General features: G+C 39.3%; 1 protein-coding gene and 1 pseudogene across 2 annotated transcripts; one reads left to right on the plus strand and one right to left on the minus strand.

The window, feature by feature from the left end:
- The first annotated feature begins 12,099 nt into the window (after positions 1-12,099).
- On the plus strand, positions 12,100-16,786 carry LOC133865022 (uncharacterized; annotated as a pseudogene).
- Positions 16,787-20,868: 4,082 nt separating this feature from the next.
- LOC133863652 (beta-amyrin synthase) lies at positions 20,869-31,751 on the minus strand. 2 transcript variants are annotated; one of them, XM_062299690.1, is made up of 18 exons: positions 31,406-31,751; positions 30,835-31,090; positions 28,159-28,344; positions 25,202-25,291; positions 24,903-25,100; positions 24,717-24,801; positions 24,438-24,604; positions 24,174-24,365; positions 23,951-24,064; positions 23,462-23,581; positions 23,210-23,332; positions 23,011-23,109; positions 22,550-22,606; positions 22,257-22,447; positions 21,989-22,166; positions 21,518-21,598; positions 21,342-21,425; positions 20,869-21,205 (listed from the first exon to the last, which is right to left on the minus strand). In XM_062299690.1, the coding sequence occupies exons 2-18, from the start codon at positions 31,033-31,035 to the stop codon at positions 21,083-21,085; spliced, it is 2,289 nt and encodes a 762-aa protein (XP_062155674.1). In that variant the 5' UTR covers positions 31,036-31,090; positions 31,406-31,751; the 3' UTR covers positions 20,869-21,082. The 2 variants fall into 2 exon arrangements, 1 of the variants encoding a protein (XP_062155674.1); XR_009899418.1 differs by lacking the exons at positions 20,869-21,205; positions 21,342-21,425; positions 21,518-21,598 and having other exon boundaries at positions 22,026-22,166; positions 22,257-22,419.
- Between the last annotated feature and the right edge of the window lie 40,338 nt (positions 31,752-72,089).

Genomic DNA, 72,089 nt, shown 5'->3' on the forward strand with positions numbered 1-72,089 from the left:
AATATAACCCTGCAGTTGATATTTTTGTGGACCCTGTGGAAGCGAAGGACTGTAAGTATAAATTACTTACTGAGGGTAGCACTGGATTTCAATAATGTTGTGTTTATGTTTTATTTTAATTGGATGCGTGTGACTGATTATTGAATACTGTTAATAATCAACTTATTAATATTGGGCGCGACATCTCCCAAAGGTTCAGGATGGTAAATGTGCCTGAAACCGGAAACAATAATAATCACATTGATTGGGACGGCTTTCAAAGTGCTAGAGGAGGGAGGTCTCCGATAGTGCGAAAATAAGTTAATTAAAATGTAATGTAGAGGGGACGGCCTCGAGAAAGACGTTGATCGGGGGAACGGCCCTTATATGAGTGGAGTGTTATGACTATATTAAACTGTTAAACTTTGCATGAAAACTATCACTACATCATTATGTCATATCTCTGTTCCTTAAATAATGCATAAACCATTATGTTGTTGAATGACAGTTAGCTCACTTATGGAACTATGGGATTGTAGTTATAACCACCTTCTCATAGATGACTGTGCAGGTACAGACACTGACGAGTATCAGGATTATCAGGAGCCTTGTGATGATCCTGGTTTCATAGATGAGACTGTCTAAAGTCTCCCTTTTGTGATAGACTTGCTGAACAGTCTATCTTCCATGTTGTTATTGGGTTTTATTTTATGTACTTTCTAGACATCTTATGCTTTATTTTATGGTTTGTAATATGACTACTATTACATAGGACGTGAGCCGTATGTGGCCCTTATGTTATTGCTTTGTGTGTTTATTTGTAAGACCTTTTATTATCTTAATGTAAGTTGAGGTATTTCAGTCAAAGCTCTATATGTGTTGAAAGGGAATCGTATTTTCCGCTGCGAGATTTATCGCCTCTAAAAGGTTAATGACACGTGATTATCCAGATATAATTACTTACGCTCTTTTGTAAAAAGCGGGTCGTTACAGTATGGTATCAGAGCGGTTGGCTCTGAGTGCCTTAAAGACCTTAGGAGTCTAGGAATTACCAAAGCTTTGAAATATGAAACTACCTTTGTTTGAAATTATAAATAAGTTACTAACTCAACTTGTATGATGGTTGATAAATGAAGAACAAATATAATGATAACTTAAGGATAAAATTGTTAAATCTCCCTTATTTGAAGCATATGAGATAAACATTGATGCAGATTCTTTTAGATGCTGTTGGTTCAAATTTATCATGTATATAGATAATGAATGTTTTAGTGAACAGCATCATGGCCCCAAGACGACAACCTCCATGCAATCGCAATCATGAGGCAAATCGTCACGATGCTGAGGATAGAGAGTTTCGACCTCCACCTCCACCTCCGCCATTTTATGATGGAATTCCTCAAGCCTTGGCGCAATTCATGGCTGAAACTACTAGGCAGTTCACTGAAGCAATTTCAAGAATTCCGCGAGTTGAACGCCAGGGGTGCTCCATCAAAGACTTCTCAAGCCATCACTTTCGATCATTTAATGGTAATGAAGGACCCGATGCAGCGGAAGCATGGCTTACGGACATCGATACGCTATTTGACACTCTTGGCTGCACAAGTGATCAAAAAGTACAGTACATAGCGCTGAATTTGACAGGCGAAGCAGGACGATGGTGGAGTTCGAAGAAGTTATTATTGGCGGGACCGAGAAACGAAATTATTGTTACTTGGGAAATGTTCAAAACAGAATATAATAGGCGCTTTTTCCCAAGGGTTCAGAGGCAACTTCGGGCCATCGAATTCCAAAACCTTGTCCAAGGCAACATGTCGGTGGAACAATATTCTGCAAGGTTCATGGAGTTAGCTAGGTTTGCTCTCAATCTGATTCCAGATGAAGAATCCAAGGCGGAGCGCTTTGAGAACGGCCTGACCCCTCGAGTCAAAGAACGAGTTATTTGCCATGAAATTAAAGATTTTGCTAGACTGGTGGAAGTTGCATCTCTCGCTGAGAGAGGAATCCGCGAATCGGCAGCAGCCTACGACATGAAGAAGCGGTCGAAGCAACAGACCTCATACCCTGCAAAGAGGTCAGCAGTGGGAAGTGGCTCTAGGCCTTTTGTAGGGAAGAGTTTTCCACTTGCGCGTAGGAATCAAGTGACCCCATGTATCAAATGTGGTAAGCAGCACGGAGGAGACTGTAGAATGGGAAGCACAAGTTGTTTCAAATGCGGGAAGATGGGACACTTCCTCAAGGATTGCCCTATGAACACTGCCGGAGGATCAAAGCAACAGGGAGGCGGATCTCAGCAACAATACCCTGCACAAGCTCGGGTATATTCACTTACACCTGGAGGAGTCGATGATGATGAAGGATTTGCAGATGTGGTGACAGGTACCGTCCCTTTGTTCGGTAGTCTAGCATGTACTCTTTTTGACTCAGGAGCTACGCAGTCGTTTATATCATCCACATATGTTAAGCTTTGTAGTATTAACACTCAACCCCTAGAACAAAACATAAATGTGGTTACCCCTACTGGTGATGTGATAACCTGTAGGAAGTCAGTAAATAATTGCTCAATGAGGATAGGGGAGAGGATCTTACCTGCAAACTTAGCTGTATTTCAAATGCTAGGATTTGATATCATTCTTGGAATGGATTGGTTGTTAAAGTACTATGCTAGTATTGATTGTAGAAGGAAGGAGATCATTTTCCGACCCCCTCATGAAGAGGAGTTCATATTTCATGGATCCCGAGTACGAGCTACTCCACCCCTTCTCTCCGCAATTCAAGCAAGTAGAAGTGTTAGAAGAGGTGCAACAGCATTTCTAGCTTATGTGAAAGCTAAACCAGAAGTGGAGAAAAAGCTAGAAGATATACCTATTGCGAGCGGCTACCCTGACGTCTTTGCTGAAATCTCATCAGGGTTACCACCTGACCGTGAAATTGAATTCGCTATTGACGTGTTACCGGGAACCCAACCCATTCACAAGGCTCCTTACCGAATGGCACCAGCAGAATTAAAAGAACTGAAGCAGCAGCTACAAGAGTTACTAGACCGGGGTTTCATTCGCCCTAGTGTCTCGCCTTGGGGAGCACCAGTACTGTTTGTGCAGAAAAAGGATGGTTCGATGCGTCTATGTATAGACTATCGTGAACTGAATCGGGTGACGGTCAAGAACAAGTATCCCTTGCCTAGGATTGACGATCTCTTTGACCAACTCAAAGAAGCCACAGTTTTCTCCAAAATTGATCTACGATCAGGGTACCATCAACTCAAGGTGAAAGAAGAAGATATCCAAAAGACGGCAATACGCACACGATATGGCCATTTTGAATTTTTGGTTATGCCATTTGGGGTGACTAACGCGCCATCTGTGTTCATGGACTTAATGAATCGAGTATTTCACATGTACCTCTCGACTGGTTCGTAGTCGTGTTCATAGATGACATTTTAGTTTATTCCACTAATCATCAAGATCATGGAGAGCATCTGAAAACAGTATTGGGGACTCTGAGAGAGAAGAAGCTTTATGCCAAACTCAAGAAATGTGAGTTTTGGTTGGAAGAAGTCTCATTTCTAGGCCATGTAATATCAAAGGATGGGATAGCTGTGGATCCAAGCAAAATTGAAGCGGTAACAAATTGGGAGCGGCCAACAAATGTCCACGAAATCCGAAGTTTCTTAGGACTGGCTGGATACTATCGGAGATTCGTAGAAGGGTTCTCCAAACTGTCAGGCCCCTTGACGGCTCTAACAAAGAAGAACGCTCTCTTTGTCTGGAATGAAGAATGTGAAACAAGCTTCCAAGAACTTAAGCAGAGGTTAGTGTCGGCACCTGTCCTTACTCTTCCTGTGGAATCTGAGAAATTTGTCATTTATAGCGATGCGTCTCTCAAGGGACTGGGCTGCGTGCTCATGCAACAAGGCAAGGTAATTGCCTATGCATCCAGGCAATTGAAGAATCATGAACGAAACTATCCAACTCACGATCTAGAACTTGCAGCAATAGTGTATGCCCTGAAAATCTGGAGGCACTACCTGTTTCGAGAGAAAGTAGAAATCTACACCGACCATAAGAGCTTGAAGTACATTTTTACGCAGAAGGAGTTGAATATGAGGCAGCGGAGGTGGCTAGAACTAATAAAAGACTACAATTGCTACATCTTATACCACCCAGGGAAAGCAAATGTAGTTGCCGACGCCTTGAGTAGGAAGTCTCAGAGTGGCACCCTTAATACTTTGAATACCCCTGATCAACTTGCGCAACAGTTAGGGATGATTCAGTTAGATGTTACTCCAACTGAGGAGCAGGCCGCCAATGCAACGCTTGTAATTCAACCATTAATCTCAGATAGGATTAAGGTTGCTCAAGAAAACGATCTGGAACTACAAGAACTCATGGAGAAAGCTAATCGCGGTGAAGCCCCTGGATTCCACTTCACGAATGATGATTTGTTGAGAACTGGAGATGCCAGGACAGTTATACCTAATGATGCAGAGCTAAAGAGGGATATTCTAGACGAAGCCCACAAGACTAAGTACACCATACATCCGGGGAATACGAAGATGTACCAAGATCTAAAGAAGAAATTCTGGTGGCGCGGCATGAAACGTGATATTGCTGAATATGTGGCTCAATGCCATGTATGTCAACAAGTAAAAGCTGAACATCAAAGACCTGTAGGACTTTTACAACCCCTCAGTGTTCCAGAGTGGAAGTGGGATCAGATCGCCATGGACTTTGTAGTAGGCTTACCGAAGGCACCCACAGGCCAAGATTCTATTTGGGTGATAGTTGATAGACTAACCAAGAGTGCTCATTTTATTCCATTTCATATCACAGATTCAGCGCCAAAACTGACTGAATTATACGTGAAGGAGATTGTCAGGTTACATGGGATCCCTACCTCTATTGTGTCAGACAGAGACCCGAGATTCACTTCTCGATTTTGGACATGCTTACATGAAGCAATGGGAACGAAGTTGAACATCAGCACTGCTTATCATCCTCAGACAGATGGGCAGACCGAAAGAACCATTCAAACCCTGGAAGATATGTTAAGATTGTGCGTACTTGACTTTAAAGGTAAATGGATTAGATATCTACCTTTAGTTGAGTTTGCCTATAACAATAGTTATCAATCGACTATTGGTATGGCCCCATATGAGGCTCTCTATGGACGTAAGTGTAGATCCCCGTTGTATTGGGATGAGGTCGGGGAAAGACAACTTGTTGGGCCAAAATTCATACAAGAGATGAAGGACAAAGTCACTCTTATTCGGAAGAGGATGTTGACAGCTCAGAGCAGACAGAAAAGCTACGCAGACAAGCATCGTCGTAAGTTGGAATTTGAAGTTGGTGATCTTGTATACTTGAAAGTTTCACCAATGAGAGGAGTGATGCGTTTTGGCAAGAGGGGAAAACTGAGCCCAAGATTTATTGGACCTTTTGAAGTAACTGAGATAGTTGGCCCAGTGGCATACAAAATCCGTTTACCTCCTGCTTTATCAGGTGTGCATGATGTATTCCACATATCCACCCTAAGGAAGCATGTGCACGATCCGTTGCATATTGTCGATTTTGAACCATTGCAAATACAAGAAGATCTTCAGTATGAAGAAATGCCAGTCCAAATTCTTGACCACAAGGAACAAAAGCTCAGAACGAAGACCATTCCTTTAGTTAAGGTCCTTTGGCGAAATCACAACGTAGAGGAAGCGTCATGGGAGCTTGAACAAGATATGCGAAATAAATATCCGTATTTGTTTTGAGGTTTGGAAATCCTTGCGGTATTATTGTGAAATACTTGCTGTGTTGATTTATCACTGTGATATACATGTATATGACTTGATACTATTATCATTTCAGGAGGCTCGAGCTTATGAATCCACTAGGGAAACCAGCTGGGGAAGATAATATAGGTAGTCCTGATGACACTATGTCTACAGCTGAGCCAGAGATAGAGTACGAAGCTAGGGATCCTATACCTGGAGTAGGAGAGTATAACCCTATAGATGAGTATTTCTGGATGCAGCAGGCTATAGAAAACAACCTAGCGAACAACGAGCTTATGATAGCCATTATGGTTCAGATGCACCATGAGTTCGGGTGGGGCGGTCCAGTGGATTATCCTCCTCCTTATGTTCCGGGTCAGCATGATGAGTGGCAACCTGGTGGGTTAACTCCAGTTGATGCTAGAGATGAGATTCCTATAGTACCTCCTGAGCAAATTTTTAGTGATGCGGAAAACGATTAGGTAAGTATTTATGAATTTTAAATAAGGATTGTTTTCCATGCATACATGTCAGAATTTAAATTTCGGGGACGAAATTCTGTTAAGGGGGGTGGGATGTAACGCCCAAGAAATAAATAAATTACTTAAAATAAGAATGTATTGAAATATTAGATAAATAAAAGTTTAGTTAATGCATGAATGTAAGAATATGTTTTTGGGATGTGAATATGCACATGTGAGAATATTAGACTTAATTGGCCTATGTAGAAATGTGTATATATGTAGATGTGTTTAATTAATCCATGCATGAGGTTCTAATTATATGATGAGCTATATATATATATTTATGTGACCAACCAGATTAAGAAACATATACTAAGATGATGACATTAGAGCACCGGTTTTCTAGCTTAGTGAACTAGGTGGGAAATATGAATTGTGTGGGTATTTTGAAGTGTGAACCAGCAACACAGATCCTATAAACTCTAGATCAAATGAAAACAAATCAGGCCATGTAATAGGTTCGGTAGTTTGGAATAAATCAGAATGCATAATTAAGGGATACAAGGGTTTTAGAAGCTGAAAGTTACTGAGTGAACAGTAACTGGATGCTTAGCTGGAAATGATATTTTTGTTTAGTAATCATCAACACTAATGGGATATTTTGGAGTGAAAATGAGCTGGAAAGTGAGTGAGAGAGGAGTCCTAGTTCGGATGAAATCAGGAGATGGTTAGTTAGCTTAATTAGTTAGGATTCAGATTATGGTTAAAGGAGATAAGAGATATTTAAGAAATCTAATGATGATTTTATCCTAAACCCAGCCTTCACCGAACACCTGGTTGCTCCCTAACCATAGATCATTTTTCTTGAAGAAATCTGGACCCCTCATGTTCTCTATAGATATGAGATTAAGCTTCAGCCATTGTTCAAGAAAAACATCACCGAACTCCATTTCTGCATTAGACATCCTGCAACATTCCTACTTTCGGATAGAACAGAAAAACCAGAATTGAAATCATCCCCTCATTGTCGTTTCTGTTATCAAAACGTGGAGAAGAGCTTAGAAAGTCATACACATCTTTTCCTCCTTGTAACATTAACCAACCAGTAGCAAGTCAACCAAAAAATGCAACTTCAGCTCTCTGTTTTTCTTACACTTCCGGTCACTCTTGTTGTTTGGAGTTCTTGAGAGCAAGTCTAACACCTTGTGCTTGTCCCTCCGTGGTGTATTCCATATCCAACAGAAAAATGAACCAAGGAGCTCAGTTTCAGTTCATTCCTCACACCTTCGGACAATAACCTTTGAAGAGACAAAGAAGAGTTCAACTTGAGTCTCAACCCAACCTGGGATTTTCGGACAGCAGCTCTTGGTTTTCACCTCCAGCAATAGGTCCTCTATTTACCTAGTTGAACAAAGGAAATCTCCTCTTTTTCACCTTATAATCATGTCCTTACTTGTCCTTCTTTTTATATGGTTGCTAGTGACCTTTGGATTCGGTTGACAGCAGCAAAAAGAAATAAGTGCAGCACTTATTTCATCCAAGCAGAACCGGGTAAGCTTCCTAAAGGTAGAAGAATAACATGATATGTATATAGGTAGATAAATGTTTAGATGGAGGAATGATGAGCATGATTTGTTGTTATGTATATATATGTATATGTACATAACAGAACCGGTAGTGATATATGTGTAAATATATAAAACAGAACCAGAAAAATGATGTGTTTATGCTGTGAGACAAACCGAACCTGTTTGCTAAGAATTGACCGTGTAAAGTGTGAATGGGTTATAGATGTGTGTTGTGGATATATATATAGTGCTGAAACAGAAACATAAAAAGGTGTGTGTGCTGTGCGTGCTGTGATGAAACAGAAGAAACAAAAAAAAAAGGGTGTGCTATCATGCATGCAGTAGAATCCGTGTGTGCTGTGTGTGTGTGTGTCCAGGTGGGTATTTAAGTGCAAGGTGCTGTATGTGGGAGTGTGTTAGGTGAACAGGTGCTGTGTTTTCATGATAAAAGTGTACAAATATAGTGGAGGTATAATATATATATATATATATATATATATATACATATATATATATATATATATATATATATACATATATATATATACATATATATATATACATATATATATATACATATATATATATATATATATATACATATATATATATACATATATATATATATGTATATATATATACATATATATATACATATATATATACATATGTATATATATATACATATATATATACATATATATATGTATATATATACATATATATATGTATATATATACATATATATATGTATATATATACATATATATATGTATATATATACATATATATATGTATATATATACATATATATATATATATATATATATATATATATATATATATATATATATATATATATATATATATGCACTTAGACATGAAAAACCGTGTGTGTGCATGTGTAAAAAATGCATGGGATTAAGTGCTCATGCTGGTGCTGTCTAATAAAAGTGTGTGGATTGTGATTTTGCTGTCAAAGAAAAAGTGGACGTGTGTGAAAAGTGAGGGGCAGATCTGTGGTTTAGATTAGTGACAGAAACCAATAGAAAAACAGTGAAGGAAAATAAAAGGAGACTAAGAGAAACACATGGGTAGAAATAAAAATTGCTTATTGGTAAGGTAGTGTTCGGGTTAGTGCAGAAAAGTGGAAAAAAATCTGTACCAAAAGGGAGTCAAATTTGTAAACAATGACTATAGGGTGTAGGATATAAAAGTTAATCAAATGGGAAGACCATGGGATGCTTACTTAAGCACTAAAAATAATAATATAGTCACCTATGTATATGTATACTCTTGATGTGAATATATGGAAACTATATATATAATTTCTGCTGTTATATGTATATATCTATAGGTATTGTACACAACATGGAATATATATGTATACCTATATATTGTAGTGTCAAATACAAGAAATTATAGATTCCAAATATAGTGTTAAAAAGAAATGTATATATATATATATATATAATCTCTTTTGTTAGTATAAAAATGATAAGGTTACAAAGGAAAATGTGGTTATTAAAATATCCAAACAATTAATGGTTCCATGTACTTAAGGACTAGGAGAGATGATTATAAATGATAATTTTCTTAGCACTATTTACTAATTTCATATTTCATGAATATAACCCTGCAGTTGATATTTTTGTGGACCTTGTGGAAGCGAAGGACTGTAAGTATAAATTACTTACTGAGGGTAGCACTGGATTTCAATAATGTTGTGTTTATGTTTTATTTTAATTGGATGCATGTGACTGATTATTGCATACTGTTAATAATCAACTTATTAATATTGGGCGCGACGTCTCCCAAAGGTTCAGGATGGTAAATGTGCCTGAAACCGGAAACAATAATAATCACATTGATTGGGACGGCTTTCAAAGTGCTAGAGGAGGGAGGTCTCCGATAGTGCGAAAATAAGTTAATTAAAATGTAATGTAGAGGGGACGGCCTCAAGAAAGACGTTGATCGGGGGAACGGCCCTTATATGAGTGGAGTGTCATGACTATATTAAACTGTTAAACTTTGCATGAAAACTATCACTACATCATTATGTCATATCTCTGTTCCTTAAATAATGCATAAACCATTATGTTGTTGAATGACAGTTAGCTCACTTATGAAACTATGGGATTGTGGTTATAACCACCTTCTCATAGATGACTGTGCAGGCACAGACACTGACGAGTATCAGGATTATCAGGAGCCTTGTGATGATCCTGGTTTCATAGATGAGACTGTCTAAAGTCTCCCTTTTGTGATAGACTTGCTGAACAGTCTATCTTCCATGTTGTTATTGGGTTTTATTTTATGTACTTTCTAGACATCTTATGCTTTATTTTATGGTTTGTAATATGACTACTATTACATAGGACGTGAGCCGTATGTGGCCCTTATGTTATTGCTTTGTGTGTATTTATTTGTAAGACCTTTTATTATCTTAATGTAAGTTGAGGTATTTCAGTCAAAGCTCTATATGTGTTGAAAGGGAATTGTCCCTGTCGGTTTAAAAAGAAATAAAAAAAAAAGATATTCGTATTTTCCGCTGCGAGATTTATCGCCTCTGAAAGGTTAATGACACGTGATTATCCAGATATAATTACTTACGCTCTTTTGTAAAAAGCGGGTCGTTACAGGTCTAGCAGTTATGAGTCAAGAATGATGAGGGGGAGTGGACTCACTTAGTAAAGGTGAAGTCTTACCATGCATAGGATTTTGGTTCCTAAATCCTAGTGCATGTCGGGTATGTTCGCATTGCATAGTTTATCTTGTCATATCTTATTCATGCCTTGCATTCTGTTTGAGGAACCGGTTATTTTATCCCCATATTTTCTCTTGTTGTCATGAGAAACATCTGCAGATATTTTTTTTTGGGGATGACGGTTAAAGCACGTCGGGCAGTTGCTTTTCTGTCTTGGTATTTCTAAACCTCTCCCTGAGGACAGGTTTGATTTTACGTTACATGCTGGGACTAAGTGATGGAAACCAAGGAGCTGGACATGCTGATCATACACATGGGAATGGAGCTGAAGTTGCGCAAGACCCTTTGTCACTTCCTAGTGGCCCAATTACAAGACTTAGAGCCAAACGTTTCAAGGAAGCACTAAATGGGCTAATCCAAGAGAATTGAGCTGATTCTTTAGACCAAGATGGGCTCAAATAATAATCAAGGCTTAGTCCATGTCATTAAAGCAATTGAAGAGGATAATTAGCATGCAAAAACGTGACCAGCATGGTTTGACCATTAAAGGGTGTGAACTTGTTGAGTTTCAAGGATATTAAATAGGGGAATGAACTTGGTCTTGGCTGGTTATGAATTTAGTCATTTAGTTATTTTGGCTGCCTCTAGAAGTCCAAAGTGACCTAAAAATGTGGGGACTTGTTTATGTTGGCACTTGTGTTGCTTTTAAAGCTATAGTTAAGACTTTTCCTATTCTTGGAGGGTTGTTCCAAGTATATAGATGGGCATTACGAATTTTGTTTTCAGAAAATTATTATTGTGAGGTCTTGTGTTCCTCTTTGTTCCTGAAAGAACTTCTTGAGCTTATCAAGTTAATCTTGTGGCGTTCAAACAACTAAACTTATCACCTTGATTCTTGAAGAGATTCAGATTCTTGGTGTGGCGTTTCAATCCTTCGTAGTCTTGGTTTCTCATCTAGTTAGGTGACGGGTCAAACCTCAACAACTCTTGTCTACACGATCTTGGGGTTTCAAACCATCATTGCTATCGGGTTTCATCATATTTGTTGGTGGAGTTCATATCATTTTGGTATCAGAGCCTTGGTTCTAAGGCAAGTTTGACTATCTTTTATTATTTATTTTTTTTTATTTTCCTGTTCCCTGCTGTGAAAAAAAAAAAAAAAAATAGAGCAAAAAAAAAAAAAAAAAAGAAAAAAGAAAAGAAAAGAAAAGAAAAAGTACTCGATTCCAGTAAGAAAATTTCTTCCTTTCAATCTTGTTTCTCACCTTATTCAAGTTCTTGACCTTTTTGAGTAAGAAAATTTCTTCTTTTCTATCTTGTTTCTCACATTATTCAAGTTCTTGACCTTTTTGATGAGTTTTGGTTATTTCTCAATTGCTGCTGGATTATTTTGAATTAGTTTCTTGAAGTTCAATTAAGAACTAAGAAGACACAAAAGAGTGGAAAAAGGCAAGAGTGTGTGAGACCAAAAGAGGGTAAAAGCCGTTTAGAGTGAAAACACGAGTGTAAGTGTATTAATTTTTGAGTGAAACACGTGAGGGAGTGCTTGTGAGGATTCTAACCTTGTTTTGCAGATTCTAAACGTGTCCAATAATCAAGAAGAAGACAGAACCGAAGAATTTCGACAACCCGCAGCTTCGAACCTCCAAATGCAAGCGTTGTTAGGGGAGATGAGGCGTATGTTGAGGGCTGAATTAGAACCTATTCACGAGAGGTTGGACAGGGTAGAAGCAGAAACTCCTAGGGGACAGCAACAAGACAATCCCAATAGGCAACAAGGTGAGCGTGTTCCGTGGCAGAATGTTGAGGAAGAGGCGGAGTTGGAGGAATTTGATGAGCCATATTTGAACCGAGGCAGGTTTGAGCGTGGGTATGGGAATAGAGAAGCTAGGATGGGTAGGCCTAGGAGGGATAATGATTTAGGAAACATAAAGATTAAAATCCCATCTTTTCAAGGTAAAAATGATCCTGAAGCTTATTTGGAGTGGGAAACTAAAATGGAGATGGTGTTTGATTGTCACAACTACTCGGAGATAAAGAAGGTTAAGTTGGCTGCAATTGAATTCATAGATTATGCCATTGTTTGGTGGGATCAATTACTGATTAATAGGAGGAGAAATAGAGAGCCACCCGTGGACACTTGGGAGGAGATGAAAATGCTTATGAGGAGGCGTTTTGTACCCAACCATTATTATAGGGGATTGTATCAAAAGTTGCAGAGGTTAACTCAAGGTTCCAAGAGTGTGGATGATGAGTATTACAAGGAGATGGAGGTAGCTTTGATCCGGGCTAATGTAGAAGAGGACCGAGAAGCCACCATGGCTAGGTTTTTGCACGGTTTAAATCGTGAGATTGCAGATATAGTCGAGTTGCAGCACTATGTTGAGTTAACGGATATGGTGCATCAAGCCATAAAAGTGGAGGAACAATTCAAACGGAAGGGATTGGCTAGGAGGGGACAACCTATGGCTACCACCAGCCCATGGAAGACAGCTCCAAAAAGGGACAAGCAGCTTCAAAATAAGCAAAAATTTGAACCCTCTAAGAATGCCAAACCAACAACCACCACTACTTCAGGTAACACCGAGGCTTCTATTTCTAAAACACGTGATATTAAGTGTTTTAAATGTCAGGGGCGGGGACACATAGCCAGCCAGTGTGTAAACAAAAGGGTGATGGTGATAAACGCCCAAGGAGAGCTTGAGTCGGAGAATGAGGAAGAAGTAGATGATGATGACATGCCACCTTTGGAGGATGCCGATGATGAGCAAAATGCTGTGGTTGGAGATTTATTGGTAGCAAGGCGAGTTCTCAATGTGCAAGTTAAGGAGGAAGAAAGTAACCAAAGGGAAAACTTGTTTCATACTCGGTGCTTTGTAAATAACAAAGTTTGCAGCGTCATTATTGATGGTGGGAGTTGCACAAACGTAGCCAGCACTTATTTGGTGGAGAAATTGGCCTTAACCACCTTGAAACATCCTCACCCTTACCGGCTTCAGTGGCTGAATGAATGTGGCGAAATCAAGGTGACAAGGCAAGTGTTGGTGGCATTATCCATTGGCAAATATGAGGATGAGGAGCTTTGTGATGTGGTTCCTATGCATGCATGCCATTTATTGTTGGGAAGACCATGGCAGTATGATCGGAGGGTTACGCATGATGGATTCACAAATAGGTATTCTTTCACTCTTAAAAGGCAACCCATTACTCTTGTGCCATTAACTCCAAAACAGGTCATGGAGGACCAACTAAAGTTACAAAGATCAAATGAAAAGAAAAAAGAAAAAGAAAGGAAGGCCGAAAGTGGAAAAAAAGAGTTGAAAAAAAGAAGAAAGAGAGATAAACATTGATCAGAGTGAAAAAGAAAGAGAGAGGATTTCGGCCATAGTAAGAGCAAGAGAGGAAAAATTCAATTACATTGCAAAAAAAAAAGTGAGATCAAGAGAGCATTATTTTCACACCAGCCCCTTATTGTACTCATGTACAAGGAGGCTCTTTTATGTACTAATGATCTCGTCGGTGCTTTGCCGAGCAATATTGTTTCTCTTTTGCAAAAGTTTGAAGATGTCTTTCCCGAAGAGGTACCTAGTGGCTTACCTCCAATCCGAGGGATTGAACATCAAATTGATTTCATACCCGGTGCATCAATTCCTAACCGACCTGCTTATAGGAGCAATCCCGAGGAGACCAAGGAACTTCAGAGGCAAGTAGGTGAATTATTGGAGAAGGGGTATGTGTGTGAAAGCATGAGTCCTTGTGCGGTCCCGGTGCTATTAGTTCCTAAGAAGGATGGAACATGGAGAATGTGTGTTGACTGCCGGGCCATCAACAACATAACGGTAAAGTATCGTCATCCTATTCCTAGGTTAGAAGATATGCTGGATGAATTGCATGGTTCTTGTGTCTTTACAAAAATTGATCTTAAGAGTGGATATCATCAAATTAGGATGAAGGAAGGTGATGAATGGAAAACTGCTTTTAAAACTAAATATGGTTTGTATGAATGGTTAGTGATGCCTTTCGGCTTAACTAATGCGCCGAGCACATTTATGCGTTTGATGAACCATGTTTTGCGTGCATTTATTGGCAGATTTGTAGTTGTGTATTTTGATGATATCCTAATTTATAGCAAAAACTTGGAAGAACATGTGATGCATTTAAAATCTGTTTTGGAAATTCTGAGGAAAGAGAAGTTGTTTGCTAACCTCAAGAAGTGCACCTTTTGCACGGATAAGCTTGTGTTTCTTGGTTTTGTTGTTAGTAAGAGAGGAATTGGGGTGGATGAGGAAAAGGTGAAGGCAATCCAAGAGTGGCCAACGCCTACAACAATCAGCCAAGTGAGGAGTTTCCACGACTTAGCTAGCTTCTATAGACGGTTTGTGCGTGATTTAGTAGCTTAGCCGCCCCTCTTACTGAAGTCATCAAGAAAAATGTGCCGTTTAAGTGGGGAAAAGAACAAGAAAATGCATTTAATCTGATCAAAGAAAAGTTAACTAATGCACCTTTGCTTGTTTTACCTAACTTTGCTAAAACTTTTGAAATTGAGTGTGATGCTTCAGGAATAGGTATTGGAGCTATTTTGATGCAAGGTGGTCATCCAGTTGCTTATTTCAGTGAAAAGTTGAGTGGGGCAGCCCTAAATTACCCCACTTATGATAAGGAAATGTATGCCTTGGTAAGGGCTTTGGAAAATTGGCAGCACTATCTATGGCCAAAGGAATTTGTGATTCACACAGATCATGAATCTTTGAAGCATTTGAAAGGACAGCAAAGGTTGAACAAACGCCATGCCAAGTGGGTGGAATTCATTGAAACATTTCCTTATGTGATCAGATACAAGCAAGGTAAGGAAAATGTGGTGGCTGATGCATTGTCCCGAAGGTATGCTTTACTTTCCATTTTAGATACAAAATTGCTTGGCTTTGAATATATTAAGGATTTGTATGCCCAAGATTCTGATTTTGGTGATTTGTTCAATGCATGTGAAAAAGTGGCGTTTGATAAGTTTTATAGGCAAGATGGATTTTTGTTTCGGGAAAATAAACTGTGTGTGCCTATGTGTTCTTTGCGTGAATTGCTTGTGAGAGAAGCTCATGGTGGTGGTTTGATGGGTCATTTTGGTGTAGCTAAGACTTTAGGAATTTTGCATGATCATTTTTTTTGGCCTCATATGAAACGTGATGTGGAAAGAATCTGTGAGAAGTGTATCACGTGTAAACATGCTAAGTCTAAGTTGAAACCCCATGGTTTGTACACCCCTTTGCCAATACCTAGTGAACCTTGGACTAATATTTCTATGGATTTTGTTTTAGGTTTACCTAGGACTAAAAGCGGGAGAGATTCAGTTTTTGTGGTGGTAGATAGATTTTCCAAGATAGCACACTTCATTGCTTGTCATAAAACTGATGATGCATCACATATAGCTGATTTGTTCTTCGAAGAAATTGTTAAGTTACATGGCATGCCTAGGACCATTGTTTCTGATAGGGATGCAAAGTTTTTGAGTTACTTTTGGAAGACTTTGTGGGTAAAGTTGGGAACCAAATTGTTGTCTTCTACTGCTTGTCATCCACAAACGGATTGTCAAACTGAAGTAGTAAATAGAACTTTGTCTTCTTTGTTGCGTGCTATCATTAAAAAGAATTTGAAAACATGGGAAGATTGTTTGCCACATGTTGAATTTGCTTACAATAGAAGTATACATTCTGCAACTAAGTTTTCACCATTTGAAATTGTTTATAGCTTTAACCCATTATCACCTTTGGATTTAACTCCTTTACCTTTGAGTGAACGTGTGAACTTAGATGGCAAAAAGAAGGCAGCATTTGTAAAGATGATTCATGAAAAGGCACGGCTGAACATTGAAAGGAGGACTCAACAATATGTCCATCAAGCCAACAAGGGACGCAAGAAGGTAGTATTTGAACCAGGAGATTGGGTTTGGTTACACTTAAGGAAGGAACGTTTTCCAGAGAAACAGCGTTCAAAACTCCTACCTCGGGGTGACGGACCATTCCAAGTAGTGGAGCGCATCAATGATAATGCCTACAAACTTGACTTACCAAGTGAGTATGGTGTTAGTGCAAGCTTTAATGTTGCTGATTTGTCTCCATTTGATGTAGGTGATGATTTGAGGACAAATCCTTCTCAAGAGGGGGAGAATGATGGAAACCAAGGAGCTGGACATGCTGATCATACACATGGGAATGGAGCTGAAGTTGTGCAAGACCCTTTGTCACTTCCTAGTGGCCCAATTACAAGACTTAGAGCCAAACGTTTCAATAAAGCACTAAATGGGCTAATCCAAGAGAATTGGGCTGATTCTAAAAAGACCAAGATGGGCTCAAATAATAATCAAGGCTTAGTCCATGTCATCAAAGCAATTGAAGAGGATAATTAGCATGCAAAAACGTGACCAGCATGGTTTGACCATTAAAGGGTGTGAACTTGTTAAGTTTCAAGGATATTAAATAGGGGAATGAACTTGGTCTTGGCTGGTTATGAATTTAGTCATTTAGTTATTTTGGCTACCTCTAGAAGTCCAAAGAGACCTAAAAATGTGGGGACTTGTTTATGTTGGCACTTGTGTTGCTTTTAAAGCTATAGTTAAGACTTTTCCTATTCTTGGAGGGTTGTTCCAAGTATATAGATGGGCATTACGAATTTTGTAATATAGATTTTTGTTTTCAGAAAATTATTATTGTGAGGTCTTGTGTTCTTCTTTGTTCCTGAAAGAACTTCTTGAGCTTATCAAGTTAATCTTGTGGCGTTCAAACAACCAAACTTATCACCTTGATTCTTGAAGAGATTCAGATTCTTGGTGTGGCGTTTCAATCCTTCGTAGTCTTGGTTTCTCATCTAGTTAGGTGACGGGTCAAGCCTCAACAATTCTTGTCTACACGATCTTGGGGTTTCAAACCATCATTGCTATCGGGTTTCATCACATTTGTTGGTGGAGTTCATATCACTAGGTGTTATTTGCTTTTCCATAAGCATGTCCTTGTTGTTTTTCTGTTTTATTGTTTTCAACATTAAAAAAAAATTAAAAAAAAAAATAAATTAAAAAAAAAAAAAAAAAAAAAAAGGGAGAAGATGAAGAATTTTTTTTTTTTTTATTTTTATTTTTTTATTTTTATTTTTTTTTTTCCTTTTGATAGCTTTACAGATATTGTATGTGTTTTTGCCTGATATCTCAGTTCATTGTGCATTAATTGAATATGCTTATATATGATTGAGAGTTTATGTTTGATATTTGCTAAGTTTTCTTGTTGCATCTTAATTATAGATTGTTGTTTTTCTCATGCGATGAAATATTATGCACTATCCACTGCTCCCTCTAAGGTACATCTTTTCCTCTCTGACTTTTTGCTTCTAGAAATTCTAAATAAGAGAGATGTTGTTGATAAGATGGCCAAATTGACCAACATGCTAGTTGAACCTAGAACCTAAAAACTCTAGCATTTTTCTCTAGGTTGCAGCACCAAAAAGAATCAAGCAGTTATTCTTCTGAGCTCTGTGCTATATGCTTATATTCACTACTTTTGTGCTGAATTAGCAATATATCTTGTCCTTCATGGTGCAAGTAAAATTTTACCTTGTCCTTCATGGTACAAGTAAAATAATTAGGTGTTGCATCTTAGGGGGAGTGTATCAGATGAGGGTTGCTAAGCCCTAGTAAATAATAAGGTTTGACTTTTGACTAATCTTTCATTGATTTTCTCTCTTGTTTAGAAAATCCGGTTGCTTTGAGTCATATCAGTGAACTTCATACCTTATTGAGAAAGTCTTCACACACGCACATGCATTGCATGAGTTGAGCAATCTATTTACAATTTCTATCTACAGGGAAATTTGTGTTAATTGAATACTTAACTCTCATTTATATCTTTGCATATTTTTGGAATGCTATTTGATTGTTTTATCAGTTGATTATACATGCGTGTTCTGAAGCTAACTTTAGGGAAAAATAGTTTTCTACAAATTTTTCTCCAGTTTCAGATTTTCAGTGTGAAGTGTCCGGACAGACCTATTATTACGTCTAGACAAGAGTAGTCTTGCCGTAGTTGTCTGGACAGTTAAGTGACATGTTCGGACGGGATCTCTACAGGTTTAAGACTTGCTTCTCTTTCTCTGCCATACACACATCTCTGCATTTTTGTTGATCTATCATGTCATGTTGTGTGTTTTCTTGTGGATTTCTCCCTAGATTTTGGCATTCTTCGCACATCTCTTGTCATTCCATGATCTTCATTGTGTCTTTCGTTATTCTTTTTAAGTTTTCGTGCTTTTAGAATATTGGAATATTTGTTGATTGGGATATTTTCTTGAGATATTGTGCATGAAAAACCTACTCTGTCTATGTGCTAGGTTGATCTTGATATATTTATGCCTTATGAATTGCTGCATTGCTTATATGTTTATTTGGCATTCATTTGACAATCTTCATAAATACCATATTGCTTTTGGGACTAACAGGATCTAATATTTCTTTATGGTGTTATTTTTGGAAATATTTCTGTTTAAATCTTTTCAGGAATATGTTGTCCAGCAGCTCCCAGCACAATATTTGACAGATGGATCCTTTGGAAAACTGACTGTTGTTGAAGTCGGATGTTCAAATTCCAAAGGTCTCAGGTTTAAGATGAGTCTTTTCCCCTAGCTCATGCAGAGCCTTCCGTAGCATTCCCTCAAATCTGTATCAGTTAGACGTTCAGTGGTGAATCTCCTCGTTTATCTAGCGGACCAGTTGCTTAAAGGATGTTAATCTACGGATAATCAGTTTCAGGCTTTGCAAAATCAAGAGATTGAAGGTTTTTCAGTCCATGGTTCCCGGCTTCCTCAGCTAGAAGCCGAAGTAGTACAAATCCAGCTTTTTATAAGGATTTCTCTCTGTTACTTGATTTCAGTGGATCAGCAGGATTTGGTACTTGGAGGATTTTTGTTCCTCTCTTTTGGGCCACTTGCAGACTCTTCTCTATTTTCCTTTTGTTTTGGATTATAGAACGTTTTTGTTTGTGGATTTTATATACTCTGTTTACCCTTGTCCTGTTGAGACATCAAGGGGGGAGTATTCTATTACTGTGGTCTTTCTATACTCTGTTTACCCTTTGTCCCTTTAAGACAAAAAGGGGGAGTATATGTTAGTTTTGGACCAGGAATGAATTTTTAATATGTCAAGTGATTTTTATCCCAGAATGGCCAAAGGGAGAGTTTGTTAGTTTTTGTGTTGGCTACATTCTGTTGGACAAAATCACTTCTTTGTAATAATGCTTTTAAACAGGGATTCAGCTATTCAGAGTTCTTCTAGAAGATTCTGTACAGTCTACAAGCCAGAGAAATCAGATCACTTGCAGCCGTCCGAACAACGTGATATACTATCCGGACGTCCAACTATCCAAAGCATCATTCGTTCGGACGATGAGAACTTTCCGTCCAAGCCTTCCTCTATGTCAAGAAGCTTCGAACTGTTCCAGCTTGCATCCGTCTGGACGTTTCAGCAGCACGTCCGGACGACACTCAGTGTTCGACCAGCTATGGGATTTCTTTCCAAAACACAAATATGGGAAGATAGCTGCAACCGTCCGGACGATATGGATTCCCGCCCAAACATGCTCATCCATAAGGCAAGTTGCGCATTCAAAATTCAGACGTCCGGACGACAGCAGTCATGGTCCGGACACGCGAGTTACATATATGGAAATTGCGAGCATCAAATCAATCGTCTAGACGACCATTCCCTTGGTCCGGACGCGCGGAGGCTTAATATGGAAATTGCGTGCAGCTGAAGTGCGACCGAATGGACGACAGGGTAACACTGTCCTGACGCGGCTCAAATCAGGAAAGAATTTCAGCAAAATTTTGAAAAACCAATCGCACAGTTGTCCGTTCGGACGCCTTATGTCTACCGTCCGGACGACCTTAGGTTTATCAAGCCAGACGCTCATTTAAATCTGTAGCCTATAAATAAGAGGCTCTAGGCATGCATTTTGAATAGAATTCGATAGTGAATTCCTTATAGCTTATAGAGGGTGTTTAGGGAGATATTGAAGATCTGCTAGCTCTCTAGCTTTTGCCAGTGTGTGATTTGATCAGCTATGAAGTCTATCTTAGGGGTTAGCCCGAAGGTAAAGGATTCCATTGAAGATCTCTTCAGGTAGGAGACCTAGTTTGGAGGCTTTCGTGTTGGATTACACATCAGTGTTCAAGGTACGACCATTACTTTAGGGGTATGTGAGTGCTACTGCTTTGTAACTAGCTTTGTCTTCTGAATAGTGGATATCCTGGGTTTGGCTGCCCCGGAGTAGTTTTTCTCCACTTCGTCAACAAAATATTTGTCTTCTTTAAAATTTTGCATTTTATATTTTGTTGCACACTGTTCACACACACAGTTATTTAGAAGTCCAATAATTTTCAATATTATTCACTGATACAACCTTGTATATATAATGCTTACTGCCATCCATCTTAGAGGGCTGTGTGTTTTAGAAACTTGTTACATACATACACACAGCTGCTAAAGAAAAAAGTAAGAGAATTAAAAACTGGCTTTCTTATCGATGCCTCTTGTACGGTGGTTGAGCTATACACTTCACTACTTGATTTACATTTTTATGGAGGGCAATGGGACACGCTTGCGGTATTCTGCAAGACCCCACAATGGGTAAATATTTCTGTATGCTGCATAGTGTAGCATACAGTTCTTCATGAACACTCCAGTGATTTCCTGTATATATAATATATATAAAAGAGTGATGAATGGTTAGAAACCTTTAGATGTAAAATTCAAGCATAATGTTATTTGATACATAGAAACCTGTGTATTATCCTTTCTTTTCCTTCTCTTTGTTAAAGAGAGGTACCTGTTGAGGAAAATCGCCATCTTCCAATTGAGAATTAATTATGACCTTTGCTGCACGATGAAGAGGTGTGGGGTCTCTTTCAGCCTATTATAGACAATTTTTAACATCAGAATATGCCAGAAAAGCAAGCATGATAGAAAAGAAACGATGCTAGATTTCTAAGCCCATGAACTGACCTGTCCAGCATGAATGAGTCCCATCATTGCCCATGCAGTATGTACCAAATTTGATCGGTTTTCTTCGAGAGGTACATATTCCTTTATAATCAAGCACACAGAGTTTATAACTTTATTATCTTACAAACACAAAACAAGAAAGACTGTTCTTTGACAAATTGGTCCAAAAACTTCATTTACCGAAATTCTTCCCCTAATAAGAATTTGTGGAACAACAAGGTGTATGCTATTAAATGCATTGTTTGGGATTGCATTCAAATCGCAAGCAAGGGAAAGTGCGTTTTTAAAAGTGCACGATTTTAAAGGTTAAATTGCAATTTTACCAAATACTTAATTCTGTTTTTTTTCAAATCACAAACTCAAATGGACACTTAAATTGTTTAAACTGTTAGCAATGATGTTGGGAAATAAAGACGAGGAAAATGAAGAATTAAAAGGGTTTTAGCATTATGGGTGGTAAAACATGATTACCTTGTTTGGGCATGAGAGATAGCTCTCTCCCCAGCCACCATTATCTCTTTGTGCTCTGAGTAGAAAATCAACAGCTTTGCGCATAGCTGAACAATTGTTGAAAGTCTTGCCAGCTGCAGCCAATCCTCCAAGTGCAAACCATGTGCCGTATGTGAAGCAAACTCCCCAATTTCCATACCTGTGGAAATGCTTAATCATGTAATACATTTCTCTGCTACATCTTTTATAAAAACAAACAAATTTCTCATAAACCAGTGGACGAACATACCATGAACCATCAGGCATTTGTATGTCTTGAAGGAACTGAGCAGCATTTTTTATGAAATTTTCTATCTCTTTCTTCCGGTGCCCGGGGTATAATTTCATAAACAAAACTAAAGCTTGGATGGCTGATGCAGTGCACTCAACGTACTCATGCTCAATGACAATGTCTGCGAAGAATTCTGTGGGATTAAGCATCTGATGAAAAAAAAACACAAAGAATTTAGAAGCACTAGATAATTTAGAAGTATTCCATAAGCATATTTCAAGGCCACTTTAATATGTTAATTAGGTACTTACTTCCAACCACTCTTGGGCTCCTGCTGGTTCCCAGGCAGCTAAACCACCATTTTTACTCTGCATTAAGCCAAACAATAGAGCTTATGGATATGAACACACTCGAATACTTAGGAAATAAACACTGCACTAGATAAAGGAAACTTTAAGAAAGTTTCCAAAATCCTTAGAAAAACCAAATGTGGGGATCCGTTTGGGTTTGCGATTTCAAAATGTGCAATTTTAAAATAACGATTTAAAATCGTGCATTTTTAAAAACGCACATTCTTGTCTGTGATTTGAAAGTGCTGATTTTTATACATTCTCCTTAACGATTCATTTTGTACGATTTGATTTAAAATCACATTTTTTATATAAGAAATCGTAATGCCAAACACACTCATAGCCTGGTTTTCCTAGTCATGCACCATAGTTGCCAAATATTTGTGTTTAAAAATAAAAAGGTAGTGAAACTTAATCCTCACCTGTAGAGAAAGTAGGACATTTACAGAATCATAAAATCGCTCGGAATCCATTTTCTCCCCAACAATTTCTGGTGGCATCAAGGAAAAAAGCAAGCAACACTGGAATAGAGGAGCATTTGGTGTGGAACACATTAATTATGGAGAAGGTGCAACACTTTACCCCATTGACGCATTTAATATAGCGAAGTTAGTTACGTACCTTCAAACCTTCTGCAGTGCAATCAGAAACTTGCCATCCATGATCTTGATCAGAGAAGGTCCATGATCCTTTAGAAATGTGACGGTACATGCTTTCAAAGTCTCCAGAAGGGTTGTCCTTGACCTTTACAATTTTTAAGGGAAAATGGAATAATTAGTTTGAATGAATACTGGATGGTACTTATTTTTTTAAGCAAAAAAGGGAGATTTGATGATTGTGGTGAAGAGATGCTTTCAGAATTGAAAATCAAACCTGAGATTTCTTTATGAAGTCGTGCCCTCTCGCAAGTGTAGGTCCAATTTCATCAATGAGATTACTAGCAAGTAAAGCTTGAATAGCGAAACCAGTATCCCACTCTTGACTTCCAAAACTCTGCATACAAATGGCATATATCAATTTCAGCGATCCTTTTCTTTTTCTTGCTGTTAAATCACCAGCAGTCCCAAAAGTTTAAACTAATAGAAATAGTTAATTTGATCATTTAATTTATATTCTAATACTCCCTCTCACTTGCGGGCTCAAACTCGTCTTTAATGAGTAAGATCCAACACGTAAAATATTTAACTGAAATGGGAATAAGTTGGCAGAAACAAAGTTCGAACTCATAGCCTTTTCTCTTATATCATATTAAATTACCACTTGTCCCAAAAGACTCTCATAGACTTGAAGCTAGAAAACAAGAGCTTGGGGTTTATACTCAAGTTTGAATAGTTATATTTTGCAGAATATGCGTGTACTGACCTGCATCTTGATTCCATCTTCAGCGACCCATATGTAATCTGGGATCCTAGCTATATGCTTCTTGAAATAATCCCCATTTGGATCTTCAACCCAACAAGCAAGCATACATAGGACCTGTTAAATGCAAATGGCTTTAGGAGTAGTGTTATAAATATGTATAGCCAAAATATATGCCGATCTCCATTGCTTCATCCCTTGATTGAATTAATGATCATAACATTACCTTTTCCACGCATCCAATGGTGATGTATCGACTGTTCTCATCTTCATAATGAATGTGCTTCATTGTCACTTGAAGAGCCTTCTCTCTTACCAGCTTGTTAAAGGGCCAACGAGTGAGAAGAGGCTCAGTGAATATGTATAGACCATCCCATAGCAGATCTTGTATCAAAGGATGGGGGTAGTAGATATCCTCCTGAAACAATAGCTTTGCATATTGATTGCATGCGTTGGAAGAATATCAAGCATGAGGTTAAACTAAACTAACCTTTGCACATAGATGACGCACTTTCTTCCAGTTAACTTCATTGTAAGGTTGAGTGTAGAGTTCCTCCCTCAATTGAAGAATGAGAGGTGTGATTGGGCCTACAAACCTTTTCCCATACAGGTATGACATGGGCATGTACACCATGCGGCAGTAGCACCACATTTTTGCTGTATTTCATGGGAAAGGCACGCAATTGATAAGCAAGCAATTTCAATTTTCAAAGAGAAGAAAGTAAAACCTCTTTAATTGTACTTCCGTCTTCAGAAGATATGTATAAACCTGGATGCATGGGAAGAAATGAAGGAAGGATCCAGAATTCCGGAGGCATTGGGTTGCTTCCAATCCACTCAAACACACCAAGTATCTACAATTAACAAAGGGAAAATGCATACTAGAGTTATATATTTATCAGCAAATTAATTAAATAGTTATAATTAATTTTTAGTTTATGAAACAAGTTCATACCGAAAGCCACGTCTTTCCCCAAGAAGGCATGTGTGTTACACCACCATGATCAAGGATCCACTTTCGTGCTCTGGCACAAGCATTGTCCTGACCACCATCGGGTCCTTCCCCGAGTATACGCATACAGATGTAGCTCAGGGCCGTGCAAAACATGGTGCTGTGCCCCTCTATGTGTAATCCCCACCCACCATCTTCATTCTACAATATGCCAAATTTACACATGCATGACAGATGAAACTCTAATCCTATTTGCATAATTAATTAACCCGTAAATTAAGCTTTCCAAGAATATTATGCACCTGATGATAGTATATGTATCGGAGGATTTCCTTTTGATACTCAGCAGGGAACACGATATTAAGATGTCCTGTAATGTACACACACATTACCTGCATTTTTTTGGGGTTAAAAATAATACAATTAGCAATTGCGTTAAGATGCATGAACTATATCATTAGTAAAACCTATTATTGTTGGATCTGGATTCATCCCCTCATAGCTAGGCCCAACTATAATGTACTTCGTTAGTATATTCTAGGTCCGGCCCAGGAGATTTCTGAGCTCTGACCCTATTGGAAGCCACATGGGTTCTCAGGAACTTACTAGTCGGTCAATATCTAGTTTGTCCGGATACGGACCTTTGAAATGGCAACTATAATCATAAATGACCCATCTAATTCCTACATCGAGGAACGGGCATGGCCTTAGCATTTATTGGCCCGCTACCCCTTTCCAAAGGTATTAGGATCCTCTCCAGTTCAACTGAACTAGAGAGTATCCAGTTAATTATAGTGCATGAGTATTTTTGTCAAAAAAAATGTGAAATGACAAAAATACCCTTGATGTAATAACTAACTGCATACTCTCCAGATCAGTTGAACTGGAGAGGATTCGTTTCCTTTCAAAAGGTGACAGGTGGGTCATTAATGACTTGACAAGGATCCTCTCCGGTTCAAATCAATTGGAGAGAAGCCAATTAGTATAAATTTTTAAATAAGGGCAAAATTGTCCATTGATATTTTTTTGGACAATTTTGTCCTTCTACTTAAACTAACCGGCTCCTCTCCAATTCAAATGAACTAGAGAGGATCCAAATGCTTAAAGACTAGCCACCTTCTCCATCGAGAAGGTTGCCAGCATTAATTATCAAGGATGGGAAGATAACAGGCTGATTGGATCCGGATCCTCTCCAGTTGATGGCTTGGATCTCTTTAAGCCATGGTCAAAAAATAGCCACGTCATCAAGAAGAAAAAACACCTAGGTAAAACCCAGTGAATCCATCCCCCAAGGAAACCCTATCCATTTATTCCATTTTTTCCTCTCCAACCGAAACCATCCTCCCTCCCCCCAAGTTTAGTCTCCGCCACCAGCAACATTGTCGGCGCTGGCTTTCACCCACATGCTCCTCTACCATCCACGGATTTTGGATTTTGAAAATTGGATATCGAAAATTCTGGATTCTAGATTTTGAACTTACCTAATGCATTGGACTAGCAGTATGATGGAGACGGAGACGAAATTATGTATAATTTCAAGTTATATGATTAACCCACATATCATTGCTAAATAAACAAAAAGAGATTTTTCCCAAGGAATATGGGTGGGGATTATTTCCATGATATGGAAAATAGTTTCTCAGTTCAGTCATGGGTTTTTGTGAGGGTCTAGTTCGAAAATGGTGGGTCTAGCTTGCATTCTTGCAGCTTAAGAATCTAGGATATCACGAATTTGCTCCACTCATTTGTTTCAGTATGTGCCCCAAATTCTGGTTAAAGTAGAACTCTGTCTGTGATGGTCCTGTGTCGAGTGTCATGTGACAATCCTTGGGTGTTGAGAATAGAGTTGGCAATTCGGGTTGTGTCAGGTTCGGGTCAACTCGATTGACCCGCCAACCCGATTAGACCAACCTAAACCCGACACGATGATTAATCGGGTTAAAATTCGCAACCCGAATACGACAGGATTAAGTTAATGGGTCGTTTCGACCCGACACAACCCGACTTTTTAAAAGATTTTTCACTCCCCCCCCCCCTTTTTTTTTTAAAAAAAAGCAAAGTATATATATATTTTGTTTTTAATTTTGTTTTTTCCATTTTTCTTTTCCTGGATGCTGGGGAACCAGGGCTTTTGTTTTAAGATATTTACTTTTTTTAAGAGCATTTTTTTTAAAAAAAACTAAGTCTAATAACTTCTGATTTTTTTTTTTTTTTTTTTTTTTAATAAGTAAATGGGTTGGAGGGTCAACCCATGAGTTGTGGGTTGACAGGTAACCCGAAAACTAAACGGGTTGGCAGGTTGACCCATCAACCCGTTTATAAACGGGTCAACCCGCCAACCCACCAATTCGTTTAGCCTAAATCCTAACCTTATAATTTTGTGTCGTGTTCAAGTCAGATCTGCGGATTGTGTCAAAAATTGTTAATCTTAACTGAGAAGTCCTTAAAGACCATATTTCTGCCTTTTTCTGGAGTCCTTCGTTAAGTAGTGTTTTAGTAGGTCTCAAGTATTTCTGTTTAGTTGAGTTTAGTAGTTGTGTTGCTGGTAGCTGAGGCTGAACTTGGGGGACGGGAGGATGGTTTCGGTGAGAGAGGAAAAATTGGAAGAAATGGAAAGGGTTTTCTTAGGGGACGGATTCATTCAGTTTTACTTGGGTTTTTTTTTTTTCTTGATGACGTGGCTATTTTTTTGGATTTGTATGATTTTTAAAGAGATCCAACCCATTAACTGGGCTCCTCTTTTGTTCATTAGAACTAGAAAGGATCCGGATCAGTCTATCATGGTATTCGGAAATGATGAATTGCTGGAGGAAGAGACGTGAGGTACGGAAATTGAGGAGTCTAGATATATGTACACAACCTAGGTGGCAGAGCCAAAGGAAAAAGATATATATTCAGATAAAAACACTCAATCTCCCTCTTTATATTATTGATTAACAATATCAAAAGACTAAATCAAGCATTAAGAGATCCTGCCGAAACAGTCCGACAGGTATTCTAAGCCTTGTGCGTTTCTTTATTCAGCAAGGATCATTAATTCAAGCTAAGTAACGACCAAGAGGTGCCACGTGGCGTCAGGATATTTGGGAACCAACAATTATGTTTTGTTAATGATTTTTCCTGATATCACAAGAAGTTCCCTGATGTATACTTTTTAAATATCCTAAAACAGTTATCTCTGTTCGATTATGTGAAGATCACAATGATGACACTGAAAATTAAAATAAATAAATAAATTGATAATAATTAAGAGTCTCACCAAGGGGGGAAGGAAAAACAATGGGCCGGCATTTTCAGCAGGCCAATGGCCATCACTGGCCTGCAAGGCCGAAAAGAAATGGACGGCCCTTCTCAATGAAACTGTGGCTTTTTCATATGTGATTTCCTCTCCATCCTCAATCTTTACCGGGGGAATTGTTTGTTTGAAGTTTTTCTCCGAAAGAAACTGCAATCATTTTACAAAGAAAGGAGCATATATATTAGAATAAACAATTTTTGAATCATTAGATATCTCGTAATATATATATATATTGTCAAATATCATATGAATTTTAAAGCTACTTGGTTACTGTGTTATATATATTGAAGATTTAGTGACACATATAACTAAGACACTTGGAAAGTGATGTGCCAAGCTAGCTTGCAGGGCGACTCCAGGGCTATAGGCCAATTACGGCATCGATCACTTAAGGTCCCTAATTTATAAAAAGAATTACAAAAAACATCTTTTGTGTTAAATTTTGTAAAATATAAAATGGAAAAAGTCCTCAAGAAAAATGAAATGAGAGGAGCTAGACCCTATGACATGCTATGAAGGTTTAAGAAAAAAAGTGATGAATTTTTAAAATCTTAAAAAATTTCAAACTAAAGTACAACCTAATTTCTCTATTCTCTTATTTTTCTTTCATCACTTCTAATCTTTTGCGGCTTCTTGGTTCTATGACTTCTATCGTTCTTTATTTATTTGATATTTTATATGTTATATGTACTATCAAACGCCATTGATTTTTGTTGGTTGTTGTTTTGAGTTCCAATCGTGTACATAACTAGTTAAATCCTATTCACAATCATTTATTTTACAAGAAAGATAAAGTATATTAGTCATACAATCTATTGACAATAACATATTAACAAAAACCTGAAGATGAACATGAATTGATTAGTAGTTTTACATCTTAAAAAAGCTAAAAGAACGATTAATACAAAAATTATTATATTAAGACTATAAAATTAAAAATGCTCCATTTTTTTTTTTTTTTTTGTCTCCAATTTTATTGAGCCGCCTGGGTGCCTAGGTTCAAACATGAAATTCCAGCTCCTTCATTCTAAGCACTACCTTTTTCTTTTTTTTTTTTTCTTTTTTTTTGGGGTGGGGTTGCGTTTGTCACTTTGCCACCTTCCCCGGTTTTTGGTTAGTCATCCAATTCACGTTTTTTTTTTTTGAAAAAAGAAAAAACTGCCCACCATTAGGCAAAAGATGACATCCCAATGAAGCGTGAAGGACGCTCTCTAGAAATTTATTTTCTTGGTTTATTATATATATATATATATCCTCAAATGATAATCGTGTAGAGCTGACAAAAATATAAATGTTCAGTACTGTCACGTTTTGATTGAGACACGCATAGGCAAAATTAAAAAGAACACTTTTTGAGGGGTAAAAATTTGAATTTGGAGGCTCTAGCTATTTAAAAAAAGAAAAAAAAAAGTATATGTAATTTAGAAGTATTTTTTTAATTTTTTTTTTTTTGTAAAAATCCAAAGCTTCAACATGCATGGTTCTGTCTCAATTTAATTAGTCTACATCTTAGTAGTTAATGTGATAATTAACAAATCAATTTGTAAAGAATTTATAACAAATGTTACAATATCCTTACCAATACCATTATAATAATAATAATAATATTAGCAATTTTTTGCCTTTAAAACATGAAAAATGCTATAGCGTCTTCTAATGTCGTCCTTCTGGTGTCATTCAGGATGACATGAATTTAACAAAAATAAAAAATAAAAAATAAAATTATCTGAAAAGATGACCTACGAAATTTAAATTTTAAACAAAAAAAATAAAATCTACGTCATCTAGAAAGACACAAAAAAATGCTAAAAAGAGTTCTAGCATTTCTCTTAAAACATAAGCACCGGTAAATTTGGTGTTTCAAACATGTAATAGTTAGATATAGGCAACACCATGGAAGCGGCGCCATATCTGACCAGCTCATTCTTCTTTCTACACATGAATCACTATTTTCTTTTGTGGATATATGTTGTTTTCGTCACGAATAGTACAGACCATATTCCGATCTCAGAATGAATATATATAGCCACAGAAATCTCAGGTCATAGACATTAACAGTGCATTAATTTAGTGATCTAAGAATCTGCTGACAAATATATATATATATATATATATATATATATATATATATATATATATATATAGAGAGAGAGAGAGAGAGAGAGAGAGAGAGAGAGAGAGAGAGAGAGAGAGTGGGTCTTTGAGTGCATGTCATTCAATTCCCTATAAGTTCAGTGCAGGCGTTCAAGTGTTTCTTGACTAAGTTTCATGCCTCCAACTATCTCTGTCTTTTAGTGCATGTCATATCATCTTTCCTTAAAAATAAAAAATAAAAAAAATCTTGAATCTTATTAAAGTCGTGAACAAAAACAGATGGATGGAGTTCCTAGAGGGACAGAGACCCAAAATGAAGAAAAAATGAGTTTCTGATATCATATAATAGAAGAGCTAGCCTGCTAGCTTCCGCATGTATATTAATATAATTAATTAATATGATCGATCAGAACCGAATTGAAGACGATGCAAAAAGGGTTGAAAATAAAAGAAGTAATTGAAAGTGTAGTTATGAAGTGAAGCATATATGAGAGTAGATCGATTTTGATGGCATGGGAAGGAAAGGAGGAGTAGTGTAGGTACCTGCATTCGCCATAGGAGATCAGCGCTAGTTTTGACCTGATAGCGGTTGTTGTAGAAATTTAGACGAGCTTGTTCAACCTCAGCCCGCTCTTGAGGGGAACCAGCCTCAGGGTCAAACTCCCATATCTGCCTCCCAACAAAGTTATTCGTACTGTAGATGTAAGGGTCCTCGCCACCCTCTGCTATCTTAAGCCTCCACATTCTTAATTAATTCCTGATCGATCAGTCGTACTACTTACTACCTAGTGCTCCGATCCTGATGATCGATCAAGAATATATATATATATATATATATATGTATATATATAGTTATAACCAACATTAAAGCAACCACAAAATATAACAACAAAACCAATATTCTAAAATATAGATACGAAAAGAGTTGTTGAATGAAAGCATTTAGATGGGTTTTTGTCGATCTTCGCTATGCATGAAACTTTTTTTATTTTTATTTTTTTCTTAAAGCAAATATGAGGAGGCTAGGGGGCAGGGAAGGGGGATTAAGTACATAAAAGACCCAATTATATATATATATTGGGGAAGAGAGAGAGAGAGAGAAATATGGAAGTACCGATGAGATTATGTGGCGGTGCGCTTTGAAATTAAAGAAGGTGGCGCGCGTGCTCGATCAGAGCTTGCCACCAATATTGTGGAAGAGGTAGGAACAACAAAAGGAGAGCTTCGGGTGGCCTAAAACTTGAGAGGCTGTGATTTAGAGATGTGGCGGTGCAGCTGTTTTCAATGAAGAAAACATCTCCGATGTAGAGTTGGCCGGGTGGGTAGTAAGAGAAGGTAAATAATATATATATATATATATATATGGTGGAGGACTGTAGGGATCAGGAGAGGGGAAGGGAGGGGAGGGGAGGGCTTAAACAGAGGAGCAGTTTAGGATTTTTTGTTGTTGTTGTTGTGATAAGAGGAGTAGCCTCAAAGCAGCCAGCCTTTAAATAGATGAAGCGATATATATATATATATATATATATATATATATATATATATATATATATATATATATATATATATATATATGTCGTGTACGTATTAGACATTTTAATATTATATTTATGTTTGAAGCAACTAGTCCTGGATCGTCTTAATTAATTAATTAAAATTATAACACTAGGCATCCATCCCATATGTAAAACCAAAATATGGCATTTAACACTATGGGGTAATTACCTTTTCCACCCATGAACTATCAAAAAATACGTGATGTCTCCATGAACTACCAACTCGACCAAAATAGAGCATTCAATTGCCAAAGACAACCATTTTTCCCCCTTCAGTCAGTTAGAGGGGTCAAAAGAAACAGTCAACGAGTCATGTGCCGCTTTGCATGGGGGCATGTTGGAAGATGGTGGTAGTTCATGGGGGAAAAGAGGAAGAAAATGAGGGTGAAATAGCGTGTGACGGTCACGTGAACCGTTGACCGTTTGTTTTAACCCATTTGACTGACGAAAGGGGGGAAAAGGGTTGTCTTTGGTAGTTGAATGCTCTATTTTGATCGAGTTGGTAGTTCATGGGGGCATCGCGCATTTTTTGGTAGTTCATGGGAGAAAAAGTAATTACCGCCAACACTTTTCAACAACATTATTATCCATGCGCATGCTTTTCGTCCCCCGCCAATTTTCACGCGTTTATCAATAAACAAATACAAATAATCCTACAAACTGTTCTGTTTAAGATCGAGTGACTTTGAAAAAATATTGGGATTCAACAACATTCAAACATTCACGTTTTCACGCGCTTTGCAAAAGAGGTACATTTTTAAAACCGCACGATGATAAAATGTAATTTAAGACAGTACTATTCTTTCAAAACGCTAATTTTACAAAATGCTTAAATGCCTTTTTTTAAAAGAAAAAAACATTTTTCATTAATTATTGCTATTTTTTCAACCCACATGTTTTAAAACTGTTAAACCATCTAACACTAGAGATATGTTTGGTATGTCAGAATAGATGATGTAGGAATCCAATAACTATTAATTCCCACATAATAGTTATTTCCCTCGAATGAGAAATAATAACTATTACCCTAATAATAGTCTAGTGCTAAAAATCATTTTTCAAAAACCAGTATTTTTTTTTTTTTCTAGACACCCAAAAACAAAGAAGAAGATGAAAAAAAAAAGGTATTGGTTGTGTCCCTATAGGTGCTTCAATCACCACCCCCAAACAAAAGCTTAAGGGGTGGCCATGACCACCCCTATGGCACGGGGGAATAGCCGTCTAATGTGCCATCAAGGATTGCCACGGCCACACTCTTAAGCTGACCATCGGAGCTTTTATTGGGATGACAAACAACCTCAAGGAATTGGCGGGAGTGTTGAGTCACCCATCGGGGAGACAACGTACCAACACTATTCTTTTATGGGAAAAGTACACATAACCCCCTCAACCTACCACCTCATTGTCAATGTACCCCCCAAACTACCAATTGTGTCAATGTCCCCCCCTAAACTATCAAAAAATGTCAATGTCCCCCTAATGACAAAAATGCCCTTTTATAAAATTATTAAAATAAAATAAAACTAAAAAAATATAAAATAACAAAAATTTCTTCCAAAAAATAATAAAAATTTTAAAACTGTTTTTTATTTTTTATTTTAAAAAAATAATAATTTTCAGTTTTTTTTTTCGTTTTTTTTTTCTTTTTTTTTTTTAAAAAAAAAATTGTTCTTTTTCGTTTTTTTATTTTAATAAAAACTGGTTTTTTTTTTTAATTTGTTTTATTTTTTACAAAAATAAATAAATTTCTGTTATTTTTTGTTTTTTGTTTTTTTTCTTTTAAAAAAAATTGTTCTTTTTCGTTTTTTAATTTAATAAAAATTGGTTTTTCTTTTTCTTTTTTTCATTTGTTTTATTTTTTATTTTTTTAAAAAATAAATTTCAGTTATTTTTTGTTTGCTTTTTAAAAAAAAAAAAAAAAAAAAATTGTTCCTTTTTCGTTGTTTTTTTTTAATTTTAATTTTTAATTTTTTAATTTTTTAGTTGTAGTTTTAATTTTTTGAATTTATGAGGACATTTTTGTCTTATTCAAAAAAAATTAAGGTCAATTTTGTCTTTTTGTTGTTCTTAGGGGGGACATTGACATTTTTTGGTAATTTAAGGGGGGTCATTGATACAATTGGTAGTTTGGGGGGTACATTGACAATTGAGTGGTAGTTTGAGGGGGTTATGTGTACTTTTCCCTTAAAAAAAATTAGGTGCCCAGGAAAAAAAGAAAATTAGAAAGAATGTAAAATATATATGCTGTGACTAGAGAACTCACATATAATATAATATAGTATAATATAATTAACAAAATTAGGTCTTATAGAATTTTTTTTTTTTTTTTTCAGAGGTAGGTCTTTATAAGTCGTCTTGCTTGAATCATGAGGTTCAATGATATCGCGCGCTCACTCAGTTTGTTAATTATATATTAATTCCATATTCAACAGTAGTTTTAAAATCATGTTACATTTGGGATTTATAGAAAGATCATATATATATATATATATATATATATATATATATATATATATATATATATATATATATATATATATATATATATATATATATATATATATATATATATATATTGCATACTATTAATAATCACTATATCAATGAATTAAAAAAAGAAAGAAAGAAAAAAAAAGTCACTTTCAGATGTAATTTGACAACGGAAAATGATCCATACACTACTAGTGTACAACTCCAAGGCACATTAAGGTGAGACTCACACATGTGGATCTCTTTCAATATATTTTGAAGTTATGCATTAAGTGTGCACTAGTTGTATTTTTAACTTTTCTCTTTGACATATATGATCGATCACATCGGTACTAATGTGTTCATATTGCTCTCCGGTACTCATTCATTGAACCCGTTTTTTTGGCACTTTTAAGACTCACTGCATGCTAGCATGATCAATACCCACTCCCCCTTTTTTTTTGTTCTAATTTTCAAAAAAAAAAAAAAAAATTAATAAATTAATAAACAAAAATTAAAACCTCAATCGCCATAACAACGTACTCTCCTTTCTGTTTGAACTTCTGCATATATATATATATATATATATATATATATATATATATATATATATATATATATATATATATATATATATATATATATATATATATATATATATATTGTGTATCAAATTAAGAAATCATGCCTTTGGGGTTTATACTAATTAACTTCAAATTTTTGTTTCATTTCGATGGTGCCTTATCTAATTGGCTGCATTAATGATGGCATTTATTTTCATGTACACCGGATACAGGTGGCCTGCGCCATACCAATTAATTTCTGGTTCATCCATCTAAATAGTGGCTTGGTAATTTTTGACACGACTCGTGAACCCGGCACGAACACGACACGAAAATACAGGGTTTGGGTTTGGAGTAATCGGGTTTAGGTCATAATGAACCTGATTATGATACGGTTATAATTGTGTCTGGTGGGTCAACCCGCAGGTTGACCTGCTAACAAAATTATAAATAATTTTTTTATAAAAAAAAAAAAAAAAAAAAAAAAAAAAAAAAAAAAACGGAAAAGGGCCAAAACAAACCCTAGCGTTCGCATCTTTTCTTTTCAGGTTTTTTTTTTTTTTTTTTTTTTTTTTTTCTCGCCTCCTCTAGTCCTCTCCTTCAGCCATTTCAGACTTTCAATGGTTTCACGCCTCCTCCGATCCTCAGAGCCTGAGCGATCGTCGTCCCACTCGTCGATCAAGCGCAGGCTAAACGCCCTCCTGATGACCCCGCTAAGATGGTCGAAGAAGTAACCCGAAACCAGAGTCCGATCCGATCGGTTGCCATCTACATCTTCTTCCTCCGATTCGTCTTGTTGTTGTGGATCTTTGATGATGTCGAGCTCGTCGATTTTGTCTTCGGAAGTGGAAACGTTGTCGTCTTGGGCATCGGAGAGGAGGGGTGATATGAACTCCACCAACAAATGTGATGAAACCCGATAGCAATGATGGTTTGAAACCCCAAGATCGTGTAGACAAGAATTGTTGAGGCTTGACCCGTCACCTAACTAGATGAGAAACCAAGACTACGAAGGATTGAAACGCCACACCAAGAATCTGAATCTCTTCAAGAATCAAGGTGATAAGTTTGGTTGTTTGAACGCCACAAGATTAACTTGATAAGCTCAAAAAGTTCTTTCAAGAACAAAGAGGAACACAAGACCTCACAATAATAATTTTCTGAAAACAAAATTCTATATCCCTTACAAAATTCGTTATGCCCATATATATACTTGGAACAACCCTCCAAGAATAGGAAAAGTCTTAATTATAGCTTTAAAAGCAACACAAGTGCCAACATAAACAAGTCCCAATATTTTTAGGTCTCTTTGGACTTCTAGAGGCAACCAAAATAACTAAATGACTAAATTCATAACCAGCCAAGACCAAGTTCATTCCCCTATTTAATATCCTTGAAACTCAACGAGTTCACACCCTTTAATGGTCAAACCAAGCTGGTCACGTTTTTGCATGCTAATTATCCTCTTCAACTGCTTTGATGACATGGACTAAGCCTTGATTATTATTTGAGCCCATCTTGGTCTTTTTAGAATCAGCCCAATTCTCTTGGATTAGCCCATTTAGTGCTTCCTTGAAACGTTTGGCTCTAAGTCTTGTAATTGGGCCACTAGGAAGTGACAAAGGGTCTTGCACAACTTCAGCCCCATTCCCATGTGTATGATCAGCATGTCCAGCTCTTTGGTTTCCATCATTCTCCCCCTCTTGAGAAGGATTTGTCCTCAAATCATCACCTACATCAAATGGAGACAAATCAGCAACATTAAAGCTTGCACTAACACCATACTCACTCGGTAAGTCAAGCTTGTAGGCATTATCATTGATGCGCTCCACTACTTGGAATGGTCCGTCACCCCGAGGTAGGAGTTTTGAACGCCGTTTCTCTGGAAAACGTTCCTTCCTTAAGTGTAACCAAACCCAATCTCCTGGTTCAAATACTACCTTCTTGCGTCCCTTGTTGGCTTGATGGACATATTGTTGAGTCCTCCTTTCAATGTTCAGCCGTGCCTTTTCATGAATCATCTTTACAAATTCTGCCTTCTTTTTGCCATCTAAGTTCACACGTTCACTCAAAGGTAAAGGAGTTAAATCCAAAGGTGACAATGGGTTAAAGCCATAAACAATTTCAAATGGTGAAAACTTAGTTGCAGAATGTATACTTCTATTGTAAGCAAATTCAACATGTGGCAAACAATCTTCCCATGTTTTCAAATTCTTTTTAATGATAGCACGCAACAAAGAAGACAAAGTTCTATTTACTACTTCAGTTTGACCATCCGTTTGTGGATGACAAGCAGTAGAAAACAACAATTTGGTTCCCAACTTTCCCCACAAAGTCTTCCAAAAGTAACTCAAAAACTTTGCATCCCTATCAGAAACAATGGTCCTAGGCATGCCATGTAACTTAACAATTTCTTTGAAGAACAAATCAGCTATATGTGATGCATCATCAGTTTTATGACAAGCAATGAAGTGTGCCATCTTGGAAAATCTATCTACCACCACAAAAATTGAATCTCTCCCCCTCTTAGTCCTAGGTAAACCTAAAACAAAATCCATAGAAATATCAGTCCAAGGTTCACTAGGTATTGGCAAAGGGGTGTACAAACCATGGGGTTTCAACTTAGACTTAGCATGTTTACACGTGATACACTTCTCACAGATTCTTTCCACATCACGTTTCATATGAGGCCAAAAAAAATGATCATGCAAAATTCCTAAAGTCTTAGCTACACCAAAATGACCCATCAAACCACCACCATGAGCTTCTCTCACAAGCAATTCACGCAAAGAACACATAGGCACACACAGTTTATTTTCCCGAAACAAAAATCCATCTTGCCTATAAAACTTATCAAACGCCACTTTTTCACATGCATTGAACACATCAGCAAAATCAGAATCTTGTGCATACAAATCCTTAATATATTCAAAGCCAAGCAATTTTGTATCTAAAATGGAAAGTAAAGCATACCTTCAGGACAATGCATCAGCCACCACATTTTCCTTACCTTGCTTGTATCTGATCACATAAGGAAATGTTTCAATGAATTCCACCCACTTGGCATGGCGTTTGTTCAACCTTTGCTGTCCTTTCAAATGCTTCAAAGATTCATGATCTGTGTGAATCACAAATTCCTTTGGCCATAGATAGTGCTGCCAATTTTCCAAAGCCCTTACCAAGGCATACATTTCCTTATCATAAGTGGGGTAATTTAGGGCTGCCCCACTCAACTTTTCACTGAAATAAGCAACTGGATGACCACCTTGCATCAAAACAGCTCCAATACCTATTCCTGAAGCATCACACTCAATTTCAAAAGTTTTAGCAAAGTTAGGTAAAACAAGCAAAGGTGCATTAGTTAACTTTTCTTTGATCAGATTAAATGCATTTTCTTGTTCTTTTCCCCACTTAAACGGCACATTTTTCTTGATGACTTCAGTAAGAGGGGCGGCTAAGCTACTAAAATCACGCACAAACCGTCTATAGAAGCTAGCTAAGCCGTGGAAACTCCTCACTTGGCTGATTGTTGTAGGCGTTGGCCACTCTTGGATTGCCTTCACCTTTTCCTCGTCCACCCCAATTCCTCTCTTACTAACAACAAAACCAAGAAACACAAGCTTATCCGTGCAAAAGGTGCACTTCTTGAGATTAGCAAACAACTTTTCTTTCCTCAAGATTTCCAAAACAGATTTTAAATGCATCACATGTTCTTCCAAGTTTTTGCTATAAATTAGGATATCATCAAAATACACAACTACAAATCTGCCAATAAATGCACGCAAAACATGGTTCATCAAACGCATAAATGTGCTTGGCGCATTAGTTAAGCCGAAAGGCATCACTAACCATTCATACAAACCATATTTAGTTTTAAAAGCAGTTTTCCATTCATCACCTTCCTTCATCCTAATTTGATGATATCCACTCTTAAGATCAATTTTTGTAAAGACACAAGAACCATGCAATTCATCCAGCATATCATCTAACCTAGGAATAGGATGACGATACTTTACCGTTATGTTGTTGATGGCCCGGCAGTCAACACACATTCTCCATGTTCGATCCTTCTTAGGAACTAATAGCACCGGGACCGCACAAGGACTCATGCTTTCACGCACATACCCCTTCTCCAATAATTCACCTACTTGCCTCTGAAGTTCCTTGGTCTCCTCAGGATTGCTCCTATAAGCAGGTCGGTTAGGAATTGATGCACCGGGTATGAAATCAATTTGATGTTCAATCCCTCGGATTGGAGGTAAGCCACTAGGTACCTCTTCGGGAAAGACATCTTCAAACTTCTGCAAAAGAGAAACAATATTGCTCGGCAAAGTACCGACGAGATCATTAGTACATAAAAGAGCCTCCTTGTACATGAGTACAATAAGGGGCTGGTGTGAAAATAATGCTCTCTTGATCTCACTTTTTTTTGCAATGTAACTGAATTTTTCCTCTCTTGCTCTCACTATGGCCGAAATCCTCTCTCTTTCTTTTTCACTCTGATCAATGTTTTTTCTCTCTTTCTTTTTTTTTCAACTCTTTTTTTCCACTTTCGGCCTTCCTTTCTTTTTCTTTTTCTTTTTTCTTTTCATTTGATCTTTGTAACTTTAGTTGGTCCTCCATGACCTGTTTTGGAGTTAATGGCACAAGAGTAATGGGTTGCCTTTTAAGAGTGAAAGAATACCTATTTGTGAATCCATCATGCGTAACCCTCCGATCATACTGCCATGGTCTTCCCAACAATAAATGGCATGCATGCATAGGAACCACATCACAAAGCACCTCATCCTCATATTTGCCAATGGATAATGCCACCAACACTTGCCTTGTCACCTTGATTTCGCCACATTCATTCAGCCACTGAAGCCGGTAAGGGTGAGGATGTTTCAAGGTGGTTAAGGCCAATTTCTCCACCAAATAAGTGCTGGCTACGTTTGTGCAACTCCCACCATCAATAATGACGCTGCAAACTTTGTTATTTACAAAGCACCGAGTATGAAACAAGTTTTCCCTTTGGTTACTTTCTTCCTCCTTAACTTGCACATTGAGAACTCGCCTTGCTACCAATAAATCTCCAACCACAGCATTTTGCTCATCATCGGCATCCTCCAAAGGTGGCATGTCATCATCATCTACTTCTTCCTCATTCTCCGACTCAAGCTCTCCTTGGGCGTTTATCACCATCACCCTTTTGTTTACACACTGGCTGGCTATGTGTCCCCGCCCCTGACATTTAAAACACTTAATATCACGTGTTTTAGAAATAGAAGCCTCGGTGTTACCTGAAGTAGTGGTGGTTGTTGGTTTGGCATTCTTAGAGGGTTCAAATTTTTGCTTATTTTGAAGCTGCTCGTCCCTTTTTGGAGCTGTCTTCCATGGGCTGGTGGTAGCCATAGGTTGTCCCCTCCTAGCCAATCCCTTTCGTTTGAATTGTTCCTCCACTTTTATGGCTTGATGCACCATATCTGTTAACTCAACATAGTGCTGCAACTCGACTATATCTGCAATCTCACGATTTAAACCGTGCAAAAACCTAGCCATGGTGGCTTCTCGGTCCTCTTCTACATTAGCCCGGATCATTGCTACCTCCATCTCCTTGTAATACTCATCCACACTCTTGGAACCTTGAGTTAACCTCTGCAACTTTTGATACAATCCCCTATAATAATGGTTGGGTACAAAACGCCTCCTCATAAGCATTTTCATCTCCTCCCAAGTGTCCACGGGTGGCTCTCTATTTCTCCTCCTATTAATCAGTAATTGATCCCACCAAACAATGGCATAATCTGTGAATTCAATTGCAGCCAACTTAACCTTCTTTATCTCCGAGTAGTTGTGACAATCAAACACCATCTCCATTTTAGTTTCCCACTCCAAATAAGCTTCAGGATCATTTTTACCTTGAAAAGACGGAATTTTAATCTTTATGTTTCCTAAATCATTATCCCTCCTAGGCCTACCCATCCTAGCTTCTCTATTCCCATACCCACGCTCAAACCTGCCTCGGTTCAAATATGGCTCATCAAATTCCTCCAACTCCGCCTCTTCCTCAACATTCCGCCACGGAACACGCCCACCTTGTTGCCTATTGGGATTGTCTTGTTGCTGTCCCCTAGGAGTTTCTGCTTCTACCCTGTCCAACCTCTCGTGAATAGGTTCTAATTCAGCCCTCAACATACGCCTCATCTCCCCTAACAACGCTTGCATTTGGAGGTTCGAAGCTGCGGGTTGTCGAAATTCTTCGGTTGTGTCTTCTTCTTGATTATTGGACATGTTTAGAATCTGCAAAACAAGGTTAGAATCCTCACAAGCACTCCCTCACGTGTTTCACTCAAGAATTAATACACTTACACTCGTGTTTTCACTCTAAACGGCTTTTACCCTCTTTTGGTCTCACACACTCTTGCCTTTTTCCACTCTTTTGTGTCTTCTTAGTTCTTAATCGAACTTCAAGAAACTAATTCAAAATAATCCAGCAGCAATTGAGAAATAACCAAAACTCATCAAAAAGGTCAAGAACTTGAATAATGTGAGAAACAAGATAGAAAGGAAGAAATTTTCTTACTCAGAAAGGTCAAGAACTTGAATAAGGTGAGAAACAAGATAGAAAGTAAGAAATTTTCTTACTGGAGTCGAGTACTTTTTTTTTTTTTTTTTTTTTTTTGCTCTTTTCTTTTCTTTTTTTTTTTTTTTTTTTTTTTTTCATAGCAGGGAACAGGAGATTAAAAAAAATAGAAACAATAATAAAAGATAGTCAAACTTGCCTTAGAACTTGGCTCTGATACCAAAATGATATGAACTCCACCAACAAATGTGATGAAACCCGATAGCAATGATGGTTTGAAACCCCAAGATCGTGTAGACAAGAATTGTTGAGGCTTGACCCGTCACCTAACTAGATGAGAAACCAAGACTACGAAGGATTGAAACGCCACACCAAGAATCTGAATCTCTTCAAGAATCAAGGTGATAAGTTTGGTTGTTTGAACGCCACAAGATTAACTTGATAAGCTCAAAAAGTTCTTTCAAGAACAAAGAGGAACACAAGACCTCACAATAATAATTTTCTGAAAACAAAATTCTATATCCCTTACAAAATTCGTTATGCCCATATATATACTTGGAACAACCCTCCAAGAATAGGAAAAGTCTTAATTATAGCTTTAAAAGCAACACAAGTGCCAACATAAACAAGTCCCAATATTTTTAGGTCTCTTTGGACTTCTAGAGGCAACCAAAATAACTAAATGACTAAATTCATAACCAGCCAAGACCAAGTTCATTCCCCTATTTAATATCCTTGAAACTCAACGAGTTCACACCCTTTAATGGTCAAACCAAGCTGGTCACGTTTTTGCATGCTAATTATCCTCTTCAACTGCTTTGATGACATGGACTAAGCCTTGATTATTATTTGAGCCCATCTTGGTCTTTTTAGAATCAGCCCAATTCTCTTGGATTAGCCCATTTAGTGCTTCCTTGAAACGTTTGGCTCTAAGTCTTGTAATTGGGCCACTAGGAAGTGACAAAGGGTCTTGCACAACTTCAGCCCCATTCCCATGTGTATGATCAGCATGTCCAGCTCTTTGGTTTCCATCAAGGGGGTTGCAGCCCACGTCATTTTGTGAGTTGGTGAAGTAGTCGTGGTGGACGATCGTGAGGTTGAGTTGGGGCGTGGGAGAGGCTGAGGTTGTGTTGTTTACCTATTTGGGGTACGCGGATTGGGGTTCACAACATGTTACCCGAGTCGTGTTCGGGTAACTCGATTGATATACGTGTCGTGTTTGGGTTTAAGAACTCAACCCGATTAATAATCGGGTCGGGTTCATGTTGGACCCGATTGTGTAATCAGGTCAGTCGGGTTGACACGAACCCGACCCGTGAACCCAAATTGCCAAGCCTAATTTAGAACGAGTTCTTTTGAATGCGAACGCTATGCCAATGCCATCATCGCTCTGAACAAGTCAAATTAATTAAAAAATTAAATTAAATAACGAGCTACCTAAAACTGTCGACCATCAATGTTCACAAAACTCACGACCTACTATTATAATGATTATTATTATTATTTTTTTATTTTTTATTTTTTATTTATATATATATACTATTATAATGATTAATGAAGTGCAATGAGCTAGTTGTAGTTTTTTATTTCTTTCCTTATTTATTTTTTACTCCCCGCTCTTACCCTCCTCTTTCATTCTGGTTTTTTCTTTTGTACAAAGGTTCTCTGACCAGATTAGCAATTTTGGCCTCTCCATTATGCATCCGTCCATTTACCTCCGTGCTGTGCCATTCATCTCCTCCCTGGCCGTTGCTACTATTTGCTGGTTGTGTTTTTACTTTGAATAAGAGTTTTCTTCTCTTTAGATCTGCTCTCATGGGCAATCTATGAAATGAAAGTTAGTCAGGTGTGAGGCCAGTGAGAGGTTATCTTTTACGGTCTGGATAGTTCGGTATGAGAGGTTTTCTCTCACGGCCGGTTTAAATAAATTTTTAAGATATTTGGCTACCATTGTCTTAGATCTAGCCTGCTCAGAGCAAATATGCTTTTTAACTATTTTTGTACATGGTTTAACGGAAGATGAAAGTCATAGATAGCACTTTATTGTAAGAATTTTGTTTGTGTCTATGACTATCTAACCTCATAGCATGTGACTATTATTTTGCAGAGCTTTATACTTTGTGATGTAAGAACTTTAAGTTCGTGATTTTTGATCAATGAAATACTCAGATCTTTCGTTCGAAAAAAAAAAAAAGAAAGGGAAGGGATAATGGTTAGTTATGGATATATTACTGTTATTTATAGATCTGAATTATCGAGATTTTTAAAGGTGAATTCATGGTAGATATCAACTGATAGTGTAATGCTACGTATTTGACTCAATCTTATTTCATTGAGCTAACGTGGAAGTGTTCATCAATTATTGGATCAATCTTTATTAAAAAAGAAAAAAATTCAATGGTTGACCACATAATCAGTCACCAAAGGGAATGAAAGTTGAGTATTTAGAATTATTCCAATAGATCTTATCTAGAAAATTCCCTGTGCATGGCTGAAGTTGTTCCCCTTACATCGATCCTGGATGGATAAAAAAAATATGATCAGGATAATCTTTGTGATTAATACGGTACAGATTAATTAGTCGAAATCGACCATGAATTAATTTATATTGAAAAATCCAGAGGACTATTATTCGTTATTTAAAAAGAGAAATAGAAAACGTCCCATAATATTGGTCTCCTGTTGAAATATGTTTGTGGGTTGTGTATGTTACATAGTAGTGGTGGGGCTTTCGATGACAATTCTTTTAAGGTATGCATGCATGATTATTTTCCAGAATGTTTATGTGAAACATGTTACATACTAGTGTTGGTAGGATAATGAATTACGTTGATTTCGTTATACTCAAACCCCCAATCCTTGTTCATGTAGCATAAAACTAGGCTAAATACTCTCTGTGGGATTGACCCTTACTTAGACTAGGCTAAGAAGAACAACTAAGGAACAATTTAAATTAAAGTATAAATCAAAAGAACAAACATTGGTCTAAGTCAACATCCACCATCGGAATTTTACAACTAATCATCGATGCAAGTATATATCAATTCATACTTTGAATATTCACCGTTGGAGCTATTTTTCTATCTCTCCTTAGTCCCAGTTAATTAGAAGACAAGCGCTCTAATTAACCCTAACTACTAAACAACCCAAGACAAGCGCTAAAGGTTTAATCTAGTAGCAGCCTTAAGAATTAGAGAGATCGATGAAGTGAAACAACACAAGCACAAGCGGTTGCATTTAATTTCGTTAGGCGTTCTTCCAAGATCTAATAATATCTGACGCAGCAAATCATTAAATCTTAGTTGCTTCACAAATTAGAGTGATCAAACAATTACGGATTTGATATTTAACCCAGTAGTAGATTGCAATGAATAATAAACTAGTAGGCCTTCTAGCAATTAAACGAGACTAAAAAATAAAGAGACTTCTAATTTTAACAAGTGTGTGCAACAAAATATCAAAATGCGGAATTAAATGAGACAGAAATTTTGTTGACGAAGTGGAAACTCAGTTAAGAGAAAAACCACTCCGGAGCAGCCAAACCCAGGATATCCACTATTTAGAAGACAAGACTAGTTACAAAGCAGTAGCACTCACATAACTTTATGTAGTGGTCGTAACTTGAATTCTGACGTGTAACCCAACATGAATGCCTCCCAACCAAGTCACCTACTTGAAGGGGTCTTCAATGAAATCCTTTACCTTAGGGCCAACCCCTAAGATAGACTTTAATTCAGCACAGTAACAGCAATTGATAATGGCTTCAGAGAGAACATTTCAGCACAATAATCTTCACAATAAACTCTCTAAGCTCTATGGAATTCAATACCGAATTCTTGCAATTCTCGAGCCTAGGGACCTCTATTTATAGGTTGTAGGTTCAAATGAGCGTCTGGCTTGAAAAACCTAGGGGCCGTCTGGACGGTAGACATAAGGCATCCGGACGGACAACTGTGCGATCGGCTTTCTAAATTTCGTAGAAATTCTTTTCTGAATTGAACCTCGTTCGGACGGTGTTGCCCTGTCGTCCGGACGGTGAATCTGATGTACCCAAATTCCATATATGAAGCTCGCGCGTCTGGACCATGAAGATCGTCCTCCGAACGTATGAATTTTGAATGCGTGACTTCCTTATGGATGAGCGCGTTTGGCGGGAATCCACATCTTCCGGACGGTTGCAGTTGTCTTCCCATATCTGTGTTTTGGAAAGAAATCCCATAGCTGATCGAACACTGAGTGGCGCCCGGACGTGCTGCTGAAACGTCCGGACGGATGCAAGCTGGAACAAATCGAAGCTTCTCAACAGAGAGGAAGGTCCGGACGGAAAGTTCTCGTCATTCGGACGGATGATGCTTTGGACAGTTGGGCCTCCAGATGGTATATCCCGTTGTCCGGACGGCTGCAAGGGATCTGATTTCATTGACTTGTAGACTGTGCAGAATCTTCTAGAAGAACTCTAAATAGCTGAATCCCTGTTTAAATGCATAATTACATAGAAGTGATTTTGTCCAACAGAATGTAGCCAATCACAAACTAACAAACTCCCTCTTTGGCCATTATGGGACAAAAATCACTTGACCTGTTAAAAATACAATCCCGATCCAAATCAAAAATTACTCCCCCTTTTTGTCACAAAGGGACAAAGGGTAAAACAGAGTAATGAGATAAAAACCACACAAAAATTACTCCCCCTAAGTGTCTTAGAAGGACACGGGTAAACAGAGTAATAAAATCAAAGAGTTATAATGTTTTAACAAATGATGCACAAAAAGTAATATAAATTGTCTCAAAACTACTAAAAACTAGGCACAAAAAAAAAAAAAAAAAGATGCATCAGCAATAGGCGCATCGTCCTCATCATCACTGCTGGATGGATGATGATGCCTGAGACACTCCTGGATGTCCAGCTGGCTCTGCTCCACACAGAGGTTGATCGAGTGAACCTCCTGTTGCATAGAAGAGAGTGCCAACTACATAGAGCTCATGCCGCTCTGAAGTGCAGCCAAAGCCTCCAATATCTGAGCGTAGCCGGCATCCTGCTGCCGAGGTGGAGAAGCAGTCTGAGAAGAGGATGCCATATCAGGTACTGCTACAGGGATAGGAGGGGGCTGTGGATCATCATCTTGATCATCTTGTCTCAGTTGAGCATTAGACTTCATCAGCGTCTGCTTGCTGATGGGGTTCTGAATCTTCATCTTGGGCTCGCCAGTGACACCGATGCCTACCTGCAAAATGATCTGAGTGAGCAGGCAGCCAAAGGAAGACCAGTATTGCCCTCATCACAGGCCTCCAAGATAACCCCCAAAATATGCTTACACAGACAGAAGGGCAAGCGTAAGCAGACAGCATAAAAAAATTGTGCCTTCTTCAAAATGAGGTCATTGCGCCTAGTCACAAGCCATATATTGTGTAGGATGATCTTGGAGAGAACAGACAGGGCACTATTCCTGATGGAAGTGGCACGCTCCTCACCCTGAGGGATCCTGGAAGAACTCTCTGAGATCATCCAGAGAAGGAGGCAAGACGACCTCATTATATGGGCTGGCTGGCAGCTGGAGCACGGGTACCCCAATGATTTGGCTGATAACCTAAAGATCAACCATAATAATATGTCCGTCCACAGAGGACTGAAGAACCAACCCGCGGTCATCATCATGCACGACCTCAAGATTAGCATAAAACAGTCGAACCAATCTGGTGAGGACTACACAGGCACAGTAGTGAAGGTATCCCCAGTGGTAAGTTTGGATCATATCATGGATGTTGTCTAGAGGGGCCACCATAATGTCTGCAAGAACCACGTTCCGTTCGGCAATGACAGTTCTATTCATGATTTTGGCTCTTAGGGCTGCCATATCTCCTTCTGTCCTCTGTCGGACTCTGTGTTGTGGACTACCGGCAGACATCTTTCTGCAAAAAAATAATCAACAAGATTTGCCAAAAATAATCCTAAAAGGGTTAGATTCTTGTTAGTTTCAAAAGAAAATCCAGTATTATAACGACAGTAAAATGGACTTTTCCAAAAGTTACAATCAGCAAATAGCACAATACAGTCCAAAATAATACCAAAATATAAAGTCCCAACATAACATATATTACAAATATGCAATTTATAATCTCAAAAACATTCCCCAAAAGATTCAATATTCTAACAGGTAACAATACACCGAAAAGAATAACAAGAATTGAAAAAGTACCTGGAGGGAAGAGAGATATGCACAAGAGGACAAAATACGGCGAGATAATACACTAACCCACAAAAAAATCGCTCAAAAGGATAAAAAGGCACAAAAAAACCAAGTGGGGACAAGGATATGTGGTAGCTAGAGTTAAAAACTCGATTTATAACTTGTGGGGTCCCTGTCCGGACGGCTCACTAACCCATCCGGATGCACGTTGCCACATAAGCATGTGATAGGCCGCGAGCGTCTGGACGTGTAATCTTACCGTCCGAACACCTGAGTCGCATCTGTCCAGACGTAGAGAGAGACCATCCGGACACTTCACACTGAAAAACAGAAACTGAAGGAAAAATTGTAGAAAAATATTTTTCCTAATGTTAGCTTCAAAACATGCATGTATAGTCAACTGATAAAATAGTCAAATAGCATCTCACAACTATGCAGAGATATAAAAAAGAGTTCCGAGTTCAATCAGTACCAAATTTTCCTGTAGACAGAAAATTTAAATAGATTACTCAACTCATGCAATGCGTGTGTGTGTGAAGACTTTTTCAAAAGGTATGAATTTCGCTGATATGACAAAAAGCAATCAGATTTTCTAGACAAGAGAGAAAATCAATGAACAATCTGTCAAAAGTCAAACCTTATAAAGTACTAAGGCTTAGCCACCCTCATCTGATTCACTCCCCCTAAGATGCAGCACTTGATTGTTTTACTTGTACCATGAAGGACAAGGTAAAATTTTACTTGCACCATGAAGGACAAGGCATAAAGCTAATTCAGCACAGAAGCAGTGAATATAATAAGCATGTAGCACATAAATTAGAAGAATTACTGCTTGTTTCTTGTTGGTGCTGCAACCTAGAGAGAATGCTAGAATTTTTAGGCTCTAGATTCAGCTAACATGTTGGTCAATTTGACCATCTTATCAAAAACATCTCTCTTATTTAGAATTTCCAGAAGCAAAAAGTCAGAGAAGAAAATACGTACCTTAGAGGAGTCTTGGATAGTGCACCTTTTCATCGCATGAGGAAAGTAACTATCCATCTTTTACAATTACGGTAAAAACTTGGCAGATATATAGTCATAAACTCTCAATCATATCTAAGCAACGTCAATCAATGCACATTGAACTGAGATATCAGGCAAAAATTCAAGCAATATCTGACATGCCAAGAAAAGAAAAATAAAATTCCCTACATTTTCTCCCCATTTTTTTTTTTTAAAAAAAAAAACCATGCTATATGGAAATAATATCATAAAATAAGCATGCAAGGCAAGATCAAACCTGTGAAGGATCAATGTTGCCAATATAGAAAAAGAGTCGCCCGACATGCTTTTTCTGTCTTCCCAGATAGTACCTGCAATGTTCTCTCAAGAGAAATAGGCGGCAAATGACAGTGGTTGCAAGATTGCACAGTAAGCATAAGATATAGCAAGTAAAAGATCAAGCAATCAAACCTGATGCCTTAGTATTAGGAACCAAATCCTAGGCATGAATACTGTCATTCCCCCTCATGGGGTGAATGTCTTCTTTCTTCCTGACCCAAGCCTGCCTTCCTATGGGTAGTTGTTGGTAGGACTTCATCTGCTAATCCATCCACTGCATCATGCTTTGCATCCAAATAGGAGGCTCCTTGTAGTATTTTGATCATCCTCTACCTTTTGTGGCTTTTTGAAGTGCTTGGATTTGTTGATCTTGGATTTGCCACTATGATTGGTAGGTACAAATCGCTGCTGAGGCCGCTGATGTTGAGGAGCCTGGCACCATGGTGCATTATGCCAAGGGGCTTGATATTGGGAAGCCTAATGCCTTGGTGTTTGATTCCATGGAGCATGATAAGGAGCCTGATGCCATGGAGTCTAATATTGGGCCAGAGGTCTGGTGTCGTAGTTTGCTTGCCTGGGCACTTCTTTCTTGACCTTAGCTCTTTGAGCTTTGAGGAGGGAGCAGTGGGGTCGGACATGCCCACTTAGTCTGTAGTGGTGACATATGGGAGATCTAATGGTCGGTAACTTTTGAGTAGCCAGAACATCTCCATTGATTTTGTCCTTCCCTTTATCCTCAATTGTCGGTGGAGGCTCGGGGACTGTAGGCTTAACAAAGATAGTCTTGGAAGTAGAGGGAATATCAGAAGGAGGATCTACATACCCGAGGCCAGTTTTGTCAGTCGAGCTCTTCTGAATAGATAGCATGTGAGTAAGATTTTCATCGGTGACCCTCTCCAATTGTAGCTGTGTCTCTAGCAAGTTCTCTCCTCTAGCCCATTTACCTTGAGTAGCAACGAACTCTTCATAGTCTGTAAATTGTTCAGATCATGAATGTGCTGCTTATGAGCTTCCCTCAGCTTTTCGAACTCTACATAGAGGGTTTTATAAGCCCTCTTGAGTTCTTCCCCATCATAATTGTGCTATGAGTAAGAATCTTCCTCTTCTACATGCGGAGCCACAAAGGCTAGAAATTTCTTTTGCTCAGGAGCTTTTTCTTCTTCTGACTCATCACTGAAAGTTGCGTTATATGCCTTCCCCTTTCCCTACTTGAGGTTCCCACAGTTAGCCCGAATATGCCCAAACTTTGAGCATTCAAAACATCTTGGGCCTCTGGGATCTTTCTTCTCAGCTTCCTCAGATTCAGATTCTCTGGGGGCTTTCTTAATCTTTTCGGAAAATTTCTTCTTGAACCGCTGATTTCTCATTAATCTTCCGAAATTTTTTGCCAACATAGCCTCAACATTTTCTTCATCCTCAAAGTCGTCTCTAGATGAGACTTCTACTTTCTTCTTGGAAGCTTTTAGGGCAATGGTCTTAACTTTTTGACTAGGGGCAGGGACAGCTCATAGGTTTCAAGAGAACCCACCAACTCTTCAATCTTCATCTCTTCGAAGTCTTTGCTTTCTTCGATTGTAGTTACTTTGATTCTGAAACGCTTAGGCAAAAATCTTAGAATTTTACGGATGAGTTTTACATCAGAGATGGTTTTCCCGAGACTCACCATTGAGTTTTGTTAGTTTTTGTGTTGGCTACATTCTATTGGACAAAATCAATTCTATGTAATGTTGTTGCTTTCACAGGGATGTTGTTTTATTCAGAGTCTACACTTCAGTTATGAGGTTCAAGAAGACTCTGTGTAGAATTCAAATCAGTCAGTTCATTTCCCTTGCATCTGTCCAGACGCTCATCAGTCAGCAACATGTGTCCGGACGATGAGAACTTTCCGTCCGGACGCCCATCAGTGTCTAAAAGCTTCGAACAGCTCAAGTTTATATCTGTCAAGACATAATGGTAAATCGTCCGGACGCTCTTCAGAGTTCGAGAAGATCCAAGTGTTCCAGTGAATCTGTTTGGACGACGTGGCTATACCGTCCGGACACCTTTCAGTGTTTAAAAAGCATTAGGGTTTCTGCTTCAAGACACAGTTATGGGAAGACGGCTTCAACCGTCCAGACGATGTGTGATCCCGTCCGGACGATGTCCTCCCCAAGGCAAGTTATGCATACAAAGTTCAACCGTCCGGACGTCAGTCTTCATGGTCCGGACTATCAAGCATCATGGAAATTGCGTGCACCAGTTCAACCGTCTTGACATCAGTCTTCAGGGTCCAGACACTCAAAGCCTTATTATGGTAATTACGTGCAACTGAAGTGCAATCGTCCAGACGCTAGGGCAATACCGTCCAGACACGGCCTTGTTATGGAAGCTTTCAGTGCTATTTTGGAAAGGCGGTTGCAGTTGACCGTCCAGACACTCGGTCAAGCTGTCCATACACCCTCCAGTATTTTGGTCATAACATTTTACTCAAATATCAGATTTGGACGAAATTAGCGTCGTTGGAAAGCTAACAAAAAATGTTGTAAATTGATAGTCTATGAAAATTGAAATTTGACTTCAAATTTCAAGTGTGTGCATAAGTGTCAACAAAAATTAAGGCACAGCAGAAAGTAAATGACACAAAGATTTTTGTTGACGAAGTGGAAACTCAGTTAAGAGAAAAACCACTCCGGGGCAGCCAAACTCAGAAATTCCACTATTCAAAAGACAAATTTAGATACAAGATAGTAACACTCACATGTACCAACACGAACGCTTCCCAACCAAGTTCTCCTACCTGAAGGGGTCTTCAATTGAACTCCTTACCTTAGAACCAACCTCTAAGATACACTTCAATTTATAGCGCAGCATACTTGAAAAAACGGCTCTAAAGGAAATAACACGTCTCTAAGCTCTAATGGAATTCACACCGAATTCTTGCAGCTCTAAGTGCCCAAGGACCCCTATTTATAGTCTGGGGGTCAGAATGGGCGTCAGGCAAAATAAGCCTGTGAGCCGTCCGGACGGTGGACCATGACCGTCCGGACGGACAACTGTGCGACAGGATTTTCTGAAAATTCCACAGAGAAATCTTTCCTGTATAAGAACATCGTTCGGACGGGATGGCTCGATTGTCCGGACGGACGCACGTCTGTTGCAAGTAATTTCCATAACAGGCTTCGCGCGTCCGGACCAAGGGGCAGGAGCGTCCGGACGGCTAAACTTCAACACGCAATTTCCATATCTGATGCGTGTGCGTCCGGGCCATAAGGGGGAGATGTCCGGGCGGTTGAAGTCGAATCTTCAGTTACCATATACGATGCACCAGCGTCCGGACCACAACTGTCAGATGTCCGGACGGTTCATTTTGAACTGCGATTCTTGCCATACAGAGATACGCGTCCGGACGGTTGATTGATCTTCCCTTTCTTGGAACTTGGAAAGAATCAGTGAACCGTTCGAGAACTGATAGGCGTCCGGACGTGCTGCTGAAACGTCCGGACGAAGCAAGCTGGCACAGAAACTTCTCGATACAGTGAAGTGTCCGGACGGAAGAAGCACGTCGCCCGGACGGATGATGTTGGACTGTCTGGCGTCCGGACGGGATGACACATCGTCCGGAAGGATGGAGCAGTAGACAGATGGGCGTCCGGACGGGATGATACATCGTTCGGACGGCTGACAGGGAACTTTGAAATTCTTCTGACTTCACTCTGAACAGTGGAATCCCTGTTTGCAGCATCCTTACATATAAGTGATTTTGTCCAAACACAGAATGAGGACAAAATACTAACAAACTCCCCTTTGGCCATTCTGGGACAAAAATCACTTGACCGGTTTGGAAATACATTCCCGGTCCAAAATAAAAATTACTCCCCCTTTTTGTCACAAAGGGACAAAGGGTAAACAGAGTAATAAAAACTAACTGTCATAATAATTACTCCCCCTAACGGTCTCAGAAGGACCCGGGAAACAGAGTAACATATATCGAAAGCGTTTTTACCAAAAACAGAAATTGTCTCAAAATAACCAAGGATAAAAAATCTACAAAAACATAAGAGGGAATCAAATATCCTCAGTCACGGGTAAAATCCCATCTGCACCATCCTCATCATCACTGCTGTTAGGATGATGATACTTCAGGCACTCCTGAAGCTCCAGCTGGTTCTGCTCCACTCGTCTGTCGATGGAGTGCACAGCAAGCTGCAAGGAACTCATAGACTGCTGCATGGAGGACATAGACACCTGCAAGCTGCTCATCCCTCCCTGAAGTGCAGCAAGAGCCTCCATAATCTGAGGATAATTTACCTCTGGCTCAGATGGCGGTACAGTATGTGAGGATGAAGCCATATCTGGAAAGCTGACTGGCATAGCAGCAGGTGGGGGCGCCTCATCATCATCAGAGTCATCTCTCCGCAACTGCGCATTAGACTTCATCAATGTCTGCTTGCTGATGGGTTGCTGGATTTTCTTCTTCGGTTCGCCATTAACATTGATGCCCGACTGAAGAATAATTTGAGTAAGGAGGTAGCCAAAAGGGAGACCAGCAGTGCTCTCATCACGGGCTTCTAATATAACCCCCAAAATGTGCTTGCATAGGCAGAAAGGCAAGCGGAGGTGGATAGCATAGACAAGCTGGGCCCGTTTCAGGATCAGATCACTGCGCTGGGCAACCGGCCAAATATTCTATTGAACGATCTTGGCCAACATGCAGTGGGAGGATGACAGGGCACCAATCCTGATGGCAGTAGAGCGCTCCTCACCTTGGGGAATGGCACGGAAGAATTCCCTGAGATCATCCAGGGATGGAGGAAGCACCACCACCTCATTGTAGGGGCTGGCTGAAATCTCGAGCACTGGGACTCGGATGATGTGACTGATGACCTGAGGATCAACAGTGATGAGATGGCCTGCAACGGAGGACTGAAGTACTACTCCATGATCATCATCCTGCACCACCTCCAGGTTGGCGTAGAACAGCTTGATCTGGTGTACACCACACAAGCACAGCTGTGGAGATATCCCCAGTTGTACGTCTGAATGATGTCAAGTATGTTGTCCAATGGTGGAACCATGATATCAGCCCGAAGCACATTCCACTCAGCAATGACGGAGCGGTCCATAATTTTGGCCTGGATTGCAGCCCTATCTTCCACAAGCCTCTGACGGACCCTGCGGGGTGGATTGCCGGCAGACATGATTCTGCACAAGATCCAACAAGAATTTCCAAAGAAAAATATTCCAAAAAAATATTCTTGTTAGGATAACACAATTTTGGCAGAATAACAGTAGTAAAAGGACTTCAAAAATAATATCAACTAAGTCCAAGAAATTTCAGCATGGCAGATATATGCATCTCATATTCCAAAAATAAATAACATTCTAACAGCTTTAAAGAAAACTGAAGAGAGAAAGACTAGAAAAATACCTGAAATATGAGAGATATATGCAAAAAGCCAAAAACTTAAAGCCAACCTTACTCACAAACAGCCAAAAATTCTGATTTTGTGGGGTATGAAGAGAAATCGGCGATCTGGGCATTTTATAGCCGCTGTGGGGTCCTCGTCTGGACGGTGGATTGATGACGTCCGGACGCTCGCTGCCTCGGAAAGGAGCAGAAAGGTCGCGCGCGTCCGGACGATATAAAGAGATCGTTCGGACGATGATGATAGCGCGCGTCCGGACTTCATCAGGTCCTGTCCGGACATGTGGGCTCCATCTCTGTCCGGACTCCAAGGGAGAACTGTCCGGACCATCAGTCCGTCCGGACGCTCCACATGAAACACCAGAAAAGCTGAGAAGAATTTACAGAGATCAAATTTTCTCAAGTTAATGTCAGAATACGCATGCATAATCAACTGATAACACAATCAGAGAGCATCTCAGAAATACACAGAGATATAAAAGGAAGTTGAGATTTCAATTAGCACATATAATTTTTCCTGATCATAAAAAAATAGGCAACTCAACTCAAGCAATGCGTGTGTGTGTATGGAGACTCTTTTCCCACAAGGTAAGACTATCCAAGACATGACAAAATGCAACTAGATTTTCTAGACATGAGAGAAAATCCAAGACAGATTTAGCCAAAAGTCAAACCTTATAGCTTGCTAGGGCCTAGACACCCTCATCTGATACACTCCCCCTAAGATACAGCACATATAATTTTTTACTTGCTCATAGAGGGCAAGGAAAGTTTAAGCACATAAGCAATGATTAAACAAATTTAAAGCACATAACTTTTTATGAATTACTGCTCGAATCTTATGGTACTGCAAACTGTAGGGAGTGCTAGAGTTTATAGATGCTAGGTTCAACTAGCCTGTGGTCAATTTGGCCATCTTATCAAGGACTTCTTCTCTTATCCAAAATTTCCAAAAGCAAAGAGTCAGAGAAGGAAAGATGTACCTTTAGGGGAGCTCGGAATAGTGCACTTTTTCATCGCATGAGGAAAGAAGCTATCCTACTTTTTGCATAAACAGGAAAAACACTTGGCTAGCATAGTCAAAACTCTCAATTATATCTAAGCGCATTTAATCAATGCATACCGAATTGAGATATTAGGCAAGAATGCATGCAATATCTAATAAGCCAAGAGAAATAATATCCTGCAAATTCTCCCAATTTTTTTTTTCTTTTTTAATAAAAGAAATAAACCAACATAACAAGCAATATGGAAAAAGACATCATATGCTAAGGTACAATCAAACCTGTGTGTGCTCAAAGATGCCACTACAGAAAAACAGTCGCTCGACCTGCTTTTTCTGTCTTCCCCAAAAATACCTGCAAAGTTTTCTCAAGAAAAACACAAGGGGGCACATCCAACTGGTTCCTAGATAACTAGCACATAAATATGACAAGGAAAATATGCTAGCAATCAAACCTGATGCCTTAGGATTAGGAACCAAATCCTAGGCATGAACACCTGAATCTGCTAGGTGCGCCTATTCCCCCTCCTGGGGTAACTGTCCTTCTCAGCCCAAGTCTGCCTTCTAGTGGGTGGTTGCTGACAAGACTGCATCATCCACTCCATCATGTTTTGCATCCAAACAGGAGGCTCACCGATGTATTGCTCTTGAGGCCTTCTCAAATGCCTGGGTTTGCTCTTGTAAGTGCCACTCTGATTGGCTGGTACAAACCGCTGTTGAGGCCGCTGATGCTGAGGAGCATGAAACCAAGAGGCTTGGAACTTATGTCTTGGTGCTTGTCCCCATGGTGCCTGATGCCAAGGAGTTTGATGCTGAACTGTAGGTACAGTGCCATACTGAGCTTGTCTAGGTACTTCTTTCTTGGCTTTGGCCTTTTGTGCTTTCAAGAGGGAGCACTGAGGCCGTACATGCCCACCGAGACCGCAGTGATGGCAAATAGGAGGTCTTCTGATGGAATGAGGCTGCTGAGTGCCTAGAACATCATCATTGACCTTTTCCTTATGTTTTATCTTCAATAACTGGAGGAAGCTCTGGGACTATAGGAGGCACAAACACAGTCTTCGAGGAAGAAGGAATATCAGAAGAGGAAGCTAATACCCGAGACCAGTCTTGTCATGTGGGCTCTTCTGCATGGACAGCATACGAGTCAACTTCTCATCAGTGACTCTCTCTAGCTGGAGCAGTGTCTCAAGTAGCTTTTCCTCGAGCTCCTGTATCTTGAGCAGCAGTGAGCTCTTCTCAGTATGCAGACTGTACAGATCATTAACTTCCTGCTTTCGGCCTTCCTTCAGCTTCTCAAACTCTTTGTAGAGAGTTTTGTATGCTTCCTTGAGCTCTACCTCATTCTCACTATGCTCCGAATAATATGAGTCTTCTTCTTCAACATAAGGGGCCACAAAAGCCAGAAATTTGTCAGACTCTTGACCATCTTCTTCGGACTCATCATTAAGAGTCACATTGTAAGCCTTCCCCTTGCCCTTCTTGAGATTCCCGCAATCGGCCCGGATATGCCCATAGCCTGAGCATTCAAAACATCGGGGTCCTCTGGGATCTTTCTCATCCTCTGGTTCAGCTTCTCTGAGAGGTTTCTTGGCTTTTTCAGAAAACTTCTTCTTGAACCGATCATCTTTCATTAGTCTTCTGAAATTTTTGGCAAGCATTGCCACAGCTTTTTCTTCATCCTCAGATTCTTCTTCAGAGGAGGCTTCTACCCTCTTCTTGGAAGCCTTAAGAGCAATGGTCTTTAATTTCTTGACCGGGGGCAGAGACAGCTCGTATGTTTGAAGAGATCCAACCAGCTCTTCAATCTTCATTTCTTCAAGATCCTTGCTTTCCTCCATAGTCATTACCTTATTTCTGAAACGCTCGGGCAAAGATCTGAGAATTTTTCGGATGAGTTTTACATCCGGGATAGGTTTCCCAAGACTCACCATGGAGTTCCTTAGGTCACTTATTTTGAAGTAAAACTCTCCAAATGTCTCTTCCTCAAACATCTTAATTTCTTCAAATTTTGAAATCAACATTTGAAGTTTGGCAGATTTTACAAGTTTTGTGCCTTCATATGTTGTTTCCAAAATTTGCCATGCTGCTTTGGCTGATTCGCAATTTGAAATTTTGGCGAATTCAGGTGGAGAAAGTGCTTGGCATAGAGCATGGAGGGCTTTGTCATTTGAAAGACAAGCGTTCTTTTCAGTGACTAGTTCAGGTGTTGTATCCTTTGGTTTAGTCCAACCAGTCTCAACAATACCCCAACAGTCAATAGATTTCAAAAAGAAACGCATACGTGCCTTCCAATAGCCATAGTTCGAGCCATCAAAGGCAGGAACAGAATTAAGAGTTTGAGACATAATAAAGATAGAAGTCAAATATAAAAACACTCAAGAAATTAATCTTCTCAGAGTGTACCAAGCTCTGATACCAATTGAAAATTGAAATTTGACTTCAAATTTCAAGTGTGTGCATAAGTGTCAAAAAAAATTAAGGCACAGCGGAAAGTAAATGACACAAAGATTTTTGTTGACAAAGTGGAAACTCAGTTAAGAGAAAAACCACTCCGGGGCAGCCAAACCCAGGAATTCCACTATTCAGAAGACAAAGCTAGATACAAGATAGTAACACTCACATGTACTGATGCAGTGGTCGTACCTTCATCTCTGGCGTGTAACCCAACACGAACGCTTCCCAACCAGGTTCACCTACCTGAAGGGGTCTTCAATGGAACTCCTTACCTTAGAGCCAACCTCTAAGATAGACTTCGATTTATAGCGCAGCACACTTGAAAAAACGGCTCTAGAGGAAATAACACGTCTCTAATGATGGAAACCAAGGAGCTGGACATGCTGATCATACACATGGGAATGGGGCTGAAGTTGTGCAAGACCCTTTGTCACTTCCTAGTGGCCCAATTACAAGACTTAGAGCCAAACGTTTCAAGGAAGCACTAAATGGGCTAATCCAAGAGAATTGGGCTGATTCTAAAAAGACCAAGATGGGCTCAAATAATAATCAAGGCTTAGTCCATGTCATCAAAGCAGTTGAAGAGGATAATTAGCATGCAAAAACGTGACCAGCTTGGTTTGACCATTAAAGGGTGTGAACTCGTTGAGTTTCAAGGATATTAATAGGGGAATGAACTTGGTCTTGGCTGGTTATGAATTTAGTCATTTAGTTATTTTGGTTGCCTCTAGAAGTCCAAAGAGACCTAAAAATATTGGGACTTGTTTATGTTGGCACTTGTGTTGCTTTTAAAGCTATAATTAAGACTTTTCCTATTCTTGGAGGGTTGTTCCAAGTATATATATGGGCATAACGAATTTTGTAAGGGATATAGAATTTTGTTTTCAGAAAATTATTATTGTGAGGTCTTGTGTTCCTCTTTGTTCTTGAAAGAACTTTTTGAGCTTATCAAGTTAATCTTGTGGCGTTCAAACAACCAAACTTATCACCTTGATTCTTGAAGAGATTCAGATTCTTGGTGTGGCGTTTCAATCCTTCGTAGTCTTGGTTTCTCATCTAGTTAGGTGACGGGTCAAGCCTCAACAATTCTTGTCTACACGATCTTGGGGTTTCAAACCATCATTGCTATCGGGTTTCATCACATTTGTTGGTGGAGTTCATATCATCTAAGCTCTAATGGAATTCACACCGAATTCTTGCAGCTCTAAGTGCCCAAGGACCCCTATTTATAGTCTGGGGGTCAGAATGGGCGTCAAGGAAAATAAGCCTGTGAGCCGTCCGGACGGTGGACCATGACCGTCCGGACGGACAATTGTGCGACAGGATTTTCCGAAAATTCCGCGGAGAAATCTTTCCTGTATAAGAACATCGTCCGGACGGGATGGCTCGATCCTCCGGACGGACGCATGTCCGCTGCAAGTAATTTCCATAACAGGCTTCGCTCGTCCGGACCAAGGGGCAGGAGCGCTCGGACGGCTAAACTTCAACACGCAATTTCCATATCTGATGCGTGTGCGTCCGGACCATAAGGGGGAGACATCCGGACGGTTGAAGTCGAATCGTCAGTTACCATATACGATGCACCAGTGTTCGGACCATAGCTGTCAGATGTCCGGACGGTTCATTTTGAACTGCGATTCTTGCCTTACGGAGATACGTGTCCGGACGGTATACCACATCATCCGGACGGTTAATTGATCTTCCCTTTCTTGGAACTTGGAAAGAATCAGTGAACCGTTCGAGAACTGATAGGCGTCCGGACATGCTGCTGAAACGTCCGGACGGAGCAAGCTGGCACAGAAACTTCTCGATACAGTGAAGTGTTCGGACGGATGATGTTGGACTGTCTGGCGTCCGGACGGGATGACACATCGTTCGGACAGATGGAGCAGTAGACATATGGGCGTCCAGACGGGATGACACATCGTCCGGACGGCTGACAGGGAACTTTGAAATTCTTCTGACTTCACTCTGAACAGTGGAATCCCTGTTTGCAGCATCCTTACATATAAGTGATTTTGTCCAAACACAGAATGAGGCCAAAATACTAACAGTCTAGACGGCTCCCGTCCAGACGGAAACATCAAGCGTCCGGATAGCCCTGCCAAAATTTGAGAATTTTTCAGAATTGCTTTTCGAACACGGAAACAGTTGCCCGTCCAGACGCCCAAGGCTACCGTCCAGACGCGTGTGCCAGGGACTCTATTTTTGACTCAAATTAGGGCTTCTAAAGCCTATAAATAAGGGGTTCTAGGCATGTATTCGACATAGAATTCGGTGGTGAATTCCTTATAGCTTAGAGAGGGTGTTTAGGGAGATATTGAAGATCTACTAGCTCTCTAGCTTTTGCCAGTGTATGATTTGATCAGCTGTGAAGTCTATCTTAGGGGTTGGCCCTAAGGTAAAGGATTCCTTTGAAGACCCCTTTAGGTAGGAGACCTGGTCGGGAGGCGTTCGTGTTGGGTTACACGTTAGAGATCAAGGTACGACCACTGCATCAGGGGTATGTGAGTGCTACTACTTTGTAACTAGCTTTGTCTTCTGAATAGTGGATATCCTGGGTTTGGCTGCCTCGGAGTGGTTTTTCCCATAATTGAGTTTCCACTTCGTCAACAAAATATTTGTCTCCTTTAATTCCACATTTAATATTTTGTTGCACACTGTTCACACACACTTGTATAAATTAGAAGTCTCTTCTATTTTTTAATTGGTATCAGAGCAGGTACACTTTGTTAAGGAATTATTTCCTGAGTGTGATCCTCATCTCTTGTGACTTCTATTCTTTTTTTATTACACCTTTTATCATGAATTCTTCTTACTTATCTAATGAGGATTCTGATATTAAGTGTTCGTTTGTAATTGGCCTCATTCTGATTGGACAAAATCACTTGTATGTAAAGATGCTTTTCAACAGGGATTCCACTATTCAGAAGTATTTCAGAAGATTCTGCACCGTATGCAAGTTAGAGATTTGGGTCCCTTGCCAACCGTTCGGACGACGTGCTATCCCGTTCGGACGCTCATCTATCCATATTTCCAGCCGTCCGGACGACGTACCATACCGTCCGAACGCCCGACAGACCAAAGCATCATTGGTCCGGATGACGTGGATTTTCGTCCGGACTTCCTCTGTATCGAGTAGCTTTTGTTCCAGCTTGTATCCGTTCGAAAGTCTTAGCAGCCCGTCCGAACGACTCTTAGTGATTGACTAGCTTCAGATTTCTTTTTAAGTTCAAATAAGGGAAGATTGCTGCAACCGTCTGGACGACGTGGATTCCCTTTCAGATGCGCTCATCCATAAGGCAAGAATCGCAATTCAAATTCAACCGTCTGGACGTCAATCTGCCACGGTTTGGACGGGTGTTCAACAAATATGGAAATTCCGTGTAGAGGATCAATTGTTCGGAGGGCCATCCTGCATGGTCCGGACTCGCGAAGCCTTATATGGAAATTACTTGCAGCGGACGTGCGACTATCCGGACGACAGTGCCTCACCGTCCGGATGCGGCTCTCAAACAGGAAAGATTTTCAACGAAAATCTTAGAATTCTGGTTGCACAGTTGTCCGTCCGGACAGCCCATGTCCACCGTCCAGACGGGGCCCGTATTTATCAAAGTAGCTGCCCATTTGACCTCAGCTTATAAATAGAGGCCCTTGGGCATTGAGAATTGCAAGAATTCGGTATTGAATTCCACTAGAGCTTAGAGAGTTATTTGTGAGGTTGTTGAGCTGATTTGTTCTCTCTATAGCAATTATTGTGTGTGCTGTTGCTGCGCTTAAACTGAAGTCTATCTTAGGGGTTGACCTTAGAGGATTCCATTGAAGACCCCTTCAGGTATGAGACATGGTTGGGACGCGTTCGTGTTGGGTTACACGTTAGAGAGCAAGGTACGACCACTGCATCAGGGGTATGTGAGTGCTACTATCTTGTATCTAGTCTTGTCTTCTAAATAGTTGATATCCTGGGTTTGGCTGCCCCGGAGTGGTTTTTCTCATCTTGAGTTTCCACTCGTTAACAAAATCTTGTGTTATTTATTTTCCTCATTATTTTGTTAACACATTGTGCGCACACACTTGTATTTATTTTAGAAGTCAATTTTTATTTTTCATTAAGCTCTTTAAGGTTTTTAATAAATTGAAGGATGCTCAACATTCTAAAGTTTCCCATAAAGAGCTTAAAAAGGTGAAGCAAGAAAAAGAGACTTTGATTGTTCAATTATCTGAATCAAATGCTTTGATTGACTCTTTGAGATCTGAGAATACCATGCTATTTGACATTATTAATACACTTGAGAATAAATTAAAAGAATCTGAAGATCTCTTGAAAAAATTCTCAAGTGATAATTTGAAGAGCATGCTCTGTATTCATTTAGATATTTCTTACAAGCCTACTTTAATTGTTGATGAAATGAGTACTTCTACTTCACATGCTTCTAATTTTGAATTAGATTCTGTTGATACTAAGCCTGTGATAGTAAATGCAGCTTGTTCTGAAAATTCTTGCTTGAATAATTGTGTGAAGCCAAAATCCAAGGAATTAGGAACACGAGGTAAATTTGTTCCTACTTGTTACAATTGTGGGAAAATTGGTCATATTAGGCCAAATTATTATTTGTTGAAACACCACAGACCTTGGATTAAGCAGGATGCTCTGAGGAAAAGGGAAATTGAAGATTCTTCCTCATCTAAATATGTCCCATACAAAAGGTAAGGGCAATGTTATTTGTAAGAATGCTAATCATAATTCTGCAGAGAATGTCAATAAGCATTCAAACAAAAGAAGCTTGCCAACCTGTCATCACTGCAGCATCACCGGTCACATCCGATTCAAATGTTCACAGCTCCAGAAGTTGAAGGTTCAGAGGAAGCTGCCAACAAGAGCTACATCAGGCACTATACCTCTGATGGCTCTTCAGGCTCCATGGCATTAGCAAAAGTTTGTTCCTGCCAATTAGAGTGGCAAACGAAAGAAGAACAAATCAAGGCCCTGCAAGGGAAAGCCGCAGAAGCCTAATGGTAGCCATAGCTATGAAGGATTGCTGAGCCTAATACAAGGTATGCTAAGAAGTATGGTCAACATGGACATGAACCGCAAAACATCTCCACGGGTTAAGCAGGTATGGGTCAAGAAGGATGAGACCATTCACCCCTTGAGGGGGAGTTGACTCACCTAGTAGGCGATGTCTCCATGCCTAGGATTTTGGTTCCTAAATCCTAGTGCACGTCAAGTATGTTTGCATTGCATTGTTTATCTTGTCATATCTTATTCATGCCTTGCATTCTGTTTGAGGAACTGCTTATTTTATCCCCCATATTTTCTCCTATTATCTTGAGAAACTTCTATAGATATTTTCTTTGGGGGATGACAGTTAAAAGCACGTCGGGCGGCTGCTTTTCTGTCTTGGTATTTCTAAACCTCTCTCCCTGAGAATAGGTTTGATTTGACCTTACATGCTGGGACTAGATGTCATTTCCTTTTCCATAAGCATGTCTTTGTTGTTTTTCTGTTTATTGGCTTTCAACCAAAAAAAAAAAATTAGGGGAGAAGATGCGGAACTTCATTTTTTTCTTTTGATAGCTTTTCAGATATTGCATTTGTTTTTGCCTGATATCTCAGTTCATTGTGCATTGATTAAATATGCTTATATATGATTGAGAGTTTATGCATGATATTTGCTAAGTTTTCTTGTTGCATCTTAATGATAGATATGAAAATGTGCACTATCCAAGGCTCCCCTAGGGTATATCTTTTTCCTCTCTAACTTCTTGCTTCTAGAAATTCTAATGAGAGAGATGTTTTTGATTAAGATGGTCAAATTGACCACATGCTAGTTGAACCTAGAGCCTAAAAATTATAGCATTCTCTCTAGGTTGCAACACCAACTAGAATCAAGCAGTAACTCTTCAATTTTCTGTGCTATATGCTTATATTCACTGCTTTTGTGTTGAAATAAGCCTTTTCCTTCATGGTGCAAGTAAAATTTTACCTTGTCCTTCATGGTACAAGTAAAACAATTAGGTGCTGTATCTTAGGGTGAGTGTATCAGATGAGGGTGGCTAGGCCCTAGTAATTGATAAGGTTTGACTTTTGACTGATCTTTCATTGATTTTCTCTCGTCTAGAAAATCTAGTTGCTTTTTGTCATATCAGTTAAATTCATACCTTTTGGGAAAAGTCTTCACACACACACACACACATGCATTGCATGAGTTGAGTAATCTATTTAAAATTTCTATCTGTAGGAAAATTTGTGCTTATTGAATACTTAACTCTCATTTATATCTTTGCGTATTTTTTCAATGCTATTTGACTATTTTATCAGTTGATTATACAAGCGTGTTCTGAAGCTAACTTTAGGGAAAAATATTTTTCTGCAAATTATTCTCATGTTTTAGATTTTTAGTGTGAAGCGTCCGGACGGACCTATTCTTACTTCCAGATGAGCGCAATATTGCTTGATGCTGTCCTAGCAGTAGCCGTTCGGATGGTTAAGTGACATGTCTGGACGGGATCTTATTAGTTTTTGTGTTGGCTGCATTCTGTTGGACAAAATCACTTCTATGTAATGTTGCTGCTTTCACAAGGATGCTGCTTTATGCAGAGTCTACTCTTTAGCTATGTTCTTCTAGAAGATTCTGTGAAGTTTTCAAGAATTTATTTCAGTTTCCTGTCAGCCGTCCGGACGACGTGGTATTCCGTCCGGACGTTCATCAGTCAGCAACATCCGTCCGGACGACGAGTTCTTTCTGTCCGGACGCCCATCAGTGCCTAGAAGCTTCGAACATTTCAAGATTGCATCCGTCCGGACGTAATGGCAAATCGTCCGGACACTCTTCAGAGTTCGAGAAGATCCCAGTGTTCCAGCACATCCGTCCGGATGACGTGGTTATATCGTCCGGACGCCATTCAGGGTTTGACAAGCATTAGGGTTTCTGCCTCAAGACACAGTTATGGGAAGACGGCTGCTACCGTCCGGACGATGTGTGATCCCGTCCGGACGATGTTCTCCATAAGGCAAGACGTGCATACAAAGTTCAACCGTCCGGATGTCAACCTTCATGGTCCGGACGATCAAGCTTCATATATGGAAATTGAGTGCACCAGTTCAACCGTCCGGACATCACCCTTCAGGGTTCGGATGCTCCAAAGCCTTATTATGGTAATTACGTGCAGCCAAAGTGCAACCGTCCAGACGCTAGGGCAACACCGTCCGGATGTGGCCTTGTTATGGGAGCTTTTAGTACTATTTTGGAAAGGCGGTTGCAGTTGACCGTCCGGACGCTCGGTCAAGCCGTCCGGACGCCCTCTGGTATTTTGATCATAACTTTTTACTCAAATATCGGATTGGGACAAAATTGGCGTTGTTGGAAAGCTGACAAAAAATGCTGTCAACTGACCATCCAGACGGCCACTATAAGCATCCTAATGGATAGAGTTGCCCGTCCGGATGGCCCTGCAGAAAATTCCAGAATTACTTTCCGGACAAGAAAAACTTGACCCGTCCGGACGGCCCAAGGCTCCCGTTCGGACGTGCATGTTTTAGACTTCGTTTTGGGCGCATTTTTAGGTTTCCTAAGCCTATAAATAAGAGGCTTAAGGCATGCTTTCAATACAGAATTCGGTGGTGAATTCTCTACAGCTTAGAAAGGGTGTTTAGGGAGATATTGAAGATCTGCTAGCTCTCTAGCTTTGCCAAGTGTGTGATTTGATCGCCTGTGAAGTCTATCTTGGTTGACCCTAAGGTAAAGGATTCCATTGAAGATCCTTTCAGGTAGGAGACCTGGTTGGGAAGCGTTCGTGTTGGGTTACACGTTAGAGATTAAGGTACGACCACTGCATCGGGTGTATGTGAGTGTTATTGTCTTGTATCTAGCTTTATCTTCTGAATAGTGGATATCCTGGGTTTGGCTGCCCCGGAGTGGTTTTTCTCTTAATTGAGTTTCCACTTCGTCAACAAAATATTTGTCTCCTTTAATTTCGCATTTAATATTTTGTTGCACACTGTTCACACACACTTGTTAAAATAAGAAGTCCATTTAATTTGTCAGATCTCTACAGGTATAAGACTTGCGTCTCTTTCTCTGCCATAGACACATCTTTGCATTTTTATTGATTTGTCATGGCATGTTGTGTGTTTTTCTCGTGGATTTCTCCCGAGCTTTTGACATTTGTTAGTATTTTGGCCTTATTCTATGTTTGGACAAAATCACTTATGTGTAATGATGCGGTAAATAGGGATTCCACTTTTAGAGTGATGTCAGAAGATTCTGCCTGCGAGTCAGAAGAATTTCAAGTTCCCTGTCAGCCATCCGGATGATGTGTCATCCCATCCGGACACCCATCTGTCTATTGTTCCATCCGTCCGGACGACATGTCATTCCGTCCGAACATCATACAGACAAGCATCATCTGTCCGGACGACGTGCTTCTTCCGTCTGGACACCTACATCGTATCGAGAAGCTTCTGTACCAGCTTGCTCCGTCCGGACATTTCAGCAGCACGTCCGGACGCCTATCAGTTCTCGAATGATTCACTGATTCTTTCCAAGTTCAAGAAAGGGAAGATCAATCAATCGTCTGGACAATGTGGTATCCCGTCCGGACGCGTATCTCCGTAAGGCAAGAATCGCAGTTCAAAATGAACCATCCGGACGCTGGTGCATCGTATATGGTAACTGCCGATTCGACTTCAACCGTACGGACGTCTACCCCTCATGGTCCGGACGCACGCGCATCAGATATGAAGGTTAGCCGTCCGGACGCTCCTGCCCCATGGTCCGGACACGAGAAGCCTGTTATGGAAATTACTTGCAGCGGACGTGCGTCCGTCCGGACGATCGAGCTATCCCGTCCGGACGATGTTCTTATACAGGAAAGATTTCTCCGCGAAAATTTCAAAAAATCCTGTCGCACAGTTTTCCGTCTTGACGGCCATGGTTCACCGTCCGGACGGCCTACAGGTATATTTTGCCTGACGCCCATTCTGACCCCCAGCCTATAAATAGGGGCCTCTGGGCACTTAGAGCTGCAAGAATTCGGTGTGAATTCCATTAGAGCTCAGAGACGTGATATCTCCTCTGAAGCCGTTTTTCAAGTGTGCTGTGCTGTAAACCGAAGTCTATCTTAGAGGTCGGCTCTAAGGTAAGGAGTTTCATTGAAGACCCCTTCAGGTAGGTGAACCTGGTTGGGAAGCGTTCGTGTTGGGTTACACGTCAGAGATCAAGGTACGACCACTGCATCGGTACATGTGAGTGTTACTATCTTGTATCTAGCTTTGTCTTTTGAATAGTGAAATTCCTGGGTTTGGCTGCCCCGGAGTGGTTTTTCTCTTAACTGAGTTTCCTCTTCGTCAACAAAAATCTCTGTGTCAATTTACTTTCCGCTGTGCTTTAACTTTTGTTGACACTTGTTGCACACATTGTTAAATTTAGAAGTCCATTTATTTTTCAGCATTCTTTGCACATCTCTTCTCATCTCATGATCTTCATTGTGTCTTCCGTTATTCTTTTACGTTTTTTGTGCTTTTAGAATATTGGAATATTTGTTGGGATATTTTCTTGAGATAGTGTGCATGAAAATCCCATTATGTCTGTGTGTTGGGTTGATATTGATATATCTGGGTCATTTGTATTGCGATCTTTGCTTTTGTAATACTTGGGCATCCAATTAACAGTTGTCATAATACCATTTTTTTAATGAGTTATACATAATGGTAAAGACCCAATGTAAAATATCCACATATAAAGTATCTCAGGATATTTTCATAGGAGATATTTTTATTAGAGATATTTTTATGGAAGATATTTTACTAAACTTAATGATTAAGAAAAAAATAATATCTTCTCTCTCCTATAATAAACCGAGCCCCTGTTCCTTTACTCTTCACGCACCCCTCTTCCTTTTATTATTTATTTCTTCTTACTTCTTCCTTCTTCGTTTCTTCTCCTTTCTTCTTCTCTGTTCTTCTTGCTCGAGTGAGATCAAAGAGATTGAGAGATCGAGAGAGGGGGAATCTGAGATTGAGAGGGAGACAGAGAGATGAGACCGAGAGATCAGGAGTGATGAGACCAGAGAGAGACAGAGCTGGGACCCGGAGAGAGAGATGTAGCCAAAAAGGGAGAGAACCGGCGAGCCCATGACCTAGGGTAGGCCGATCCTCCATGGATCGACGCTGGCAACGTGAGTTCCGGCAGATTCTACCGGTGGGTCGACGATCGGTGGAGCCTAGACCCGCGACCCGTGAGCCAAACTCGACAAACCCGGGAGAACCCGTGCGACCTGATCTTCAGTGGAGAAGTCCAGCATGATTTCTGGTGGTTAGAGGCTATTCTCCGGTGGTTTCCGTCTATAGTGGACTACCCAGTAACCCGATGCAGCCGTGAGACCCGAAGAGACCCGGTGACCCGAGCAACCACCAGACTCACAACCCAGAACCCGTGACCTGCTAAACCCGACGGCCTGAGATACGATTTTTCGGCGACTTTTCCGGCGGAATCAGTGGCTAATCCCTGTGGATTTTCTAGGAAAACCCTCTAGGTAATTTCTTATTAATTCCTAGTTGCTATGTTGTTGATTGTGTATTGATTAAAAAGTGGGTTAGTCTTGATTAGATTATTGATAAATTATCCATATTGTTTTGTGGATAATTATATATTTTGGGGGTTCTTGATTTGCTGTGTGTGGTGGTGATTGGCTGAGTGGTTGTTGTGATTTTCTGTTTGTGTGTCTTGGCTGAGCCGTGTGTGTGTCGGCTATTTTGGCCGGATGGGTGTATATGGATTTTGGATCGGTTGTGCTGTGAAATTGGTGATGGGTATTCTGATTTGGGTGATTACGAGTTGAACTGGGTTTTCTTAATGGACTGATCCCTTGTTCATCCTAGACTTGGCAGATTGAGTGTAATACTTCCCTTATTCTTGGCCAGTCACTGTGAAGATTTGATGATGAGTATTTTTTATGTAGCCTATGTTTCTGTTTTGGCTGTGAAGGTTCGGCAGTGGGGTGATCTTACTTGATAGTTGTTAATCTTTTAGTTAGATTATGTGTTTGATGATTTTCGGCTAGGTTGTGATTTTGGGATGGTATTTTGATGATCTGGCTATGTATATTGGGTATGTGTTGCTTGTGTTTCCTGTTTTGTGAGTTTGAGCAATTATGTAGGAGTTGGTTTGACTAACTGTATAATGTTATTTGATTTGAATAACAATTGTTCTAGGCTCTGGAAGTGTATTTAGAGTTGGGGTTTTTAAAGTTAACTGAGCCTAGTCATATAGGATTGGACTATGAGATGACCTAGAGGCTGCTGGTTTGAATGGTTAATTTGATTATGGATTTACTGAGTTTTGGATCATGCTCTATGATTTGAGTGTATTTCTATTTTAGTTGGAATATCCGAATGTATTTATTATGGAAATTATCATATGTACCTCTATTATGATCCATGTTGCCTATATGTGGTTTTGACAAATTATGTTTGGTTGTTAACAAATTGACATTGATGTTTTAAAATGAATTCTTTTTAATAGGCAGTGTTTGAATACTATGTACATGAGTTTTATGATTTATGAGAAAATATATGATTATTGTTGTTAAGTTATATGGTTTGATATGAAACTAATTATAGAAATTGAGTATGCTGTTTTACTGGGATTTCTAATATATGTTGGTTGAAATTGTTGTTAGAGTTAATATGTTTTAAAACGGATGTTTTGTTAATTGATTTGGTGCTTGGATTAATGTTCCCTAAAAATGATTAGGTTTTGTTAGAAGTGTTAGAGTGTTAATATTGAGACTTAACTATGTGATGTTAAGTAATAATTAATGTAGATGATGTTCCAAAGATAATTGTTCCTATATATATATATATATATATATATATATATATATATATATATATATATATATGTGTGTGTGTGTGTGTGTGTGTGTGTGTGTGTGTGTGTGATTAAGATTCATGTTTAGGTATGAATTTCTAAAAGAAATGTTATTGACCTTCAATGCACTTATATGTGTGTATTTGATGCAGATGATGAACTGAGACTGCACAAAAAGGGCTGTAAGTATAAATTACTTACTGAGGGTAGTACTGGATTTCAATAGTGTTGTGTTTATGTTTTATTTTAATTGGATGCGTGTGACTGATTATTGCATACAGTTAATAATCAATCTATTAATATTGGAGTCAACGTCTCTCAAAGGTTCAGGATGGGAATAGTGCCTGAAACCGAAAACCCTAATAATTCCTATTGGAGTCAACGTCTCTCAAAGTGCTAGTAGAGTGACGTGTGACGTACTCTGCTAGTGCGAAAATAAGCTAATCAAAATGTAATGTAGAGGGAACGGCCTTGAGAAAGACGCTTACCGAGTTAACGGCTTTAAACGAGAGGAGTGCAATGACTATATTCAACTGTTAAACTTTGCATAGAAAACTGTCATGTCAGCATTATGTTCCTTAAATAACGCATAAATCATGACGTTGGTGATTGACAGTTTGCTCACTTATGAAACTATGGGGTTGTGGTTATAACCACCGTCTCATAGATGTTTGCGCAGGTTCTGAAGATTATGGATTGGATTAACTGCTAGCTTAAGAGATTTAAAGCTATGTAGTTAGGATTTTAGTGCTTTGTACTTGTAAATGTTTATACTATTTTGTATGTAACATGTTTAGGAATTTACTTGTATTTAGTAAGTTTTCATGTTTGCTTTCGTGTCATATGTGACACATGTTTCTTTGTAAATTAGTCTAAAGGATATTAAATGATTTTTAATGTATGTCTAGAGGAATTTCAGTTAAAGCTCTGAATGTATTGTAAGGGAATTGTCCCTGATGATTGTAAAGAAAAAAAAAAGAGATATTCGTATTATTCCTCTGCTAGATTTATCGTTTTTGAATGGTTAATGACACATAATTATCCAGATATATTACTTACGCCTTTTTGTAAAAAGCGGGTCGTTACACATTCTGTTAGACAAAATCACTTCTATGTAATGTTGCTGCTTTCACAGGGATGTTGTTTTATTCAGAGTCTACACTTTAGTTATGAGCTTCAAGAAGACTCTGTGTAGAATTCAAATCAGTCAGTTCAATTCCCTTGCATCCGTCCGGACGACGTGGTATTCCGTCCGGACTCTCATCAGTCAGCAACATGCGTCCGGACGACGAGAACTTTCCATCCGGACGCCCATCAGTGTCTAAAAGCTATGAACAGTTCAAGTTTGGATCTGTCCGGAAGTAATGGCAAATAGTCCAGACACTCTTCAGAGTTCGAGAAGATCCAAGTTTTCCAATGAATCTGTCCGGACGACGTGGCTATATAGTCCGGACGCCATTCAATGTTTGATAAGCATTAGGGTTTCTGCTTCAAGACACAGTTATGGGAAGACGGCTACAACTGTTCGGACGATGTGTGATCCTGCCCAGACGATGTCCTCCATAAGGCAAGTCGTGCATACAAAGTTCAACCATTCGGATGTCAGTCTTCATGGTCCGGACGATCAAGCATCATGAAAATTGTGTGCACCAATTCAACCGTCCGGACGTCAGTCTTCAGGGTCCGGACGCCCAAAGCCTTATTATGGTAATTACATGCAGCCGAAGTGTAACCGTCCGGATGCTAGGGCAACACCGTCCGGACGCGGCCTTATTATGGAAGCTTTCAGTGCTATTTTGGAAAGGAGGTTGCAGTTGATCGTCCGGACGCTCGGTCAAGCCGTCCGGACACCCTCTGGTATTTTAATCATAACGTTTTACTCAAATATTGGATTGGGACGAAACCAGCGTCGTTGGAAAGCTAACGAAAATGCTGTAAATTGATAGTCCAGACGGCCCCTGTCCGGATGGCCCTGCCAAAATTCAAGAATTTTTCAGAATTCAGACACGAAAACAGTTGCCCGTCCAGACGCCCAAGGCTACGGTCCGGACGCGCGTGCCAGAGAGTCCATTTTTAACTCCAATTAGGGCTTCTAAGCCTATAAATAAGGGGTTCTAGGCATGCATTCGACACAGAATTCGGTAGTGAATTCCTTATAGCTTAGAAAGGGTGTTTAGGGAGATATTGAAGATCTGCTACCTCTCTAGCTTTTGCCAGTGTGTGATTTGATCAGCTGTGAAATCCATCTTAGGGGTTGGCCCTATGGTAAAGGATTCCATTGAAAACCCCTTCAGGTAGGAGATCTGGTTGGGAGGCGTTCGTGTTGGGTTACACATTAGAGTTCAAGGTACGACCACTGCATTAGGGGTATTTGAGTGCTACTACTTTGTAACTAGC

This window comes from Alnus glutinosa, chromosome 3 (assembly GCF_958979055.1).
Source record: "Alnus glutinosa chromosome 3, dhAlnGlut1.1, whole genome shotgun sequence".
NCBI lineage: Eukaryota > Viridiplantae > Streptophyta > Magnoliopsida > Fagales > Betulaceae > Alnus > Alnus glutinosa.

Excerpts from the sequence above, each read along its gene's own strand:
- LOC133863652 (XM_062299690.1), bottom strand. The coding sequence starts at position 31,035 with ATGTGGAGGCTTAAGATAGCAGAGGGTGGCGAGGACCCTTACATCTAC. Across the intron at positions 24,802-24,902 it reads GGGGAAAGACGTGGCTTTCG|ATACTTGGTGTGTTTGAGTG; the intron begins GTATGAACTTGT and ends TGTTAATTGTAG. Across the intron at positions 24,065-24,173 it reads CCATTGGATGCGTGGAAAAG|GTCCTATGTATGCTTGCTTG; the intron begins GTAATGTTATGA and ends TGCATTTAACAG.